The sequence below is a fragment of the Nicotiana tomentosiformis genome, chromosome 11 (genome assembly GCF_000390325.3).
Source record: "Nicotiana tomentosiformis chromosome 11, ASM39032v3, whole genome shotgun sequence".
NCBI classification, from domain to species: Eukaryota; Viridiplantae; Streptophyta; class Magnoliopsida; order Solanales; family Solanaceae; genus Nicotiana; species Nicotiana tomentosiformis.
Window position 1 is genome coordinate 114,376,312 of NC_090822.1, and position 72,089 is coordinate 114,448,400.

Genomic DNA, 72,089 nt, shown 5'->3' on the forward strand with positions numbered 1-72,089 from the left:
AACAAATTTTTGAGAAAAAGATCTTGTATCCAAACTATTGAAAGAATCATCAACAACAACAAACTCAATATAGTCTCACAAGTAGGGTATGCGGAAGTTAGTGTGAACGCAGACCTTACCCTTACCTTGAGGGCAAAGACTGTTTCCGATAGACTCTCTGCTCAAGGAAATATGAAAATGAAATCAGTAGCAACAAACACAACAAAATAATAAGATAACAAGTGAAATAATCAACATGTAATAATAAAGATCTAACTATAATAGAATACAAGACTAATTACTAATACTACCGGCAAGGGAAAGAATCAATTAAACAAAATTTAAAAAATAAAAAGAGCTGCTAATATTTTTCTAAAACCAACCAAAAACAACTGATTTGAAGGGAGCCTAACCTATAGGTCATGGTTCAAGCCGTGAAAGCAGTCACAAATGCTTACATTAGGATATGTTGTCTACATCCCCTTTCTCCCACTTTACGTGAATGCGGAATACTTTGTGCACTGGACTGTCTTTTTTAACCAAAAAAACAGCTGATTTATCATACACGGGATCCCAAGGGAACCAAAACAACTGATAAATTATCTCTGCTGCCTCCTAAAAATGCTTTTAGAATAAGGTCTTTGGCCAATAATGATGGATCTGAATAGTCCTCTACTTTATTCAGAAAATCACAAACTTTTTGTGGACTTAAACTTTCAAATATTCCATCAGATGATACCACCAAAAACTCATCTTTTGAAGTTAAATTTATCCAATCAGTCACCTCTGGAGTAGCTATAATTCCATATTTTTTCAAAGGAACATCACCAATAGCTCGAGTCATAGGGAAATGGCCATTGAGCAGAGGAACATCATTAATCGTCCGACTGAATATACCTCCAGACGCTTCAATTCTATCCCTCTCGTCTAACCTTAGCGCGTTATGATCTCTTGTCAATTCCTTAACGATCTCACCAGCAAATTCCCCGCGTTGATCATTTTGAGAGCAAATAAATGCCTTTGAATCGCCAACATTAGCAACTAAAACATGATTGTTATATATAAGAGCAACAACTGCAGTAGTTCCTGAATAAAGTTCACGTTCGATAGCAATCTTGGAAAATTCTGCATCAATTTCCTCAATGGTTTTTACTAAAGAGGATTTTAAAAAGTCCATAAACTCATTACTATGGTAATTCTTAAGGTGAAACTTAAACTTTTCTAAAAAGAGTTTTGAGGCCATTTCACTAGCATATTCTCCAATATGACCATCAAATACTGCCACAACACCAATACTTACCTCTTTGCGCCCCAAAAAAGGAATTTTAAGATCAAGATCGCATGTTATTCGATCTTCTTGATATGGTCTTCTCCCTTTGTTTGAGGCAAAGTGACAATTTTTAGTTGGAATTGACTTTGTTGCTTGTGGAACAATTTTTTCTTCAGGTTTAGGTACCTTAAGGTTCATAAATATTCCAATGAAGCAAGCAATAAAAATTCCACTTATGATAATACTCATTATCTTCCAAGATCCGACTTGTTGTTTCTTGTTTGAATTGCGAACAACATCGCGACGTCGGGCCATCTCTACGAAGGAGATCAGGACAGTGGCGGACTCAAAATTTTGAGGTCTTGATGGAAAAGAAGAGGCAAGAACCCTAGCGGCTGTTACCTTATAAATGCAAAATTCTCAATATTTGACTATACTAGGGTGTCCTCGATTTGAAAGAAAATTGTACTACCAGGGTGTTAAAATAGATAAAAACTTACGTGTACACGATGTTGACACCAAACCAATAAACGTAATTCTTATTTACACTTAAGCTAATTCTTATCGATTAAGGATTACATATGTCGAAATTTTTAATAATTATGTATATATAGATAGTATATAAAATGAAAATATTGAATATAATATAAAAACTGACACCGGTATTATAGTGATTTATTTATTCATTTATTTTTTTAAATTTTGACACCGCTTACTAAAAATACTGCATATGTCCCTGTTCTCAATGACGAATGAAATTTTTTTGAACTTATAATTATACACATACGCCTTCAAAAGAAAGAGATGTCCTTTTTTTTGGGCGTCTTTGATTTGCAAGGATTAAGTTTTTAATTAACAATGTCTTATATGTGAATACCGGGTGAAAGATAATATGCAAAACAGATTTTTTAATTAGAACATAGATTTTGTATCCGTTTTAGTGAAATAATGAAATAAATAGACCCACAAAAAAAAATTAGGCCACGAAACCAATGGTAAATAGGCTGCATCAGGGATTAAAGCTATAACCTAATTCGAATTCTACTTTACATCTTGTAGACTTCCAATTTCATTAAATAACATCTCCTCTTTTACCTTCTTTTCTTTCACTTAGGGGTGATGAAGCAAAACCAAAAAAATTCAACCAACCGACTTAAAATATCTATATGCGTTTGGTTTGATATTAAAAAAGAAAAACTCGAACCAAATAACTAACCAAATAAATTTTAAATTCTATTAATTTAAAATTTTATAGAGTCATACTTTAAGAAATAGTCTAGACAGACATATTTCTGATCCTTGCTTTGACATAATAGTTAATATGACTTAGAGAATTTATTTTTATTTATTTAAATACTTGATGCAGTCGTGTATGATTATGTTTTCAGCAAGTGTTGCTTAAATACTTTAATCTCTTTGTTCTTTCAATTCACAAGTCGCGATCTATTAAGCGCTCTCTCTTTCTATATATATATATATATATATATATATATATATATATCCTATTTTCATATTAAATTTTACTCATAAGATAACTATAAACCTCGAAAATCATAAAGCAATATGAATTAAAGATGCGAAAAGTTGCATTTTTTCCCATTGCGATTTATAAGTACATAAAATTTCGATTTAAAGGTCACATTTTACAAATGCGATTGTATAACTCGTTTGATGATTGCCCATTTGGCAATTCCGATTTGTATTGCAACTTATAAGTCGCATTTATAAAATGCGATTTATAATCGCGTTCAGACATCGCGATTTATCAGTCACGTTTGAATTGTTGTTGCATTCGGATTAAGTCGATTTGACAATTGTTTGCATATTCGCAAATAGTACATATTTCGGTGACCACTCCAGACCAGTCTCCCCACCAAATTCCATAATCACGATACTGCATTTCTGAATCTTCGTTTCTCGAACCAACTTTGGTTTCGAGCAGGGATAGCAAAATGGTTAAAAGAAAATAGTTAACCACCCATATTATCCACTAAAAAATGAGTTGTATAATGAACTTTTTAAAAACGGGTCAAATATGGATAAGAACCATATTATCCATTTAGAAAATGGATAACCAATGAATAACTAATGGATTTAACTTTTACATTTGTAAAACCTCAAATTTGGGGTTCCTCAAGTTTGGGAGACTAGGAATTCTCCGAAAAATGATCACATTCAATAAGCCATGGATAATATGGTTAACCATATTATCCGTCGGTTAACCCGTTTTTTATCCGTATTAAATATGGATCAGGTCGGATAATTTATTCGTTTTTTAATTATCCGTTTTGACCTGTTCCATATCCGACCCGACCCGCATATTTGCCACCCCTAGTTTCGAGTAATCGACTTCCGCGTTTGTGTTAGAGTTGAGATGTGATGGAAGCCTTTGTTGTTCTTCCAATCCCACCTTGAAAAAGTTTGCAAAGTTCGAAAAAGATTAGGTGTCTTATATTCCAATTAACTTTGTTTACTTGATTATGTTTGCGTTTTGAACTTTTTCTTTACAAGTATGTTTTCTACCTTCTTATTAAAAGCTATAAAGGTTCTGTAGATCTATAGTAATTGAAACATTGGTGTAAGCTATGCTAAGTTGTCTGTAAACCTATAGTAATTGAAACATTAGTGTAAGATATGTGAACAATTTATTAATTAGGGAGTCTTTTGTCTTGTGCTCTAAATATATGGATTTTCTCAATACTAAAAAAATACCTTTTTACCGACGCAGTAGTACCGACGGACTTTATTCCGTCGCTATCCCGAGGGACTTTCCGGAAAATTACACTATATTGCTAGATAACTTTTTTTATTTGATATTTATTTACTATACGTTGACTCCCCTTAACTTTTTGATGTATCTAATTATTTATATTGTGACACACCTTGATGAAAATTCTGGCTTCGCCACTGGTTGTAATACTTCAGAGTCCAAACCAGTCTCTGCTCCGGATTCTGCATTGCTGATTCTCCGTTTCTGCAGCCAATTTTGGTTTCGAGTAATCGACTTCCCTGTTTGTGTTGGAACTGTTCTTCAATCCCACCTTTAAAAGGTTTGCAAAGTTCGAAAAAGATTAGGTGTCCTGTATTCCTATTAGAACTTTATTCACTTTATTAAGTTATCGTTTTGAACTTTTTCTTATGTTTTCTACTTTCTCATTAAAAGCTATATATAAAGATTTTCTGTAGACCTATATAATTGAAACATTAGTATAAGATAGACTAAGTTTTCCGTAAACCTATAATAATTGAACCATTAGTGTAAGAAATGTGAAAAATTTATTCATCAGAGCGTCTTTTGTCTTGTGCTCTAAATATATGGATTTTCTGTTGAACTTTGTTTGCATGCACTTCTGTAGGCAGATGCGGAGCCAGGTTGTAGGTTCTAGATTTTAGAACATGCAGTGTTAGTGACTGAGTTCTAAATTTAAATTTTGTACATGTTTGATGAATTTTAAACACAAAATATACTATTTGAATAAAAGCTACTAGCTTCAGCCGAACCCGTAGTTCAAGTTGTGCCTCTGCCCCCGGTCTGTAGGAAGCAACGTGGATAAAAATGATATTTCTGCCATGGCATTGTCATTGTAGGTAAGCGTATGATGCTTTTCATAGAGTAAATTGAAATGCGCAGCCTTTTATGTCTGGACTTTGAAACTTAGATTGCTAGTGATATGATACATTTGTATTTGTCTAGCTGCAAAAAAAGGCCAATGAGTTCAGGAAACAAAGATCAATTGGTAAGATTGATGCTGAGGAATATATTGCAGGCCATTTAAAAAGCAATCGAAGATCTCCAAATAACGAGTACTATTTTATAAGTGATAAATTATTCTGCTATCTTCTTTGTTTATTATTTTTGTCTAATCTTTCTTCCTATCATTCTTCATCATCTCATTTGCATATGGTAGAGAAGTGTAAAAGCTTCTGTACTTGCTGTGAAGATGTATACGATCAAAATCGAGCTCGCCCGCGATATGGTAGATCATGCTCGAAACGTGGCAATAAAGGACTGAAGATCGACCCCAAGTCCCATTGGGTTAGAACCCGAGGGCAGAACGTCTGCCTTCGAAGAATACCGATTCCGGAATCACGGTCTCGATCCTAGCCTCGAACGAGTTCGAATAAACATTGTTAGTATAGCCAGCAGAAAATTAAAAATCCTTGACCGGTCAGATATTACGGCGGAAATCATGGCACATATCGATAAGGGATCTCAATCAGTAAATCAAGAGATTTATTTACCGTTTATAGAATTGTACCTAAAGTAGGACTCCTCTATTATATAAAGGGGTATGATAATTGAGATGTATCTTAAGACCAATCGAAGTACATCCGATTCGAGGGTGACTGGTCTTCCAAGACTGAAATTGTCCAATTCGTGTGGTTTGAATTTACTTTGTCGTTATTTATTTCAATTGCAACTTAATTTATCACTTTGTATCAAGTTAATCCGCATATCCTTAAAACCACTTACAAATTCAATTGTTATCCGATTTTGAGGGTAAACAGTTTGACGCCCACCGTGGGACTAAGGATAATAGTGATTATTTGATACAAATTTCCATAACACATACTACTTTACACTTATTCTTTGAAGTGTCTCTAATTTCAGGTTAAAACTCAAAATGTCAAACTCTCCGTCAGCACCCTTACATGTTGACAATGAGTCCGGTCATCACAGTAAAAATAACAAGTAGTGCCCAGTGACGAGGTACCGCCCGTTGATCCCATCAGAATTCCGGTCACATCCGATTGATGCTAACTCGCATGTGGCAATCAACACAAATCTGCCTATCGACCTCGAGAATAGCGTCCGTGGTGGAGCCCGATCGGCAGCCCAAAATACACAAAATATTGGAGGAGACGAGATCAATTTACGGGTGATCTTCGAAATGTTGCAGGCTCAACAGGCGACAATAGCTCAGTTAAAGAACCAAAGTCGCACGCCGAGCATAATTGAACTGATCCGTCCCGGAAAGTCGCCCGCAGGGATGAACCGGTCGCAAAAAGGTCGAATGAAAATGAATCGGGGACTAACCCCGAGATCATAAAGATGCTCGAGGAACTGACAAAACGGGTAGAATCAGGGGAGAAGAAAATCGAAGCTAATAACAAAAAAGTGGAGACCTACAATTCCAGGGTCAACCAAATCCTAGGGGCACCGCCTATATTGGAGGTTAGGGATTTGAAAAGTTTAGTTTGTGGATTTGAAGGATCATTTGGTGTCGAATTTTTTTAAATTTGATATGGTTAGACTCGTGAGTGAATGGGCTTTCGGATTTTGTGACTTTTATCCGATTCCGAGACGTGAGCCCGGGTCGACTTTTTAGGATGAATTTCAGAATTTTGTTAAAGTATTGATTTCATTAATTAGATGGGTCTATTATGGTTATATTTATGATATGTAATTGCTTTAGGCTAGATTTGGGCCATTCGCAGCCGGATATTCGTGGGAAAGGCATTGTGACCTATTGATTGAGCTTGGTTCGAGGTAAGTGGCTTGCCTAACTTTGTGCGGGGGAAATTCCCCCTAAGATTTGGAACTATTGTGATATGTGAGCACCGTGTACGTGAGGTGGCGAGTACGTACATGGGCTAGTTATGGAAAAACCCAATTTTCTTACTGAGCAACAACCTGTTTCCTTTTATTTTGAGTTATACCATTTTAATGAGTATTAATCTAGTTTCATTCTTAATTGAGTTATTCCAATATGTGTAGCTATCCTGTTTAGTCTAATACAGCATGTCTACATGTATTAACTGCTTATGTGAACTCTGTGCAACATGCTTAGTGAATTTCCTGCTTCTTCCTTGACTGATACTTAGTCTAAATCGTAAGATTTCGTGATGAAGTTGTATTTCTATTATTTGCGCTGCATATTTACTTTGGGACTACGGAACGGTATTCCGGGAGATCCCCATGTATTGCATATTTACTATGGGACTACACAACGGTATTTCGGGTGATCCCCCTGTACTGCATATTTATTTTGGGACTACGGAACGGTATTCCGGGAGATCCCCATGTACTGCATATTTACTTTGAGACTACGGAACGGTATTTCGGGAGATCCCCATGTACTGCATATTTACTTTGGGACTACAGAACGGTATTTCAGGAGATTCCCCATGTCTTGCATATTTACTTTGGGACTACGGAACGGTATTCCGGGAGATCCCCCTGCACATTTACGTTTGGGACTACGAGACGGTATCTCGGGAGATCCCCTGTTGTATTTCTGTGTATTGAGCTGTTACCTTCTATGAATTCTTTCTTGTTAAATTCCAGTCTTTATTTTACTGTGATATTTCATTCTTACCTTGCTTTATTATCATATTCCAGTAGGGCCCGAACCTGACCTCGTCACTACTCTACCGAGGTTAGGCTTGGCACTTACTGGGTACTGATTGTGGTGTACTCATGCTACACTTCTGCACATGTTTTTCGTGTGCAAATCCAGGTGCTCCTTATCAGCCGCACTATCACTGAGCCCGGGACAACTTTGGAAAATTCAAGATATATCTGTCGCGTTCGCAGACCTCGGAGTCCTCTTTCTACTCTTCCTCATGTCCATTATCTTCTATATTTTCTTTTGATACACTCTGATGTATAGAAAAACTTGACTTTTCCTCCTGTAGTTTGTGATTCACGATGTTCCGGGTTTTGGGATTGTTGTGTATTTTTGAATAGTTGGTTAAATTTTTATTTTTATTTCATTATTCAGCAAAAATATTTGGCTTACCTAGTCGTAGAGACTAAGTACCGTCACGACGTCGCACGGAAGGGAAAATTGGGTCGTGACAAGTTGGTATCAGAGCTCTAGATTCATAGGTGTCGTGAGTCACAAGCCGGTTTATTAAAATCTCGTGGATCGGTACGGAGACGTCTGTACTTATTTTCGGGGGGCTATGGTACTGTTAGGAAAATTTCACTACTTTGATTCCTTGTTGTGCGAAAATTGTTGACTTCACAATTATTCTAAACTTTTGTATTCTATTCTCTCACAGATGGTGAGGACACGTACAAGCGGATCTGGTGACCAGGCACCCGCGCCCCCTGCTAGATCCGCGAGAGGCCGGGGCCGGGGCCGGGGTAGAGGCCGAGGACGACCACGTGGTGCAGCCAGAGCACCCCCATGAGCTGCTACAGAGGAGCCCCCAGTAGCTCCAGCTGGAGGGCAGACACATGAGATACCTGTTGCTGCACCAGCCCTCCAGGAGACTCTAGCCCAGTTTCTGAGCATGTTCATCACCTTAGCTCAGGCTGGATCCACTTTCTCCTGCCACATCTTAGGCCAGGGGAGGAGTACAGACTCCCGTCGCCGGTACCCCAGAGCAGCGAGTTCAGGTCGACCAAGTTCTAGAGATTGTACCAATGCAGCCGGTAGCTCCAGCTCAACCCGAGGTTAGGGTAGCAGCTTCTGAGGTAGAGCAGCTCAGACTTGAGAGGTACAAGAAGTACCACCCACCTACCTTCGGCGGATTGGCTACAGATGACGCTCAGGGTTTTCTGGAGGAGTGTCATCGTATTCTCCGTACTATGGGCATAGCGTAGACGAGCGGGATTTCTTTTACTACATTCCAACTTAGAGGAGCAACCTATCAGTAGTAGCGTGCCTATGAGCTGAGTAGTCCGGATGAGGCAGTTTCACTTACATGGACTCAGTTCTTGACATGTTTTTGAGAGAGTATGTCCCTCAGAGCCTCAGGGACTCATGGCGTGCGGAGTTTGAGTAGCTGCGCCAGGGTGCTATAATTGTGTCAGAGTATGCAGTTCGCTTCAATGATTTGGCCCGACATGCACCGGCCTTGGTTGCCACAGTTCGAGAGAGGGTTCTACTATTTATTGAGGGACTCCACCCCAATATCCGGATTAGTATGGCCAGGGAGTTGGAGATAGATATTTCTTATCAGCAGGTTGTGAGTATTTCCAGGAGATTGGAGGGCATGCTTGCTCGGGATAGAGAGGAGAGAGAAACCAAGAGGTCTCGAGAGACTAGTTATTATTCTGGAGCTCGTTCCCCAGCAGCTCGCCATGATAGGGGTTATGTGAGCTGCCCCGTTCATTCAGCTCTTCCAGCCGCCATCGGTGTTCCAGCTCCTTCTAGACCCCAGGAGCCTTATTATGCACCACCAATATCTAGTGTGCCTCCTGCACGGGGTGTTCCTAGTGGCCAGTCCAGCAGACCTGGCCCGAGCTAGTCATAACAGTCACGCCCTCACAGATCTTATTTTGAGTGTGGCGACACTCGCCATATGGTGAGGGATTGCCCAGGATTAGGAGGGGTGCACCTCCACAGACTTCTCCACCACAACGTGCTCCACCGGGTCCTCAAGCTATGATTAAAGCGCCAGCTGCCACCCCACCTACTTATCCAGCCCGAGGTGGAGGTCGGAGAGGTAGAGGTCGCCCTAGAGGGGGAGGCCAGGCCAGATATTATGCACTTCCTACTCGTACAGAGGTAGTTGCTTCTGATTCTGTCATTACAGGTATTGTTCCGGTCTATCATAGAGATGCATTGCTATTATTTGACCCAGTCTCTACATATTCTTATGTGTCCTCTTATTTTGCCCCATATTTGGGCGTATCTCGAGATTCTTTGAGTTTCCCTATTTATGTGTCTACTCATGTGGGAGATTCTCTTATTGTGGACCGCATGTATCGGTTGTGTTTGATTGCTCTTAGTGGTTTTGAGACTAGAGCCGATTTATTATTGCTCAGCATGGTGGACTTTGATATTATTTTGGGCATAGACTGGTTGTCGCCCCATTATGCTATTCTTGATTGTCATGCTAATACCATGACACTGGCTATGCCAAGATTTCCACGATTAGAGTGGAGAGGTACCTTAGAGTATACTCCGACCAGAGTTATTTCATTTCTTAAAGCTCAACGAATGGTTGAGAAGGGGTGTGACGCGTATCTAGCTTATGTGAGAGATATCAGTATTGATACCCCTACAGTGGAGTCAGTTCCAGTAGTGAGGGACTTTCCATATGTGTTTCCAACTAATCTTCCGGGTATGCCACCCGACAGAGATATTGATTTTGGCATTGATTTGTTGTCAGGTACTCAGTCCATCTCTACTCCTCCATATCGTATGGCTCCTTCTGAGTTGAAGGAGCAATTACAGGAGGTGCTTTATAAGGGCTTCATTCAGCCCAGTGTGTCACCTTGGGGTGCTCCTGTCTTATTTATGAAGAAGAAGGATGGTTCTATGCGGATGTGTATTGATTACCGCCAGTTGAACAAAGTCACAGTGAAGAACAAGTATCCATTGCCTCGTATTGATGATTTATTTGATCAGTTACAGGGTGCCAGAGTGTTTTTCAAGATTGACTTACGTTCAGGATATCATCTGTTTAAAGATTCGGGAACCAAATATCCCGAAGACTATTTTCAGGACCAGATATGGTTACTATGAGTTTCTTGTTATGTCTTTTGGGCTGGCAAATGCCCCAACAGCTTTTATGTACTTGATGTACAGTGTGTTCCGACCTTATCTTGACTCATTTTTCATTATGATTATTGACGACATTCTGGTATACTCCCGGAGTCGGGAGGATCATGAGCAACACCCAAGGATTGCGCTTCAGACCTTAAGAGAAAAGAAGTTATATGCAAAATTTTCAAAGTGTGAGTTTTGGCTAGACTCAGTGGTATTCTTGGGTCATATAGTATCGAGTGAGGGGATCCAGGTGGATCCGAAGAAGATTGAAGCAGTGCAAAGTTGGCCCAGACCGTCCTCAGCTATAGAGATCCGGAGTTTTCTTAGTTTGGCGGGGTATTACCGTCGATTTGTAGAGGGTTTCTCATCTATTGCAGCACCTATGACCAGGCTGACCCAGAAGGGTGCTCCATTCACGTGGACAGAGGAATGTGAGGAGATCTTTCAGAAGCTCAAGACATCTTTGACTATAGCCCCAGTATTGGTATTGCCTATAGGTTTGGGGTCTTATACTGTATATTGTGATGCCTCGCGGATTGATCTCGACACGGTGTTGATGCAGGATGGTAGGGTGATTGCCTACGCGTCCAGACAGCTGAAGGTGCATGAAAAGAATTATCCTGTCCATGACCTTGAGTTAGCAGCTATGTTCATGCCTTGAAGATTTGGCGGCATTATTTGTACGGTGTTCCTTGTAAGATTTACACCGATCACCGAAGTTTGCAGCACCTGTTTAAGCAGAAGGATCTTAATTTGCGTCAGAGGGGGTGATTGGAGCTGCTTAAGGATTATGATATCACCATTTTGTACCACCCTAGGAAGGCCAATATGGTGGCCGATGCTTTGAGTCACCGGGCAGAGAGTTTGGGAAGCTTAGCATATCTACCAGCAGCAGAGAGGCCCATGGCGTTGAATGTTCAGGCCTTAGCCATCCAGTTTGTGAGATTAGATATCTCTAAGCCGAGTCGGGTATTGGCTTGTGTGGTCTCTTGGTCTTCTCTTTATGATCGTATCAGGGAGCGTCAATATGATGACCCCCATCTTCTTGTCCTTAAGAATACGGTCCAGCACGGTGATGCTAAGGAGGTCACTATTTGAGATGATGGTGCATTGAGGATGTATAGTAGGCTATGTGTGCCCAATGTAGATGGTTTGCGTGAGTTGATTCTTCAGGAGGCTCACAGTTCGCGGTACTCTATTCATCCGGGTGACGCGAAGATGTATCAGGACTTGAGGCAGCATTACTGGTGGAGGAGAATGAAGAAGGACATAGTGGAGTACGTGGCTCGGTGCCTAAATTTCCAACAGGTGAAGTATGAGCATCAACGACCAGGTGGGTTGCTTCAAAAATTGGAGATTCCGAAAAGGAAATGGGAGCGGATCACTATGGATTTCGTTGTTAGACTCCCACGGACTCAATGGAGGTTTGATGCAGTTTGGGTGATTGTGGATAGGCTGACCAAGTCGGCTCATCTCATTCCTGTGATGACTACCTATTCTTCCAAGCAGCTAGCTCGAATCTACATCTGTGAGATCGTCAGGCTTCATGGTGTACCGGTATCTATTATCTCTGACCGGGGTACGTAGTTTATATCATGGTTCTGGAGAGCTGTACATCATGAGTTGGGTACTCGGGTTGAGTTGAGCACATCATTTCACCCGCAGACGGACGGACAGTCCGAGCGCACTATTTAGATACTGGAAGATATGCTTCGCACTTGTATGATAGATTTTGGGGGTGCTTGGGACCAGTTCTTGCCACTTGAGGAGTTTGCCTACAACAACAATTATCAGTCCAGCATTCAGATGGCACCATATGAGGCTCTATAGGTAGGCGGTGTCGGTCCCCAGTGGGTTGGTTCAAGTCGGGCGAGGCCAGATTATTGGGTACGGACTTGGTTCAGGATGCCTTAGAAAAGGTTAAGATGATTCAGGATAGACTTCGTACAGCCCAGTCCAGACAGAAGAGTTACGCGGACCGAAAGGTTCGCGATGTTGCATTCATGGTTGGAGAGCGGGTCTTGCTTCGGGTTTCGCCTATGAAGGGTGTTATGAGATTCGGAAAGAAGGGCAAGTTGAGCCCAAAGTTCATTGGTCCTTTTGAGGTGTTGTGGCGTGTTGGGGAGGTTGCTTATGAGCTTGCCTTACCTCCCAGCCTAGCAGGAGTTCATCCAGTATTTCATGTTTCGATGCTCCGAAAGTATCACGGTGATCCGGCTTATGTATTAGATTTCAGCTCAATGCCAGAGATTCCTAAGTACAACGGAACGACCGACCCAAATGAGCATGTGACCTCCTACATATGTGCCATCAAAGGGAAGGACTTGGAGGATGATGAGATTGAGTCTGTCTTGTTGAAAACATTTGGGGAGACCTTGTCAAAAGGAGCAATGATATGGTATCACAACGTATCTCCTAATTCTATTGACTCGTTTGCTTTGCTTGCAGATTCCTTCGTAAAAGCACACGTCGGGGCTATTAAGGTCGAGACCAGGAAGTCAGACCTTTTCAAAGTAAAATAGAAGGATAATGAGATGCTCAGAAAATTAGTGTCCCGGTTTCAAATGGAATGGAAGGACCTGCCACCGGCCGCTGATGATTGGGCCGTTCAGGCTTTCACCCAAGGACTCAACATTCGGAGTTCATTGGATTCACAGCAGTTGAAATAAAAGTTTGTAGAATATCCGGCTGTCACTTGGGCCTATGTCCATAACCGGTATCAATTGAAAATCATGGTCAAATATGATTAGCTTGGGGCCTCTTCCGTGTCCGTGTATCCCGTCAGAACCATCGACAGAGTCAAGAGAGGCATCGATCGTCAACCGAGATCAAATAGGGATCAGTATCAGCCGTACAATGGAGACCGAAGAAGCAGTGGGTCTGGATGGAACCCTATGAGAAATGAAAGGAGAAATTACCGAGGTCAGAGCAACCGGGGACTCATGAGCAAAAACAGCTTCGACAGGCCCGTCAGACCTAAAGAAGCGCCAAGATTATCAGAGTACAACTTCAACGTCGATGCCGCCGCTATCGTATCTGCCATCGGACGCATCAAAGATACCAAATGGCATAGACCTTTTACAGTCCGATCCAGCCGAAAGGGATCCTAACATAATGTGCAAATATCACGGCACTCATGGACACAGAACAGAAGACTGCCGACAATTAAGAGAAGAGGTGGCCGGGCTGTTCAACAACGGACATCTCTGAGAGTTCCTGAGTGATCGGGCCAAGAACCACTTTAGGAATAGGGATTCTAATAAGAAGATCGAGTAAGAGGAACCTCAGCACGTCATTAACATGATCATCGGTGGGGTCGACATTCCCTAGTGGCCGATGCTGAAGCGCACCAAACTATCCATCACAAGGGAAAAACGGACTCGGGATTACGTACCGGAAGGAACCTTTTCTTTCAATGACGAAGACGCTGAGGGGATCGTGCAACCCCACAATGATGCACTGGTAATATCGGTACTCGTAAATAAATCTCGAATTAAGCATGTATTAATTGATCTAGGTAGCTCAACCAACATCATCAGATCGAGGGTCGTGGAACAACTCGGCCTACAAGATGAGATCGTACCTACGGTCCTAGTCCTGAACGGGTTCAACATGGCATGCGAGACCACTAAAGGGGAGATAACATTACCGGTGAATATTGTCGGAACCGTAAAGGAATCCAAGTTCTATGTAATCGAAGGGGATATGAGATATAATGCTTTGTTCGGGAGGCCATGGATTCACAACATGAGAGCAATACCCTCGACACTACACTAGGTGTTGAAATTCCCAACACCCGGAGGAATCAAAATAGTTTATGGGGAATAACCGGCTACCACGGAGATTTTCGCGGTCGATGAGGTGATCCTAGCATCCACATTCTCGACATCAGAGGATCCGAATCGGATGGTCAAAGGCGGGGCCAAATAGTAATCACCGATACCACCCTCGATAGAATCAGAGAAACGAGGGGTAGACGACGACTACGGAGTCCCTATTTCTTACATAACCCCCAATGATTTCGACGCTACAAAATCAACGTTCGAGGAACTGGAGCTAGTCGTACTAATTAAACACTTGCCCGATCGAAAGGTATACCTGGGCACGGGGTTAAACCCCGAGCTCAGGAAAAAACTCATTCAATTTCTGATAGCTAAAGAAGATTGTTTCACTTGTTCCCACCTTGATATGACAGGGATCCCGCCGAAAATAACCACCCATAAGCTTAGCCTGGACCCGAAGTTCCACTCGGTCAAGCAGAAGAGGAGACCCCAGTTCGAGGTCAAACATGCTTTCATCAAGGACGAGGTATCTAAACTCCTTAAAATAGGGTCCATTCGGGAGGTTAAATACCCGTATTAGTTAGCGAACGTAGTGGTAGTCCCTAAAAAAGGGAATAAATTAAGAATGTGTGTAGACTATAAGGATATGAATAAGGCACGTCCCAAGGACTCCTTCCCTTTGCCCAACATCGATCACATAATCGATGCCATGGCCGGCCACGATATCCTCAGTTTTCTCGACGCCTACTCTGGGTACAACCAAATACGGATGAACCCGGGCGATCAAGAAAAAACCTCCTTCATCACTAAGTACGACACTTACTGCTATAACGTGATGCCATTTGGATTAAAATATGCTGGTGCCACTTACCAACACCAAGTAAACCGGATGTTCGAGGATCAAATAGGAAAATCAATGGAGGTTTACATTAGCGATATGTTGGTTAAGTCCCTGCGAGCAGAGGACCATTTGAAACATTTACAGGAAACCTTCAGCATATTGAAGAAGTACAATATGAAGCTGAACCCGGAGAAATGTGCATTTGGAGTTAGATCCGGTAAATTCCTCGGATTCATGGTATCCAACCAGGTAATCGAGATCAATCCCGACAAAATCAAAGCCATCGAAAATATCACGGTTGTGGATAACGTGAAGGCCGTGCAAAGATTAACTGGACGCATAGCCGCCCTGGGGCGATTCATCTCGAGGTCCTCCGACAAGTGCCACCGATTCTTCTCACTATTGAAGAAGAAAAATAACTTTTCATGGACACCGGAGTGCAAACGGGCCTTGAAGGAACTCAAGCGGTATCTATCGAGCTCACCTCTACTTCATACTCCAAAGATGGATGAGCAGCTATACCTGTACTTAGCGGTATCGGAAGTAGCGGTAAGTGGAGTCCTGGTCTGGGAAGAGAAAGGTATGTAATTTCCAATTTACTATGTTAACAGGACTTCTTGCGAGGCCGAAACTAGATACGCTCACCTGGAGAATTGGCGCTCGCTATGCTAAGCGCCTCTAGAAAGCCGAAACCGTACTTTCAATGTCACCCTATATGTGTTGTGTCTACTTACCCATTGAGAAATATAATGCATAAGCCCGAGCTCTCGGGACGGTTGGCCAAATGGTCCGTGGAAATTAGTGGGTACGATATTGAATATCGGCCCTGGACCGCTATTAAATCGCAAATTTTGGCAGACTTTGTGGCCGACTTTACGCCGGCCCTAATACCCGAGGTCGAAAGAGATTTATTATTGAACTCGGGGACTTCTTCCGGGATCTGGACACTCTTTACGAATGACGCCTCGAATGCAAAAGGGTCCGGACTTGGCATCGTATTGAAGCCACCGACAGGCAATGTAGTTAGACATTCTATTAGGACTGTAAAATTGACTAAAAATGAGGCCGAATATGAGGCCATGATTGCAGGTCTCAAACTAGCCAAAAGCTTGGGGGCGGAGGTGATCGAAGCTAAGTGCGACTCCCTCCTTGTGGTAAACCAAGTTAATGGGATGTTCGAGGTCAGAGAAGAATGAATGTAAAGGTACCTAGATAAGTTGTAGGTAATATTACGTCGATTCAAGGAATGGACTCTACAACACGTTTCTCGGGATCAAAACAGTGAAGCCGATGCCCTTGCTAACCTGGGATCGTCGGTCGAGAATGATGAGTTCAACTTGGGGGCGGTCGTACAACTCATGTGATCGGTAGTAGAGGAAGGCCACGCCGAGATAAACTCAACGAGCCTGGATTGGGACTGGAGAAATAAATATATAGAATATCTGAAGACCGAAAAACTGCCCTCGGATCCAAAAGAATTGAGGGCCCTGCGTACGAAGGCAACATGGTTTAGCTTGTCCGAAGACGGAACCCTGTTCAGAAGAACATTCAATGGCCCACTCGCGATATGTCTAGGATCAAGAGATACCGAGTACGTTCTGAGGGAAATTCACGAAGGCACCTGCGGAAATCATTCAAGCGCTGAATCATTGGTTCAGAAGATAATCAAAGCCGGCTACTACTGGATCAACATGGAAAATAACGCGAATGAGTTCGTACGAAAATGTGATGAATGTCAAAGACATGCTCCGATGATTCATCAACCCGGGGAGCTGCTGCATTCAGTTTTGTCACCATGGCCACTCATGAAATGAGGGATGGACATCGTGGCCCCCTTCCATGGGCACCCGGTAAGGCTTAAATTATATTATTTGTGACTGACTATTTTTCGAAGTGGGTGGAAGCCCAGGTATATGAGAAGGTCAGGGAGAAAGAAGTCATTGATTTTATTTGGGACCACATCATATGTCGGTTCGGAATGTCAGTCGAGATCGTGTGCGACAACGGGAAGAAATTCATCGGCCGCAAAGTAAGCAAGTTTCTTGAAGACCATAAGATCAAAAGGATCCTATCAACGCCCTACCACCTTAGTGGGAACGGACAAGAAGAATCGACCAGCAAAACCATACTCCAAAACCTCAAAAAGAGGTTAACTGACGCCAAAGGAAAATGGAAGGAAATCATACCCGAAGTCTTATGGGCATACCGTACGACCTCGAAGTCCAGTACCGGGGCCACCCCATTTTTGCTGGTTTACGGCGCCAAAACTCTAATACCTGTCGAAGTTAGAGAACCAAGTCTCAGGTTCCGATATGCAACCAAGGAATCAATTGACGAGGCCATGAATACGAGCCTGGAACTATTAGATGAAAGGTGCGAAACCGGCCTTATCCGATTGGCCGCCCAAAAATAGCGGATTGAGAGGTATTACAATCGAAGGACCAACCTTTGACACTTCGATGTCGGGGACATTGTGTTAAGGAAGGTCACACTAAGCACCCGGAACCTGAACAAAGCGAAGCTGGGGTCGAACTGGGAAGGGCCATATCAAATTATCGAGATCACCGGAAAAGGATCGTACAAACTCGGAGTAATGAAAGGTGAACGACTACCAAACAACTGGAATGTAACTCACTTGAAGCGACACTACTTCTAAGGTACGACCCCATTTATTCCTTTTATTTATTTGCATTGCGAACTAACACTTGTAGGTAACCTTCAAAAAACGATACAATTTTTAGGCCTAAAAGCACGCGTTGCAGTCTTTTTTCCTTGAACTGGTTTTGTCCCTAATGGATTTTCCGGCAAGGTTTTTAATGAGGCAACAGTAAATCGTGCTAACTTAGAATTGAAGGCCGGTTATGAACCAGTGTTGAAGAACACAACAACAGTATTCGAGGCTTCTCTATGATCAGCCTCGAACACTGGGGGGCATCACCCTCAGACAATGACTTTAGCAAGGAAAGAAACTTTATGACCGAATAGTCTCAGCTCGATCGATAGGATTTACCGTAAGAGCCAAACGGTCGAATGAACCATGCCCACATAGACTACTAGAGCCCTGACATAAAGCTTGTACACATGTGTAACCATATATATTACACACAGAAATAAAAAGAAGTCTCTACCTTGCGGATAAATATCTTTTCCCTAAATTTTTTCTTTCTTTCTTTTCTCTTAAAGAATTTCCTACATTCGATCCCCCAAAGGTATCGAGCCCAAGGGTCGCCTTTATTCGGGTTCAAAGGATCGCTCTCACTCAGGGACTACCATCCAAAGACAAACTCGGACGGCCCGGGCTACCAGAGCCCGGGGGCACAAGACCTATTAGGCAGCGCCCAAACTTTAAAGGCTACGGCCACCCCACTCAGGGACTGTTATCTTAGACAAGCCCGAAGAACTCAGGGTAACAAGCCCACTGGGAAATACTCGAACTAAAAAGGCTACGACCATACTAAAAAGGCCCGGAGACGTCCGAGACCCGTAACAAAAAATAAGGCCTTCAAAATTTCTAAACCGGTTCTAAAGTCTACCTTCGACAAACTATAATCTAACAATTATAAGTACTTTGGGGAAAAGTTTCCGGTCATACCGAACCCCACGATGCCTTAAACAAAATAATGTTGAAGGCAAGGCTTGTTCGGACCTCCGAACATGACCTAACTATTTCATGCTAAGGCATTTCGATCTTTGCAAACATAAAGAATAAAGAAAAGGAAAACAAACTTAGAAATTTTCGAAGGGAAAAAAGAAGCCTTGTATTATATATACATATAGTCTTTACAAATGCCAAACGGCATTGACAAAAAGTACAAAAGTACAAAAACACAAAAAACAAAGGAAAATGTACAAGGCACTTAAATGGCCTAGTCTTTACCGGAGCCTTCCTCGTCGCCAGGGTTTTCAGAGTCTCCTCCACCCTCGGATCCGCTTGAACCCTTGGAGTCTTCTTCATCTTAGAGATACGCCAACTTCTTGGCCTAGGCTTCGATCCCCTTAGCACTTTTAATTTCAGCCGATAAGTCGAAACCATGAATTTTCTCGAGGGCCTCCCTTCGAGATTACCGCTTCGCATGCTCAACGATATCCTTCATTCGATCCTGGGTTGCCTAGGCATCGGCCTTATATTGGGCCACCATCTCGTCGACATTGGCTTTGACCACCATAACCACCAACTTGGCCATTTCGAGATCCTTGGCGAGAGTTTCTCGATCAAAGATGACCGAGCTTAGCTGAGACTGGAGATCCTCAATCTTTTGGGCCCGCACCTCGGCCTTCTCCTTTGCCGCTCGAAGCTGGACCTCAACCGAAGTCAGTTGTGCCCGAGCAGTCTCCTTTTCCGAGGCCAGGCAGTCCATCTCGCCTCTCCATTCTTCGGCCTCAGCCTTGACTACATCCATCTTTGCTCGGAGTTGGTCGATCCGATCAATCTTCTGTTGGACCTGCGGATTCCGACCATTAGTCACCGAGTCTAGCTCATCGTCACTAACTTTTAATATTTTTACCTGTTCGACCAGGTCAGCATGCTCCTTCCGGGCCACCTCCAGCTCAGCTCGGAGGCTCTTAACCTTCCCTTCACGCTGCTCGTTGAGAAGTTTTTAAGTATCTCTCTTCTCAGTGAGCCATCGAACCTCGGCCTCAAGATGGTTCAGCTCGTCCTGATATCTAAGAAAAGTTTCATAATGAAGCATCGAGGCCTACAGACATAAAGAAAAATGTTAGGGTTATCTATGAATTAGTCTAAGTACAAGTTAAAGTCATCAAGAAATATCTGAAATTACCCGGTTTAGCGCCTGTAGTGCTTCGTTGAACAAGCATAGCTCATCTACCTCGTTCATCTTGGCTTGGTCTTCTTCGGTCACCAGACACCGAAGGTAACTGGACATCACTATGGGGGTGGAGAGGACTCGGGCATCCTCCGAAATGGAGATGACGATGGATCGCTTCTGGTCATGATCCACACTCGGAGCCGGGAATCAGTTGATCAATTTTGGGCTTGAGGAAGGCCCACTTGTTCCCGAAGATGGACACTTCTTCAGCACCTCTAAGTCACCCAATCCGGTGACGTCCTCCGTGGCGATAGAATCCACGCCATCAAAAAAGCTGCGGAAGGGGTCGTCTGCTCCGTGGGCCCTCTCGTTTGGACGTTCTTTCACCGTCTGAGCCTCGTTATACATGCACTCAGTGAACGAGGGCGAATCAGTGATGTCTATCATACCATGTACTTACTTCGGGGCATTGCCTGCATCCCGGGAAGCCTCGGCCCCGGCCTCTTCATCGGCCTCCCTAACCTGAGGCAAATCAGCCTCGCCTCTCTCCAGTTCGGAGGCCCCTTTCCCTTCAAATTGCGACGGCAAACGGGCCATTAGATCGAAGGTTTCACCTTCTTCTTTGGATTCGTCCCTCAACTGATAGAGTGAATCCGAAGATGGTGCTCTAGCGCTGGTGCTTTCTTTAGACTTGTGCACCCGCCTTCTTCTTGTTTTCTTCTTCTCCGAGCATAGAGAACTTGGAGCCCTCTTTCTTTTCTTCTCTTCGGCCTGTCTCGGAGCAGGGGACTCGGTAGGTAAGTCCTCGCTATTGGCTAGAGGCCTGAGTTTGACATTTTTGGATAAACCTGCGAAAAGAAATAAAACAAGTGAGAACTTAATGACACAAGAGGAACCCAAAAATTACTTACTCAGGAAAGGAATCTCACCATGAGGACGGGCCTCCCAACGGCCCTTCAAAAGCTCGCGCCATGAGCGCTCGGAATAGGGAATTTGTGATACGATGCCCTCGACCCACTCCTTGAGTTGAGGTACTGCGTTCGGGACCCGAGCAATAGCTGCACCACAATAAAGCACCGATAAGAAGGAAGAACAAAAAACCTAAAATCAAATTTTGAAAGCAAAATTATACTTACGTGATGTATTCCACTTCTCGGGAAATGATATACGCTCAGCTGGGATCAAATCCGAAGTCTTCACTCAGATGAAATGGCCTTGCCAGCCTTGATCCCGGGCTTTATCAATACTAGAGAATGGGGATTTGATGGCCCAGCGCACGAGCTTTATCAGCCCCCCAGAAGATTTGGGGACTGTATAAGCGCATAAGGTAGTCGACGGTAAACGAGCATCCATCGATCTTGCTCACAAAGAACCGGAGAAGGATCACGATCCTCTAGAGTGAAGGGTGAATTTGATCGAGGCATACCTCGTATCTTTTGCAGAAGTCGATGATGATCGGATCCAATGGGCCTAGTGTAAAGGGATAAGTGTAAATACTTAAGTATCCCTCGATGTGGGTGGTGATGGCTTCATCAGGGTCAGGAACCACTACGTGCTTGTCAACCCAATTGCAATCCTTTTTGACCGTGGGGAGAACATCCTCAGTGATCGAGCAGATGTACCTCGAGACCTCCTCTTACTGGCCTTGTACGGAGGAAGGCCTTTCAACCTTAAAGTCAACATTGACCGGAAACCCCCCGGGGATGAACATTTTCAGAGGAGGTTCCGATACTGGTTCCTCGACGGTAGTACACGAAGTGGTCTCCTCGGCGTCGGCAGCCGGCCGCGAGGAGGAATGAGTTTCTTTTTGGGGAACGATTTTTGAAGTCTTCGCCATTTCTTTGAAAAATAGAAGAAAAATGAGTAAAAAGAGGAAGTTAAAGGAATGCACTTGATGGCTTGAGATGAAGATGAACAAGAGTTCTTACAAAAGATCTCAAATAACCGGGATATAAGTGCTAGAAAGTATTGAAATTTCTAAGGTACGAGGGTAGAAGGCTTGGATATAAAGTTTAAATGAACAAAGGAAGAGGTGTTTATAGTTTTTCAGCGGCGATTCGCATCCAAGAATGGCCGACCGGCGGCTGACCAACATTTAATACTATTAAGACTTGGCAGACGAGACATTTCATTTATTTTGTCGTTTCTGTCATGGGGTATCGAAGTAAGAATCGAAAACTCATGTCGTTTCTCGTCGTCTACTCTTCAAAAAACGAGCGGACTATCTGTATACGATCAAAATCGAGCTCACCTGCGACATGGTAGACCAGGCTCGAAACATGGCAATAAAGGACTAAAGATCGACCCCAAGTCCCACCGGGTTAAAACCCGAAGGCAGAACGCCTGCCTTCGAAGAATACCGATTCTGGGATCACGGTTTCAATCCTAGCCTCGAACGCGTTCGAAGAAATATTGTTTGCATAGCCAGCAGAAGGTCAAAAATATCTGTGACCGGTCGGATATTACGGCGGGAATCACGATACGTATCGATAAGGGATCGCCAATCAGTAAATCAAGAGATTTATTTACCGCTTATAGAATTGTACTTAAAGTAAGACTCCTCTACTATATAAAGGGGGCCTGATAATTCATAAGACACATTGTAACACGCACTCAAAAGCAATGCATTATTATTTTTCTCTTTAAGCTCTTATCCATCTGAATCTTAAGACCGATCGAATTACATTCGGTTCGAGGGTGACTGGTCTTCCAAGACTAAAATTGTCCAATTCGTGTGGTTTGAATTTACTTTGTCGTTATTTATTTCAATTGCAACTTAATTTATTACTTTGTATCAAGTTAATCCGCATATCCTTAAAATCACTTATAAATTCAATTATTATCCGATTTTGAGGGTAAACAGAAGATATGAATCTTGAGACAAAATCAACTCCGAAAGCTAATCATAAGAGGAGGATTGCGTAAGACTAAGCCCCCGTTTGGCCATATATTTTGCCAAGTTCTTTTTCAATTTTTTTTGGCAAAATCTGTTTGTCTATAAATTTTATCCATATTTTGGTAGATTTTGAAAACAAAATCTCCAAATCCCAAAACTAGCTCTACACTTGTTTTTGGTTCAAAATATTACCTTTGAATTTTTTTAACAATTTTAAAAATTATCCCAAAATTTTATATTTTATAAAAAAAATACACCATCTATTATGACCCAATTAATCCACCAGTTAATTACTATCATTTTTTGGGACTGATGGATCTTGTAATATTATTGCGATTTGACGAATTATAGTAGCTAGTGATTGTGTTATTAGCAATTGGTATTAAAATATCACGTTATAGTTTTAGGATAGTATATTATGTAATCCATTATAAAAATGATGATTTTGTGCTAAACATATCTATGTTCAGGACTATGGTTTGTGATAATGATAATGAATGACATTGATGAAAGTTTTGCATATACAAGGTTAGCAAGTTTATTTGTTTGGTATTGTTGGGTATTTTTGATAGTTTTTAGAACTTATGAGTATAAGTCACGTTTCATGTTGTTTAAAAAAAAAGTGAAATATGTTTTGAAAAATGATGTCCAAATAGATTTTTATTTTCAAATCAAACTTTACCCAAATTAAATTTTTTAAAATAAATTTTAAAATCTATGATCAAACGCTAGTTAAACAAGAAGACCAGAAAGATGATTCTCTGTTCTTAGCAAGAGATGTGCTGTTTTCTGTTGCCTCAGCAGCATATCTTCAGCAATGTTAGGCTATATGTATATGAAGTTTGACAGGTTGATGTGACGGAGTGTACCAAAACGGGGGGTTTATGTCCAGTTTTGGATGAGAATTGTTCTGCTTTTCCTTTTGAGCTGTAATATATTTAGTTAGTAATAAATAAAATTTAATTACCAAAAAAAGTGTTGGAATTCCATCATTAAGCGCTTTCATGTAAGTAAATAAATCACGACATCTCTTATTATAATAACTAATACGTAATTAAAATGAGTACACACTGAAGATAATTAAGTGAATGTTGTTACTTATTAAGGCTTAACAGTTAAAAAATTAGATCACTTCATCAAAAAATATAAAAAGTACTTTGTAACTGACTAACTGGTGAAACGAAATCCAATTATTCTTATAAGTTTATTCACGAAAATTGTTTAAGCAGATGAAAGAAAAAATACATTAATGGATTTGATTAGAATTCTAGTCCCGAGAGTGGTGTTGTTGATGGCTGGGCTCCCTTGAGGGAGGTATTTTTCGCCTTCCACCTAAGCTGCGCTGAAAAGACCCAAAGTAAATCTTAGGGAACGATGAAACTTCTTAGGGTCTTTCTGTCCAAGTTCATTTAGTTCACATCTTCACAGTCATATCTATTTTACCGAGCCTCTTCTCGAGACAATACCCAAACTGTTACGCCTATTTTCAATTATAGTCCATATGGGCTGTAAAATATATATCTCTTCTAACCATCCCATGGTATATGAAACAAATATATGCATTACAATTATGGCCATATATTATGGTTACGACTCTACTATATATATATTTTTCATTCCGTCGAAAATCAATTTTACGAACGTTTATGACTTCTCCTTTATGCCTTGTTGTAATGGTTCCTCACATTTCTCCATATGGAGCTGAATACACCAAACAAAAATTTTGAGAGGATAAAAAATAATATTTCAAGACCGATATATAGCAAGTTAAGATATGGAGTTTAATTTACAAATATATTATTAGAAGAGATGTTCAAATGAAGCTCAACATAATCATAAAATATGTAATAATAGGGCTTATGACCCTAGTTGCGTTAACTTTGATTTGTGTTTGGCCAAGCTTTTAGAAGAAAAAAAAAGTACTTTTGAGTAGAAGCAGAAGTAATTTTGGAGAAGCAGAAAAAAGTAGCTTCTCTCCGGAAGCACTTTTGAGAAAAATACACTTAAAAGTATTTTTTTACCGTTTGGCTAAATACTAATTGTTGCTCAGAAGTGTTTTTTAAATTAATTAGTCAAACATAGACTGTTTCTCACCAAAATTACTTTTGAAAAAAATATTTTTCAAAATAAGCTGATTTTAGAAGTTTTGGCCAAACACGTTTAGAGTTCAAAGGAGTCTTTTAAAAGTTAAAACACTGTTCATTACTCCTTTACTATTGCCTATTGGTTCTTTATAGGCCAAATTATGGTTGTCCAATAGGACGGGATGGGACGGGACGGGATGGGACAGAATTAACGGGCCGGGCCGGGACGACATTTAACCGGGACGGTGGCGGAACGGGACGAAAAGGGGCGGGACAAACAGGACAAAATGGTAAACCCATCCCGTCCCGCTAACAAACGGGACGGACGGTAGGCCCATCCCGTCCCGCTAACAAACTGGACGAGATGGGACGGGACAGGATGGGACGGGACGGGTTCGCAGGCCTTAAGTGCCGTTTTAAAAAAAAAATTATTTAAGCATTAAGTTTGGAAACCGCTATTCTTTTGACAATGATTAAGTTTTTAAAGTTTGCAACAACTAGTTTTTTGAGTTATTTAATAAACTTAAAAATTAAACGAAAATTAGAAAACTAAGTAAAGAATGATAAAATATTAAAACAAAAGACTTGTAATGAAATATTCTAGTAATTATAAATTTATAATAGAGTTATAATTTATTTAATATAATTTCAAGCCATTAAGTAACTAAGTAAGAGTGTAAGACAATTCATAAAAATAATTCAACGCTTAAAACCTTTTATTTTATTAATAGAACTTTTAAATCTCACATACAAATATAATTCTTTTGAAGAGCACCTAATCTACGCAGCCACCTTCTAGGAAAAGATTCTGTTTAAACTAGGCCTCTTAGTAGCCAATTACAAATTATCATACTAATATTTGTAAGCTTCTATATAATTTCGTTGTAACTTATCTATAATTTCTCTCGGACATTGTTCTGGAATTGGCAATGTTGATTGATGTTCCATGAGTTCCATGCCGTCATAGCTCCCGGTGCTAAGTATCTCATTGTATTCTTCTTCTTCCCTAGTTTCACCACTTGTTGTTTCCATAGATTTATATTTATCAAACATTGATCTAACATAAGAATATATGTTAGCTTGGCAGTCTTCGAGAGATGGTTGTTCATTTTCTTGAATTGCTAAATTCTCATAAATTTTATGAACAAGTCCATTTGCACCTCTTAATTTTAAAGATGAGTTAAGTATAGTAGAAATTAAATAAACTTGGGGAATAGAGAAAAAATACTTTTTAAATTTTGTAATTATTTCATTAATGGCCGTTGCATAAGTTGGATTAATTTTGCAATCATTTCATTAAGTTAGTTGCTGCAGTTGTGTTAGCACTTCGCAGAAGCATTATTTAAAGTGATAGTTAAAACTTTATCAATGAGTCCATAAAAATCAACAATTTGTAGAACAATAGTTGTAATATATGCTCCACTGTGTTTTGAATTAACAAATTTATAACCAATAATACGTTTTTGCATGTTCCAGTGATGATCAACCCAATGACATGTAACAGTTAAATAATCACAACCATTAGGACTACGACCTATATCAGATGTGATAGACACTTTACAATCTAAGTGAAACAATACACAACGAATATACTGAAAATATTCGGTTTGAAATTTAAAAACATCATTTCTAACCGTGGTCTTAGGAAAACCTTGAAAAGCAGGATTACAAGTTTCTTATATATAATGCACACAAAAAAATAGGATGCGAGACAGGCGGGACGGTACGGGACAGGCGAGACGGGGCGGGACGGGACGGGACAAACGGGACGAAATGACCATCCCGTCCCATCCCGTGTCCCGTTTAACATGGGCCTATCTCATTTAAAACCCGGTCCGTCCCGTCCCGTTGAACAGCCTTAGCCAAATACATATAGGAGCCCCCTAAAGTCAGACATCAAATTTCACTTTTAACACTGGACTTGTTCCAATTAAACACTTTAACATAAGTCAATATGTACCTATCAAACCCCTTATGACTAACCAATACAAAAAATATAATGGGTGGAGTTCAAGCGCCTGACATGGCAAAACTAACAAATGAAAAAGTGCCATGTGGCTTTTGAATTAAAGAAAAGCTTTTAAACAAAATAAATAAATAAAACATCAGAAGAAAAAAAAGCAAAATGAATAGAACTGTCATCATCTGCCGTTGCCGTAACCCCCTCCCCCCCTCCCCCCACTATTTTCCGGCAAATTCTTCGAATCTTCTTGCGCTGAAACAAAACAGCTGCTGAAAAGTATATCCATTGCTATGGCAAACACAAGGTTACTCGATGGCGGAGTATGTTAGGTGAGAGGAATGGTGGTGTTGGCGAAGCAGTGATGGAGGGAGCTGAGGTCGACGACAAAAATGGTGAGACAATGGTGTTTTCCAGTCATCCTTTTCGGTTAACTCCGGTAGTGACTAATTCTTTTTTCTTCAGAAAGATGCAGGGAATCGATGAGCATTTTAGACCTCCTTTACAGAAGTAGACTATTACAATCTTTTTTATCTTTTGTCATTAAATGTTTTGGCATTTTCTACAGATTTCAATACTTCTTTAAATATTTTTCAAGAATTTTGCATCTTCCATAGTGCTTCCCACCTGCATAAATTACAAATTTTGCACCTAATAATACACCAGCAAAGGCAACATTGAGAAGAAACATCCATAGATGAAGATTGAAGGGGAAAACGATTTCCAATGTGGTTGTTAATGGAGGCGATTGGCTGTAAAAATAGTGAAGGCGGAAAACTAATAGTGTTCAACCGCTGCATTTTTTAAAATAAGGTAGAGACAGGGGGAGGGGGAGGGGGAGGGGGAGAGAAAAGAGAAAAACAATTAAAAACAAAATATCTGGATTCTCACGCTCCTAAAAGAAGTGTTGGCACACGTACTGTGCCACATAAGTTGTATGTGTCTAATAGACTGGCTATGTATTTGGCCTTTTTTATATTTAATTTGTTTTTCCTCTCAAGTACTACTTGGTTTTCTTTCTCACTTGGCAGTATGGAAATTCTTGATCCTTTAATAATTCACGAGACTTGGCCAGAAGCAGTAAAATTTTTCTCATACGATCTTTAGGGAACTGAATACATAATTTAGCCGCCTCAATTAACTGCGAAGAGAGGCTGGGTATGTAAGATTTACAGTGCAAAAGGTGTACAAAGCAATAACTTAGGTGAGGAAAATAGGAGAATATGCAATTAAACTAAGTTATTCAATAAATAGAGGAGCCGGCTAGGCTGACAATAGGGAATTAAATAGATACACGAAATACCATAAAGCCAAAAAATGAGCTTATTTTTTAGAGATTTAAGAAGATTGGACATTTGATGTATATCATATTTTTTACTAGAGAAAACGACATCGTATAGCTGCTCCCAAAATAATGTATTATACACTATTTCGATTACCGAATATAAATAGTTTTTGGGGCAGGTTAAACTTGAAAAAAAACTCTATTTACTAGTTATTGCTTTGGGAGATACACATTATCCTATGATGATGATCTATGATGTTATTTTCGAGAGAAAATAACTTTCTCCTTTATTTCTTAATTTGAACAACTTTTAATATTCACAATGTAAGTTGATTCCTTGTTAAGATTTCTATATTCTTTATAAAATTTGATTGGTGTTCTATTCTAATTTCAAGAATCTTCGTTTTATACGTGGAATTGTGGGGTTGAATTGAAATGCAGGTTGAGTTGGTGATTTGATTCATTTTTTAATTTTAATAAGGTTTTTGATTTTATATAGTACCACATGCATATTGTGTTAATTCATTTAACATGTATCTTTATTTGTTTTCATCGTTTCAGTTCTTTACAATATTGATTTGAATTATATTACAAACGCTACAATATGGAGTATTTCAATTTTTGCTTCCGCTATAGTATCAGTAAGTTCGTCCGTCATAATATTTCTAAATTCATAATTATTGAGATCATATCAAGACGTGTAAAAAGGGGGACTCTACGACCATCCAAAGATGAGGAATACATTTTTTGTTCATTTCGTTTTTCTTTTTCTTCCTTTTATTTGATCAACATTGCCTAATAATACCAAAAACAAAAAGTAGTTGGCAAGTGGCAAGTTCTTTTTTGTTCTTTTGTTTTTTTTACTACTATTACAAACTAAAGGTTATTTGAAGTGTGACATTATAGTACTATTGAAAAACAGGAGGAGGAACACATTAAACTTACTTGTCGCCTCGCTTGTTCCCGGTTTGAAACTTGAAACTCGAAACTCTGTGCAGTATTAAACTAACAACTCATCCCACTAGTAATATTGTCTGCTTTAGGTTTAGACCTGCACGGTTTTAAAATGCTTCACTAGAGTCTAAGTCATATCTACTTATATAACCAATATCTCTTCCGTATTTTGTTGATGCAGGATTCACCTAAGGTGTCACAATTAAGGGGTAAGGGAGCACCCACAAAGTTACATAATTTAGGAGTTCATTGCACCGGACTTGCCTAGTGCGATTTATATTTCTTGTGTGATTTACGAGCTATTGCATGATGAACAAGTTACCCAGTATACACCCAAAGGACAGCGACAACGATTTCCCTAGGAATTTTCTGAAACAAAAAAAATATTTCTCTCTCATGAAAAAATGTTAGTAGTTCTTTATGCCTTTTTGCAGATGTACCCGACCCATTAATTGTCGATGGCTTCACTCCCTAATTTTTTGACCCACTCAAATAGATACACAATAAATTCAGGGACAAGATCAGATCTGAAATGATGACAATAGCTGAATTTTTCGAGTCCAACCATTACAAACCACTCAATTTAGCTACGACAACGTCACTTCCATTTTTTTCGTTTTGCAACTCATTCCTCATCATTTATTATTGCTTCTTCCTATTTATTTGGGATATATAGCAAGTACAAAATTATTTAATCGTGTTACTATACATCACCAATAAGGGAGTTCTTGATCCATTAATAAGTCACGAGACTTCGGTAAAACAGCAAATATTTTCCAATGATCTTTGGGAAGAGTAAATATGTATTTGATTTCTGCTTTTTGTGCCATTTTCGTTTCGGTTTAACAATTATTTTCTTTTCTAGTTAATTAAAAAATATTAATCAAAATTTACTTCATCCGCAAATAAACATTTATGAGATATACCGGTGGAGTTGGTTTAGGATAAAAAACCGGGCATCTTACATAAATGTCCCAAATAAGTTCTAACTTACCAACCTATAATCATTAATCATACACTTACCAAAACTAGCCAAGCACATACAAAAATTGATAACCCAAATAAATAAGGATTCTTTCTCTACAAGAATCACACGGAAAGATCTGCTTCCATATTTTTAAGCGTGATCAACAATATTAGATGCAAGACAGAAAGAAAATTTCATGAATGAGGTAGCAAACAAGGTGATGATACACACACACACACACACACACACACACACACACACACACACACACACACACACATATATATATATATATATATGCAAAATGGGACTTTTTTATGGGTATAGTTGAAATTCATTGAAAATATATGGATGAGTCAATATACAAATTTTGAGGAAGATTGGAGGTGATTTGGACTGATTTGGTATTAAAATTCGTAGTTAAAATCGAGTTAAAAAAAATTCTTCTTTGATACATGTATCAAACATGTATCACATATGTAGCTCTGTCACGACCCAAAATTTCACCACAGGCATCGTGATGACACTTAGTCTCTAAGAATAGATAAGCTGATTACTATAACAATTTTAAAAAAAAATTGAAAATAGAGATTAATACAAGTACCAAAACCAAAAGCGAAAATAATCATACGCGACAATAAGCATAACAACCTCCCAAGACTGGTAATATAGAGTCACGAACTCTAATTGAATACATAGAATGATCTCAAGGATCGAAATACAATACTGTTCAAATGTCAACTGACTGTACAATATAAGGAAAAGACTCCAAGGGACTGCGACGGCCAAGCAGCTCTACCTTGAATCCTTACGATCAACAAGCTAATTCAGCCCGAATCCAATATCTCCAATACCTGGCCCTGCACAAAAATGTGCAAAAGTATAGTATGAGTACACCACGGCCGGTACCTAGTAAGTATCAAGACTAACCTCGGTGGAGTAATGACGAGGTACAATCAAGACACTCACTAGACAAATAACCTGTGTAGGATAGCAGTATAAAGCTAATAATGAAAAACAGAAATTAGTAAATGGAAACAAAATCAACATGTGCATATAGACAATAAACCAATAAGAATACCGTGAATGCATCATTAAAACCAAATAAGCAACACAAAGGACAACCAATTAATCAAACTGTCTAACACAAGTTTCCCAACAAAATCACTCTGTGATACCTCATATCATAGTTACAAATCCCGGGTCTCAACCCGCCATCATATACTCACGGCACCTCGTGTCCACATCTCAAAATCACAACCGTACGGATACGTGCCAAGATCATAATCCGCCTGGCATAATCACAGGCTCACAGTCACAATCTGCCCGGTATGGTTACAAGCTCACAATCACTATCTGCCCAGTGTAATCACATGCTCACAATCACAATCCGTCCGGCATAATCACAGGCTCACAATCACAATCCGCCCGGCATTATCACAGGCTCACAATCATAATCACAATCCGCCCTGCATAATCACAGGCTCAATAACAACATGAAAACGGATAATACAAGAATACATGGGCATGATCAATAAATGTCAAGTTTCGTACTTATGAGCTAGTATAAGTAACATACTACAGTGTATACTTGTGCAAGTATACTACCGCAACCCAAATCAACAAGTAATATCAAGGACATCGAATAGCTCATCGAAACAACAAGACAAGTCACACAAAGTGTAAAATAACTACAATGAAAATCACACCATCACACAAAATTCACCAATGCAATGTCTTCAAATCATCACACATCATCCCTAACATTTGCCACCCTTATCTCTTCGATAGCCACCCGTATCACTCCGTATAATAGCCACCCGTATCACTCCGCCCTGGCAATATCATTAGCCACCCTTATCTTTCCTATAACCACCCGTATCACTTCGTATAATAACCTCCCTTATCTCTCCGTCCTGACAATATTATTAGCCACCCTTATCTCTCCTATAGCCACATGTATCACTATGTGTAATAGACTCCCTTATCTGTCCACCCTGACAATAATACAATAGCGACCCATATAACACAGTACATTCAACAATAATGAAATGCCACCCTTATGCCCCATATAATATCAACAGTGAAATGCCACATTTATACTCCGCATAACAATAACCCAAATTACATAATAATTCACATGTACTATCATCACAATAACACAACATAATCAACTCGTATCACAAATGCCCGTAGGCCACAACCTTTCCAAAGGTTCAACGATATCAATGATTTCATAACAGATAAACATATTTGACCGGGAGGGGGGGTTGACTTTTTGATATCGGGGTCAGAATCCGATTCTGGAAATTTGAATAGGTCCGTAATGTGAAATATGACTTGTATGCAAAATCTAAGGTCAATCGGACGTGTTTTGATGTATTTCGGCACAAGATATAGAATTTGAAGTTTCAAAGTTCAATGATTTCGAATTTAGGTGTGATTCGTCGTTTCAATGTTGTTATGTGGGTTTTGAGGTCTTGAGTAGGTCCGTGTTATGTTATGAGACTTGTTGGTATGTTCAGACGGGGTCCCGAGTGGCTCGGGTGAGTTTCGGATGGTTAACGGATCAAATTTGGACTTAAGGACATGCTGGATCTGCTGACTACTGGTGTGATCGCACCTGCGAAGTTTTGATCGCAGGTGCGAAGCCGCATGTGCGCGAAATCAGTCGCAGAAGCGAGGGAGTGCTGGCTGGGAAGGCATCGTAGAAGCGGAAGCAAGGGCGCAGAAGCGCTTGCGCAGGAGCGGCCCAACGCGCGCAGAAACGTGACGGCAGGTGCGGTCCTTGGCATCGCAGAAGCGATTATGGCCGGCCAAGCTGTTCTCGCAGAAGCAAAATTTTTCCCGCAGAAGCGAAGGTCGCAGATGCGACCCCTTGACCGCAGATGCGGAAATCGCTGGGACAGAACCTTAAATTCGAGGGTTCGACATTTTCACCCATTTTCGGATTTTGGAGCTCGGGTTGAGCGATTTTGGAGAGGAAATATTTCACACAACTTGGGGTAAGTGTTTTTAATTCCCTTGTGATTATATTCCATGAATTAATCTTTATTTTTGTTGTAAGATTATCGAATCTTCAAGAGAAATAGAACAAAATTTCTATAATGCCACAAAACGAATTTTTCGAGTTTGAATACCGATTCGGAGTCAGAATAGAATGAAATTAGTACGGTTGAACTTGTAATTGGATGGGTTGTCGTAATTTCTAAGTTTCGTCGGATTTCGAGACGTGGGCCCTACAGGTGATTTTTGGGGCATAATTTCAGATTTTGTGGAAAATATTAGCATTTTGATATGGAATTAATTCTTATAAATTGTGTGGATTGAATCAAATTAATTGTGACTAGATTCGAGCCATTTGGAGGTTGATACGCACATAATGGAATTTCTGGAGCATTGTTTAGCTCGCTCGACATTGGATTCGGCTTGTTCGAGGTAACTAACTCTTCTAATCTTGGAGTTGAGGGTATGAACCCTGAATATATGTATTTCGTGAATTGTTGGAAGGTGACGCACATGCTAGGTGACGGGCGTGCACTATAGAAATTGTGACATAATTGTTTCTATGGAATTTTGTAGTTAAATAATCTTGGCATTTTCCATGCGGTTTTATGAGTTAAAGAAATTGAGCTGAAAAGCATATTAAAAATCATGGTGAGGCTATGTACCAGTATTATTGGGACCCACAGAGGTCATATTATTGTGAATTATTCATTTTAAATTGAAAATTCATACTTAGTCATATTCATTTCATTGCATATCATATCTCAGTCTTTGTTATTATTTATTGATACATTATATCATGATTTTGGGATATTATCATGACATTGTGAGCCCATGAGAGAGAGACTGGAGAGATTGATGACTGAGGGAGGCTGAGGGCCTGATTGTGAAGATATATGTTTTGGGATCGGGTTGCACGACGTAACAGGCCATGTTGGATTTATATATATTATATTATTGCACGTTAGTTGGCCGTGCAGCACTTGAGTTGGCCGTGCGGATCCATATATTATACTATTGCACGTGAGTTGGCCATGCAGCACGTGGGTTGGCCGAGCAGATCCAGATATTATTGTAGCACGCGAGTTGTCCGTGCGGATCCATATATGATATTATAGCACGTGAGTTGTCCGTGCATCACGTGAGTTGTCCGTGCTTATAGCGCTTGGGATGTAGGAGCCCCTCATGAGTCTATACATCCCCCCCAGTGAGCGCAGTCGACTATAAACAGGGATCGAGCTACATGCCGCAGCAAGTATTGTATAGCGCTGAGTGATTGAGTGTGCTGAGCATAGTGAGTACATGAGTACAATCTCTGAGATACATTGCATTGACATGCACACATGACATATATGCATAGAGATGTGTTTTTCTCATGTTGTGCGGTATCACATTATTTATGATTTCTTACACATGTTGACAGATGGGCATAGTGATGCATTTGTTTTACACGGGTTATCTGGAAAGAAAATGAAACATATTATTTATTATTGAAAGGATTTTGGAAAATTATTGCTTTCAAACTTATTCATATTTTTGGAAATTTCGATAAACGATTTGGGTTTTTCATTGATGTACTTGAAAGGGAAGAACTATTTTTAGAAATCATAATTTAGCTGAGTATTTTATTTCTGAGTTACTTCTTATATTATTGGCTTTACGTTGTTATGGACTGTGGTGAACTATTGGTTTTGGACCCGACCTTGATAAAAGCTCGTCACTGCTTTCAACTTAAGGCTAGGTTTGTTACTTACTCAGTACATGGGATCGGTTGTACTGATACTACACTTCTGCATATTGCGTGCAGATGTTGGCTGATGTTGTTGTTGTGCTCGATGGTTGCGGGATTTGAAGATGTACCTGCATTTCTGTTGTAGCTGCCTCTTGTTCATGGTAGCCTTAGATTTATAAAAGCTCTGTTTATGTATTATTCAAACAGACTATGTATTTATTTCATTTCCACTTTGTATACTCTATTCTTAGAAGCTCATGATTTGTACTGCCAGTTCTTGGGGAATGTATAAGGCTAAGATAATTATTTACTTAAATTGCTTTAATAATTATTATTGGGATTGGATAATTGGAAGTTAGCTTACCTAGCGGGTTGGGTTAGGTGCCATCACGACTAGTTGGATTTTGGGTCGTGACAAGGTGGTATCAGAGCTCTAGGTTCATAGGTTCTACAAGTCATGAGCAAGTGTCTAGTAGAGGCTTGCAGATCGGTATGATGACGTCCATACTTATCTTCGAGAGGCTACATGGCATTTAGGATATATACTTCCCATCTTTCTTTCCTTATCGTGCAAGATTGATTCATCTTGGGACATAACTCATTGAATTCCTTCCACGTATTCGTATGCGCACATGAGCGCTCAGTATCAGTTGTGCATTGCTGGCTTGTGATTCTATGAACGAGGTTCGAGGTGAGTATTTTGTGTTTTGGTGATGGGCCAGTCTGGAGGACTTGAGGCCATGGTTAGACCGTAGCTTGAGCTCGGTAGCTTCAGTTGTAACCTGTACAATTGGACTCATATGTCTGATAATGACCCTACAGTGGAATTTGTGGCTCGATAAGCGGTGAAATGGCTTTATGATGAGTATGATGTAACTGCGGGATGTGTTAAGACGATTTGAATGTGACAAAAAGTGTTTCCTTGAAGTGTAAAGGAAGGCCATTGGGTGCTTGATTTTCATTTTGATGTGGAGAACAGTCTCGAGTAATGAATGTTTTGAAGGATCTTTCACATTGTTAAATTTTGGGACAGACCAAACTCTCATGTCTGGTTAATGAGTTTGGACTCAGATATACTAAGTGATTGCATAGTAATTGTGATTGCGAAAGGGTATAACAAGATACCAGTTTGAGGCTAAGCAGGTGGGTTATCCCCTGCAGAGTAATCTTTGTAGGTGTATTCCTTATGATGTGAGTAGAGAGTTTCTTTTCTGCCGACGGGGTGTATGGGTAGAGATTTGAATCTGAATCTGAATCTGGTTGAGAAAGTTGACTTGTGTGTTAAGAGGATGAATACGAGCTTAGCGGATGATTGGGGTATTTTTATGATTGGCGTTGTATGAACTTGGGAAGAAGTTTTGTTGGACTGACTGTGGCATTATGGCAATAAGAGAGTATTGGTATTGTGAGTTATGGAATGTTTTAATCTATGGCTTTGAGCCAAGTGGGGGAGTCTGCTATTGATAATTTGATTTCATGGTTAGGTGTTAAATTTTAATTTTTGTATGAGGCAAACTTGTGGGTTAGCTATGACTTGCAGAAGTTGAGATCGAGGATGACTTGAATAAGGAAATTCCTAGTTAAGGATTATATTGCACGTATGAGTATATGAAATTCGTGGGATGAGTGAGTTGTTATTGGTGAATGATGTAGTGCGCACGGAGTATGAATTTGATAAGTGGTGTTAAAGTAGAGTTACTTCTTTGAGTGTTGTGGTGCTAATGTGGCACGTGTCTTTTGGCCCATTTAGGCAGTGCAATTAGATTTGAGAAAAGTGGGTGACTTCCGAGAAAATTCCAGTGGGTTTGAGAATTATATATAGCAATTGAGACTGTTTCCGGACTTGTGTATGGATAAAACCTGAGGTTTGCATTTAATGGTGCCTGGACTTACGGAAAAAAAATTGTATGACTATGGATTTTACATTTTTGTATAAGGAAGGTAAGAAGAACAATTTTAAATTCACATAAGGTATTTTCGGAGTGAGTGTTACGGTTGTGGTATTTATGGAGGTGCTTAAGAATAATGGCTTATGGGCCTTAGGACGTTGTGGTTCTATGCTAGGGTTCGTGTGGAAGTTGTGGCTAAAGATCGTGGTATTTTATCAAGGAGAAGTATCAATTTGAAGGCAAATTCGGAAGGGACTCGGAGAAAATAGGACAACTGGGTAGTAGACTGGACCAGTATGGTAATGGTAGGATCGGTCCTTTGGGTAATTACGACGCGGTAAGACTTTACAGGTGTTTGGTGGCAATATTCTTGGGTTTGGTGACCTGCGTGGCTTGGTTGAGCTAGAGAGATTCAACTCTGATGGCTTGATTGTGTGTAAATGGATTCCAAAGCATTCTCGGGGATTCCTACCACGGTTTGAGATGGGTATTTTCCTACTTGCCTGAGGAGCATGTTGAGTATTGTGATTTTATACCGGATAGGAACAAATGGAAGGCTTCTAGCTGATCAGATATGTATTTTACATGTGACTCAGAATGATTATGAGGTTCTAGTATTTTTCAAATGATGGCATGATAGATGCAATGTGTTGTGTGGGATTAAGGTTGGTGTGTGCACGGTCACAGTTTAGCTTTGAAAGGGAGGTCATATATTCTTAGAGGGCATAAACAATTTTCGATGTTTAGATGAATGCTATAACTATTTGGTATTGCGTGAGTAGAGTGTACATTTCAGAAGGCACACTATGTTTTGAATTATGGATATTTCATAAGTATTGCGGCACTCTACTGGTTGATCGACTGCTGATTTTAAGACGTTGCTAAGTGGAACGAAAGAATGGGAGAAATATTCCTCGTGGGATGATCGTGTATGAGAAATGTGTTAAGACATTCGGGCGATGGAGACTGGGAGTTGTCAGGAGCAGATTGTTTCATGTCGGTGGACTGTGAGATCGTGGCCGAAGCTAGCCAGATGATAGTATGTATTATGATTCAGTCGTTGTGGACTTTCGGAGGGTTATTTGTCTATTTGTGGGTGACCAGAGTTGATTTGGGGGTCCATTGGTAGGCCCAATTAAGATGTGTATTCTACACCGAGCCGGAATGGTTGGCTCCATACTACTATTGTTGAGGGATGTGTCATCCGGTTGATGTTGAACTTATTCGTGTTTTAAAATGATCTGTGAGTTACTCCTTTATGCTACGAGAAGTTGTGATTCATTGGTTATGTGCACAGATGGTGCGGTTCTATTTGAACCTTATAGCAGAATTTGAACATGATGAGTATTTGGGTATTGCATGATCGATTGCATAATGGTTATATTCTTTCAGGTTTTGTGTGGCATTTTTGTCATTTGCCTCTCTGTGGTTATTAATTTTGAGCGGGGTGGCTCGAGGTATATATTATGGACCAACGTTTGGATGGGGTCACGCATTGCAACGGAGTTATGTTAAGGTATGAACCTTATGTTAGGATTGGGTGATGGTTCTACTGTGTATGATGAATTTTTAGCATTTCGTTGTGGTGGTACTTGTTAATCTGGCGAGGCAGTTCTCTCATTTGAGTCATTTTTCCATGACTGAGTACATTTGAATTGTTGCGTATTGGTGTACGGATGGCACGGGTTGTGGCTCTGAGTTATATTGGTGCGGCATGTCTGTGGAATAGTTGTGTTTAGTAATATAATGTTATTGGACCTAGAATGGGTACTATCAGGTTTGATTACGGTATGTTCGGGAGTATAATATTGAAAGTCGGCTTAGAAAGCGATTATGGTTCTGGTTAGGGCGAGAGAGCTCCGTGACTTGTTGATCTAGTAAGTGATCATGAAATTTTGCGTGTTTCTTTTATTATCAACAGTGTGCGAAGGTTTTGGGATGAGGTTTGGATCGATAGGGGTGTAATACTAGTATGTGGTTGGTTTTGGAGTAGTCACTGTGATCAGCAATGGTGCTACGAGCATGCGAGTTGTGTAATATGTTAGTTGATTATATCTGTAGTTATGGTTATGGCTTGATACAGCTGTTCAAACTCATACAGTGTGTAAATGTAAGATTCGTGTCTTGAAAAGAAATTTCTAAAAGGTGGAAATTAAATTCCAAGGTTTATGGGCTAAAGTTAAATCAATGATTTCAGTTGTATTGTGCTGTCAAGCTTATATGGAATAGGGTGACGTGGGTTCACCCCCGGGTACGTGTGTGGTAAGATGGAACAGTGATTTGATGGATTGAAAACAACTCTTGGCATGTTCGAGGACGAACGTATGTTTAAGTGGGGGAGAATGTAACGACCCGACCGGTCGTTTTGAGTATTAGAACCCCGCTTCCCTATTTTCTGCTCAAATTATACTTTACAGTTTTTGTGTGACTTGCCGGGGTAATTGGTTCGAGTCCGGTGAGGTTTTGGAATGAATTGGAACACTTAGTTTCAAGGTTTAAAGCTTAAGTTAAAATAGTGACCGTATGTGTAAACGATCTCAGATTCGAATTCTGATAATTCCAATAGCTCCGTATGATGATTTTGGACTTAGGAGCGTGTCCGAAAAATTATTTGGAGGTCCGTAGTGTAATTAGGCTTGAAATGCCGAAAGATGAATTTTGTTGGGACGTTTGACCGGGGGTTGACTTTTTGATATCGGGGTCGGAATCCGATTCTGGAAATTTGAATAGGTCTGTAATGTGAAATGTGACTTGTGTGCAAAAGTTGAGGTCAATCGGACGTGATTTGATGTGTTTCGGCACAAGATATAGAATTTGAAGTTTCAAAGCTCAATGATTTCGAATTTAGGTGTGATTCGTCGTTTCAATGTTGTTATGTGGGTTTTGAGGCCTTGAATAGGTCTGTGTTATGTTATGCGACTTGTTGGTATGTTCGGACGAGGTCCCGAGGGGCTCGGGTGAGTTTCAGATGGTTAAAAGATCAAATTTGGACTTAAGGAAATGCTGGATCTGCTGCCTATTGGTGTGATCGCAGCTGCGAAGTTTTGATCGCAGGTGCGAAGCCGCATGTGCACAAAATCAGTCGCAGAATCAAGGGAGTGCTGGCTGGGGAGGCATCGCAGAAGCGGAAGCAAGGGCGTAGAAGCTCTTGCGCAGGACGGCCCAACGCGCGCAGAAGCGTGATCGCAGGTGCGGTCCTTGGCATCGCAGAAGAGATTATGGCTGGCCAAGCTCTTCTCGTAGAAGCGAGATTTTTCCTGTAGAAACGAAGGTTGCTGATGCGACCCCTTGACCGCAGATGCGGAAATCGCTGGGAAAGAACTTTAAATTCGAGGGTTCGACGTTTTCACCCATTTTTAGATTTTGGAGCTCGGGTTGGGCGATTTTGGAGAGGAAATTTTTCACACAACTTCAGGTAAGTGTTCTTAACTCCCTTGTTATTATATTCCATGAATTAATCTTCATTTTTGGTGTAAGATTATCGAATCTTCAAGAGAAATATAAGGAAAATTCTATAATGCCACAAAATGAATTTTTCGAGTTTAAATACCGATTCGGAGTCGGAATAGAGTGAAATTAGTACGGTTGAACTAGTAATTGGATGAGTTGTCGTATTTTGTGTGTTTCGTCGGATTTCGAGACATGGGCCCCACAGGTAATTTTTGGGGCATAATTTCGATTTTTATGAAAAATATTAGCATTTTGATATGGAATTAATTCCTATAAATTGTTTGGACTGAATCAAATTAATTGTGACTAGATTCGAGCCGTTTGGAGGTTGATACGCACAGAATGGAATTTCTGGAGCATTGTTTAGCTCGCTCGACATTGGATTCGGCTTGTTCGAGGTAAGTAACTCTTCTAATCTTGGAGTTGAGGGTATGAACCCTGAATATATGTATTTCGTGAATTATTGGGAGGTGACACACATGCTAGGTGACGAGCGTGTGGGCGTGCACTATAGAAATTGTGACATAATTATTTCTGTGGAATTTTGTAGTTAAATGATCTTGGAATTTTCCGTGCGGTTTTATGAGTTAAAGAAGTTGAGCTGAAAAGCATATTAAAAATCATGTTGAGGCTATGAGCTAGTATTATTGTTACCCATAGAGGTCATATTGTTGTGAATTATTTATTTTAAATTGAAAATTCATACTCAGTCATATTCATTTCATTGCATATCATATCTCAGTCTTTGTTATTATTTATTGATATATCATATCATCATTTTGGGTTATTCTCATGACATTGTGATCCCATGAGAGAGAGACTGGAGAAATTGATGACTGAGGGAGGCCGATGGCCTGATTGTTAAGATATTTATTTTTGGGATCGGGCTGCATACAGCAGCAAGCCATGTTGGCTATATATATATATATTATACTATTGCACGTGAGTTGGCCGTGCAGATCCATATATTATACTATTGCACGTGAGTTGGCCGTGCGGATTCACATATTATTATAGCACGTGAGTTGTCCGTGCAGCACGTGAGTTGTCCGTGCGGATCCAGATATGATATTATAGTCCGTGCAGCACGTGAGTTGTCCGTGCTTATAGCGCTTGGGTTGTAGGAACCCCTCATGAGTCTGTACACCCCCCCAGTGAGAGCAGTCGACTATAAATAGGGATCAGGCCGCACGCCGCAACAGGTATTGTATAGCATTGAGTGATTGAGTATGCTGAGCATAGTGAGAGAGAATACGAGACAATGAGATTGAGTACTCTGAGAGTGTGAGTACATGAGTACAATCTCTGAGATACATTGCATTGACATGCACACATGACATATATGCATAAAGATGTATTTTTCTCATGCTGTACGGTATCACATTATTCATGATCTCTCACACATGTTGACAGATGGGCATAGTGATGCATTTTGTTTACACGGGTTATCTGGAAAGAAAATGAAACATATCATTTATTATTGAAAGGATTTTGGAAAATTATTGCTTTCAAACTTATTCATATTTTTGGAAATTTCGGTAAACGATTTGGGTTTTTCACTGATGTACTTGAAAGGGAAGAACTATTTATAGAAATCATGATTTAGCTGAGTATTTTATTTCTCAGTTACTTCTTATATTATTGGCTATACGGTGTTATGGACTGTGGTGAACTATTAGTTTTGGACCCGACTTTGGTAAAAGCTCGTCACTGCTTTCAACCTCAGGCTAGGTTTGTTACTTACTCAGTACATGGAGTCGGTTGTACTGATACTACACTTCTGCACATTGCGTGCAGATGTTGGCTGATGTTGTTGTTGTGCTCGATGGTTGTGGGATTTGAAGATGTACCTACGTTCCTGTTGTAGCTGCCTCTTGTTCATGGTAGCCTTAGATTTATAAAAGCTCTGTTTATGTATTATTCAAATAGACTATGTATTTATTTCATTTTCGCTTTGTATACTCTATTCTTAAAAGCTCATGATTTGTACTACCAGTTCATGGGGAATGTATAAGGTTAAGATAATTATTTACTTAAATTGCTTTAATAATTATTTTTTGGGATTGTATAATTGAAAGTTGGCTTACCTAGCGAGTTGGGTTAGGTGCCATCGCGAGTAGTTGGATTTTGGGTCGTGACAAACGACCTCCTGACGGCTCAAATCTAGCCAAAATAATTTCATAACATAATTAAAACTCATACGAAATAATTTCGGATAATAAAACTTCGCTTTTTAATTAAAACTAAAAAGTCAACCCGAGAGTCAACCCCGGGCCCGAACCTCAAAACCGGACAAAATTCACAAAATCCGAACACCCATTCCAATACGAGTCCAACCATACAAAAATTATCAAATTCGGACATCGATTCGCCCTCCAAATCCCCATTTTTCATTTTTGAATAATTTTACAATTTTCGCAATTTCTTCCATTTAATTCACTAATTTAAAGATAAAAATAATCATGGAATCATGAAATACAATCAATTTTGGATAAATCACACTTACCCAAATCAAACTCGTGAAGAACCCCTCCAGAATTGTCCAAAACCAAGGCTCCCAACTCAAACGAAATGAAAAAAATGACCAATTTTCGATCCTTAACGTTTTTGCCCAGATTCGCACTTGCGACACAATTAGCCGCTTATGCGGCAATGCATTTACGACCAAAACTTCGCTTCTACGGAGAAGAACTGGAGGCCAGCCTTCGTACCTGTGAAAAAAGTTCCACTTTTGCGCAAACGCAGGTGCGAACGAAATCACGCTTCTGCACTGCCTCTCGCTTCTGCGGTCGAGTATTCCGCTTCTGCAGACGCGCATATGCGCCCAATGTTCCACTTCTGCGGCTTCCCCCTATCCAGTCCAATTTCATTTTTGCGACCACAATGCCGCTTTTGCGGCTCACCACCTGCGCCCCTGGCTCCCTAGGTGCGGTCACACCAGAAGCCCGGCCAACCAGTCTTAACAAAACTTATCTGAAACGATCCAAACCTCGCCCGAAACTCATCTGAGCCACTCGGGATCCCGTCGAAACATACGAACAAGTTTCATAACATAACACGGACCTACTAGAGACCTCAAATCACATCAAACAATGTCGAAACTACAAATCGCACTTCGAATCAAACTTATGAATTTCCAAATCTTCTAATTTCCAAAACCCGCACCGAAACATATCAAATCAATTCCGATTGACCTAAGATTTTGCACACAAGTCATAAATGACATAACAGACCTATTCCAATTTTCGGAATCAAAATTTGAACCCGATATCAACAAATTCAACTCCCAGTCAAACCTCTCAACCTTCCAAAACTTAAACTTTCCAATTTTCACCAAAATGCATCAAATTATCCTACGGACCTCCAAATCCAAATCCCGATGTACGCCTAAGTCCAAAATGACCATACAAAGCTATTGAAATCATCAAAGGACCATTCCGGAGTCGTCTGCATAAAAGTTAAACTCCGATCAACTTTTTCACTTAAGCTTCTAAAATAAGAATTGTTCCTCTAAATTGATCCTGAATCATTCGAAAACCCAAACTCGACCACACACGCAAGTCATTCCACATAATACGAAACTGCTCGAGACCTTAAGCCACCAAACGGAACACTAATTCTCAAAACGGCTGGTCGGGTCGTTACATTCTCCCCCTCTTTAACAAATGTTCTTCCTCGAACGTGCCAAGGATCGTTCCGAGGTCATCAAATCACTGAATGTACTCACCAAACATATACTCGCAGGTGATCCCACGTCATCCCAATTCACATATGCCCGACAACATCATCTCAATTGAAGATTTCTGCTCCCATCCACACTAATGAAACTTAGAACCAAATTTCTTGCCATCCGATCATTTCCTAAAGACCTGATTCCCACATCAACAGACAACATCAACCTCAACCAGCTGTAAACAAAATCACAGAAATCAAAACATATAATGAACCCCCATACCAGCAGGGCATCTAAATCATGAATTGTAACCAAACCATCAAGAAATCACATCAAAATCTACCGTAATAAGTAACAGAAAGTCATTTCAAGCCTCATAGCTCTCAATAGTGAACAAAAACAAAACGATAGACACGGGCTAACACCATAGAATCTCCCAACAGGGGTAAACACATAAGTAAAGTATAAAATTACGAAGCTCACCCATATATGAAGCATGCGAGGAGGACTCGCCTCGATAAGCAGAACTGAATAAAAATAAGGATAATGCTACTCTATAACAAATTGAAACCATACCTGTAACGACACCATCTGGTGTAGTGGCCTCAGTTATACCATAGCAAATATATCAACGAGCCGGGCCTCCCCCTCTTGGGCGCCCTCTACCCCCTGTCCTCCACCCACTAACTGGATGTGTAGATGGAGTAACAATTGGAACGGAGCTCGTAGCCTGAGTGCCCTGATGAAATCCGCCTCTCCCAAGTTTGAGATAATCTCTTATGATTTGCTTAGTATCACCAGACTTATAACAACCCCTTTATGGGCGCGACTGTTTGTACTGAGTCTATGCCAGATAACTGGAATAACTGATGTAAGAACCCTATGTTGGTGGTGCACTAAAAGAACTAACAGAAGCACCACGAGTCGTCTGAAGTGTAGACTGGGCTGGCCGACTGCCCAAGCCTCCGCCATAATGAGTCATAGATGAAGAGTAGAATCCACTGAACCCTCCAGAACATCGAGACCTCTTGGCCTTCTTAGCCTCCCTTTCCTCACCCCGAACACGTTCTAACATTCTAGCAATCTCCACCATCTGCTAAATGGAGTATCAGTCTGCAACTCACGAGTCATGCATGATCTAAGATCATAATTGAGCCCCTCAATGAATCCACGGACTCGCTCTCTAACTGTAGGAACCAACGTAGGTGCATGACGGGATAACTCACTGAACCTGATAGCATACTCTGACACCGTCATGGTGCCCTAATGCAGTTGCTCAAACTCTATGCGCCATGCATCCCGGAGGGTCCAGGGAACAAGCTCCCTCAAAAATATCTCTGCAAATTGAGCCCAAGTGGGTGGTGCTGCATCGGCTGGTCTACCCTCTTCATTAACTTGCCACCAGTGATACACTGCTCCCGACAACTGAAAAGTAGTAAAAGCAAGTCCGCTCACCTCCACGGTGACACTTCTCTAGAAATCCTTGTGCATCCTCGGTAGCTGTGCCACTAAAAGTAGGTGGACTATACCTCTTGAACCTCTCAAGCCTCTTCTGCTCTTCCTTTGATGCCCCTGGCCTAACCTCATGCTGAACTGGAATAACAGGCTGTACCGGCACCACACCCGAAACTTGACCAATGTGACCCCGCTACTCTAGAGTACGGGCGATGGGAGTCTGAGCTCCTCCCGCAATCTGCGAAATAGGTTGTGCAACAGAGATCAATCCCGCCTGAGCCAATGTACCAAACATGCTTAGGAACTGTGCTAAAGTCTCCTGAAGTCCGGGGGTAACAACAGGCACCTTCGAGGTGAGGAAAGGGAGGCTATAATGAGTCATAGATGAAGAGTAGAATCCACCGAACCCTCCAGAACATCGAGACCTCTTGGTCTCCTTAGCCTCCCTTTACTCACCCCGAACACGTTCTAACATTCTAGCAATCTCCACCATCTGCTAAATGGAGTATCAGTATGCAACTCACGAGTCATGCATGATCTAAGATCATAACTGAGCCCCTCAATGAATCCACGGACTCGCTCTCTAACTGTAGGAACCAACGCAGGTGCATGACGGGATAACTCACTGAACCTGATAGCATACTCTGACACCATCATGGTGCCCTAACGCAGTTGCTCAAACTCTACGCGCCATGCATCCCGAAGGGTCCGGGGAACAAGCTCCCTCAAAAATATCTCTGCAAATTGAGCCCAAGTGGGTGGTGCTGCATCGGCTTGTCTACCCTCTTCATTAACTTGCCACCACTGATACACTGCTCCCGACAACTGAAAAGTAGTAAAAGCAACTCCGCTCACCTCCATGGTGACACTTCTCTAGAAATCCTTGTACATCCTCGGTAGCTGTGCCACTAAAAGTAGGTGGACTATACCTTTTGAACCTCTCAAGCCTCTTCTTCTCTTCCTTTGATGCCCCTGGCCTAACCTCAGGTTGAACCAGAATAACAGGCTATACCGGCACCATACCCAAAACCTGACCAATGTGACCCCGCTACTCTAGAGTACGGGCGGTGGGAGTCTGAGCTCCTCCCCCAATCTGCGAAATAGCTGGTGCAACGGAGATAAATCCCACCTGAGCCAATGTACCAAACATGCTTAGGAACTGTGCTAAAGTCTCCTGAAGTTTGGGGGTAACAACATGTCACGCCCCGAACCTAGGAGCGAGACAAGCACCCGGTGCCTCACCTAACCTGGCGTACCAAATTGCGACTAAGGGATTCTGAACACATAATGTCATACTTTGGCCATGGGGCGACCTTGCAAGACAATTTGCGAAGCAAAATATAAAACTGAATGGAAACTAGCGCTAACTAAACATCAATATAAAGCTAGGCTAAAAAGGCCGTCATAGCTACTACAGCTGACAAACCACCAAATTATACATACCAGGCCTACAAACCCAACATACTGCACTAACCAACAGGATATGTCTACAAGCCTCTACTGATAGATGTACTATGATCGGAACAGGGCCCCGACCTACCCATAACATATATACAGATATACATAAGATGTACACAACACTCTAGACCTGGCAACTCCGAAAGGCGTGGAGCTTATCGATCAGGCTGAACTCGGGAAACACCTACTGAGGAGATCTACTCGTCTGTCTATCTGAACCTGCATGCATGAAATGCAGCGTCCCCGGAAAAGGGACGTCAGTACGAAATAATGTACCGAGTATGTAAGGCAATAACATAACTGAAAATCGAAACTGAACTGATAATATAATAACTGGAAGTAACTGGGAGTCAAAGATGATCTGGAGATATACTTACCTGCTGATACTGACTCAACTCCTTCAATATAGTAAGTAAAATAATTGTACGGCCTTATAAGGCTCGGTATATATAACTGCTCTGCCATAGTAGGCTCGCTCATAGGCGCTCGGCCATACTAGGCTATGTATCTCGACCATGCTGGGCTCGCTCATAGGCGCTCGGCCACAGTAGGCTCGGTATATAACTTTCCATCTGATCAGAGGTTGCCCAATAGGGGCCTACCCATCGATTATAGCTCGATGGTAATGAAAATACTGTAATACTGTATATATAGGCTTGCTGCTCTCTTGACTGGAAGAAGACAATACTAAAATTGAATATAGAGTCTCGATAAGGAATAATATTGTAACTTATGAGACTAGAATAGTGTGAATAAATTCATGAATATAAACTTCTCTTTTTGTCTCATTACTAACACATGTAGCTACGAGATCATGCCAAAATGAAGGAAGGCTTAGCCTTAACATACCTTATCACAATCTTTCCAATCACCAAGTTGAACTCACCTCTTTGCACCTTAATCTACAAGAAAGATAATAATACTATCGTTAAGTTACGAAAGGTACAACTATCGCACAACGAACGACAAACTTATTTTGTATTAAAACGGGCAGCATCTCCCCTATAATCCTTACTTCCTCCAAATTAAAGATAACACCAACAATACAAGAACAGAACAATAACAACATATATACATCATTTTCCAGCCCTATATACACCATCAAATACTACCAAACAGCCCAACACACCCCAATCTCTTCGTACACAAAACGACCACCGTAGTAGTGTCAAACGATCCGAAAATGTTATGACGAACGACCAGCGAACCACCCTACATTTATATGGTGTTTATAAACCCCCTTCCTCCTCCAAAACTCCACAAAATAGTAGTAAAACACGCAGCCCAACAGCAACACAAAACAGTCCACAAAACAGTCCGCTACAAGTGAATAACTCGAACTCACGGCTTCCGATCACCGTCCCGTGAGTTCTTACAAGTATAGAACGACTTACCATGAATTTACAGAAGAAAAATTGGATGAAAGAGAGCAGTAAACTCACCTTATTTGTTGGATAACTCAGCTCTTATCTTGGTTCTTCAAACTCTAGGTTTTACCTCCAATTAGAACTTGAAAGGGAGAGAAAATCAATTAGGGTTTGTGGGAAATTTTTGGGAGGATTCTTTGCAGAGCTTATGTCTGGTTATTATGCTCTATTTTAAGTCTAATATATGAAGAAAATAGGCCCTTAAAAGGCCTCTTTGGACGACCCGAAATGGCCCATTTTTGGGCTTTCATTTAAGCAAGTAGGTGACACACCTACTTGTCACCTAGCAGCTTGCGCAGTATCGCAAAAATGCACATATCTCTCTACTCCGATGTCGTATTGACAAATGGTTTAATGCGTTGGAAAATAGACTCATAGATCTTTAATTTGATGGGTGGAACACCCCATAACTCTAAGTATATTGGGAGAAAATTGCAGTTACATTTGACCCAAAGTTTCAGTAAAACTTATGAATGTAACTTGTGATGACTTTCATCGACTTTTGTTCCACAACTCGCTTGACTTAAAAACATAACACACGGATGTCATACGACTAATATAAATCATAACATAATATCTTTATCATGTTAATCACCCTAGTCTCACCCCAAATGTACATGTTATAACATTCCCAACTTGTCGACTTTCGACGAAACATTGTTTTATTCAATTGCTTTAGCTTCTGAACTGTCCAACCCTCTTTGTACTTGTTGTTCATGATCTTCAATATTTGTAGCCTCATAGGTAACATGATTAACTTACTTTATATACTTTTAAATATTATCTCATTTTTGGTCCTACATTAGTTTGCTTACGACGCATTTTTACGTACAAAAATATATGGTGTAACACAACAGGCCCCTTCGGTGCCTGTCCCCTGATAAGTGGGGATTTTGACTACTTATTAGCGCCTTTTAACTTTTGTTTTAGTGTAAAATCATTATATTATGCTCCCAGAACTGATAAAATTGTACAAAATTGTAGGAATGCTGGAAGTTGGGCTCCCGAGATAAAATCCAACTCAAAGAGGAGTAGTCCAAGCACAAGGAAACAAAAGGTCACAGAAGCACGAAGGTGCGGTCCACAGAAGGAATTTTGCGGCTGCAAAAGAAATTGCAGACTGCAGAATTCTGCCTGCGCCCACAAACAAGGAAGAAAAACCCAGCAGACATTTGTGCAAATTGCGGACCGCACATTAGAGAGTGTGCAAATTTCCAAGTCCCAGGCCTCTGAGAATTGCGGACCGTACAAAAATTGTGCGGCCGTAGAAGAAGTGCCTTGCGGCCGCAGACATAATCGTGCGGAGCGCAGAAGTTTGGCTTGAGACCGTAAACATAATTCTGTGAACCGCAGAAGCTCACCTTGCAGCCGCAGTTCAGAAATGTGCGGCCGCAAAACACCACTTCCTGCCAAGATGAAGAAATCTGCAGACCGCACATGGAATTGTGCGGCCGCAGAACCTCCTGAGGGGAATTTTTGTCCGGGATTTTCAGACTTGTATAAATAGAAGAGTTTCATGAAATTAGGTTAAGTTTTTACATCAATAATTACTGTAGCCATTTTTCTTTGCCTATTTTGGAAGTTTACTATATTTTGGTGTATTTTATAATAGATTTTATTATTTTAAGCTTACATTATGAGTTTAATTAGTCTTTCTTCTTCTTCTTCTTCTTCTTCTTCAAACACAAGTATGAGTAGCTAGATTTTTACTAGGGTTGTGACCCAACCCTAGTGTGTTAACCTTATGAGTAATTAAATTAGTGCTTGTTTATGATTGGGTATTTATTATTTAGCCTAGTTCATGCTTTAATTTGAGGAATTAATGGTTGCAAACATTAGTTCATGCCTATTTGACTTAGTCTCTTCTTGAGAAAGAGAGACCTAGTCTAGGATAACTTGGCTAACATGGAATTAGGTCAATTGAGAGATTGATTCACCCAATTAAAGGGTTCAACCTAGAGATAATAATAACCCGACTTGAGCTTTTATCAGCTGTTTTGTGTGATACCCATTTGGTCTTAAGAAAGCCAAATTGGGCAAAATCACTCTCCTACCGAGAGGTATTGAGTGGGTAATTTAGAGTTGATAGCTATAATACACCACAGTCAACAGAACAAGCATTAAAGTCTTTATTCCATTAGGCAAACACCTAGGCAATGGTCATAGCCCTACGCTTTTTATCAATTTGAAAAACCTCAAAAACAATTATCCTAGTCTTCTTTATTTATTCTGCAATCTTTAGTGTTAAATTAGACATAGCATACAAACCTTTTTGTGGAAGTGCAAATCAATATAATTCAATCACGCGCATTAAAATATATACCCCTAACTCTGATCTTAGCTCCCTATGGATTCGACCTCGACTCTTAGTTGGGTTACTATAATTGCAAACGGTCGTTTCATACCTTTTTATAGGTATGCATTTGGACGCGATCAATTTTTGGCACAGTTACCGGGGTGTTAAAAAACGGTATTAGCTATATACTTGGGTGTGTTTTTGGAGTCTCTTCTTTTCCTTCCGTGTTACTAACTTGTTTGGGAAATCGTAGGTACAACCATTGCAAACAATGAGCTCGTAAATATTGCTTTAGTGGATGTGGACATTGAGGATGACCAAGTGGATGAGGTTCCTCTTGAACCTCAAGCCAACAGAAGAGGCCGATTGCCTCATGACAATGTGCCAGTTCCACCCCCACCTCTACCACGAGCGGCTCCACACCAGGTGTTACCCAATAAAGGATATTCAAGTGCAATAGTCCCTCCCCGTATTAGGATGGGCAACTTTCAAATCACCAACGTGATGCTCACTTTGCTAGAGCAACGAGGTTTCTTCACCGGTGCTCCGAGTCAAAATGCATACAAACATTTGAAGGGGTTTGTGGACACTTGTTGGGGGAGAAAACAAACAAATGTCTCCGAGGATGCGTTGAGGCTAAGGCTTTTTCCCTTCTCTCTACGGGGGAAAGTTTTAGATTGGTTGGAACATTTTCCGAACCATTCCATTCATACTTGGGATGAGTTGGCGGAAAAGTTTATTTCTAAGTTCCTCTCCAAGGCACATGGCTACACTTTGGGATGGGATTCTAGCATTCAAGCAAGAGCCCAATGAACCACTACACGAGATATGGGAGAGGTATAGAACAATGGTCAAGGAATGTCCCAACAACGATACGACGAAAAACATGATTCAACAAACCTTTTATCGTGGGATAAACAAGACCAACCAATATGTGGTGAATCAACTTTCCGGTGAAAATTTTATGACTATGCCTTATGCGGAGGCATGTGAGATTCTAGATGAAATGGTGGAAACATCATCGGCGTGGAAATCTCGGGCTAATGTTCCACAAGGTGATACCAATGTGATCCACCTTCACAAAGAGTTGCATGACCATGGGCAAGCCATGGTCGAATTGACTACCACCATGAATCACCTAGCAAATGCTCAACTTTAACAAGTGCAACATCCTAAGCAAGTCAATTCCATAGAGGAAGTGAACATGATGGTGAATAAAAGAAGAACCAAGGGTCCGCAAGTGCAATATCGAGTAGAGAATTATGTGCAAGAAGATAATGGGTTTAATTAAGACGATTCTAAGTTGGAAGATCCCAACGTTTTCACAATTCCTTGTACAATTGGGAGTGCCGAGTTTGCTAAATCTCTTTGTGATCTTGGGGCAAGTATCAATTTGATGCACTATTCTATTTTTAAGACCTTGGGAATTGGGCAACCAAGACCCATATCTATGATATTGCAAATGGCTAATCGTACAATGAAGAGACCTTTTGGAGTGATTGAAGATGTCTTGGTTCGTGTTGATAAATTCATTCTTCTGGCGGATTTTGTCATTTTCGATTGTGAAGTGGATTATGAGGTGCCGATTATTCTTGGAATACCTTTCCTTGCTACGGGGAAGGCTCTTTGTGATATTGAAGCCGGAGAACTCACTTTACGGGTGGGTGATGAAAAAGTAGTATTTCATGTGTGCAAGTCTATGCGACAACCAAATAGCAATGAGGTGTGTTCTTTTGTGGACTTGGTGACCGATGTTATTATTGATGATATAAGTGCCACAATCAATGGTGGTGATATGTTGGAGGCCGTCTTGCTCAACTTTAATGATGACGAGATGGATGGCTTCATGGAATAATTGAAATCTTTGCAAGGAATGGGGTCGTACAATTATGCATCCCAGAAACTATTTTGGATCTTGAAAATAGGAAAACTCCTCCTACAAAGCCTTCCATTGAAGAGCCTCCTACCTTGGAGTTGAAGCCATTGCCTTCACATCTTTGGTATGAATTTCTTGGCTCTTGTTCTACTTTACCGGTTATGATTTCCTCTTGTTTGATTAACGTGCAGGTAGATTCTACACTGGCGGTGCTACATAAGAGGAAGAAGTCTATTGGAGGGACATTGGCGGATATTCGGGGGATAAGCCCCGCATTTTCCATGCATAATATGTACTTGGAGGAAGGTGCCAAACCATCTATTGAACATCAAAGGAGACTCAATGAGGCTATGCGAGAAGTTGTCAAAAAGGAGATTATCAAGTGGTTGGATGCCGGGTTTGTCTACCCCATTTCCGATAGTTTGTAGACTTCTCCATTTCAATGTATCCCAAAGAAGGGGGCATGACGGTGGTCACCAATGACAAGAATGAGTTGATTCTTACAAGAACGGTGACCGATTAGAGAGTGTGTATGGACTATCGCAAGCTCAACAAAGTCACAAAGAAGGATCATTTTCTACTTCCCATCCTTGACCAAATACTTGATAGGTTGGTCGACCTTGGTTTCTATTGCTTTCTTGATAGGTATTCAGGATATAACCAAATCCTTATTGCTCCGGAGGATCAAGAGAAAATAACATTTACATGTCCTTACGGTACTTTCCTTTTCAAGCGGATGCCATTTAGTTTGTGTAATGCACCGACGACATTTCAAAGGTGTATGATGGCTATCTTCATGGACATGGTGGAGGACTACCTTGAAGTTTTCATGGATGACTTCTCGGTGGTTGGGGATTTCTTTGATGATTGTCTTGTAAATTTAGATAAAGTGTTGGCAAGATGTGAAGAAACGAGTTTGGTGCTCAATTGGGAGAAATGTCATTTCATGGTCGAGGAAGGCATTGTCCTTGGCCACAAGATCTCAAAGAACGGAATTGAAGTTGACAAGGCAAAGATTGAGGTGATTTCTAAATTTTCACCTCTAACTTCGGTAAAAGGTGTGTGGAATTCCTTAGGCCACACGGGGTTTTACCGGTGTTTCATCAATTATTTCTCTAAGGTGGTGAACCCGTTGTGCAAGCATCTAGATAAAGATGCTAAGTTTAACTTCAATGATGATTGCGTGAGAGCCTTTGAATTGTTAAAGTTCAAGTTGACAACCACTTCCATCATCACCGCTCCTAATTAGAGTGTCCCTTTTGAGCTCATGTGTGATGCTAGTGATGTAGAGGTTGGGATTGTTTTAGGGAAACACATCAACAAGAGTTTTCATCCGCTCTACTATGCTAGTAAGATCATGAATGGTGCCCAAGTCAACTATACCGTTACGGAGAAAGTGCTCCTTGCCATTGTGTTTGCAATTAAGAAGTTTCGCTTGTACTTAATGGGTGCAAAAGTTATTTTACACACGGATCATGCAGCACTTTGTTATCGTATGAGCAAGAAAGATTCAAAAGCTCGGTTGATGAGATGGGTGCTTTTGTTGCAAGAGTTTGATATTGACATCCAAGATAGAAAAGGGAGTGAAAATCAAGTGGCAGATCACTTGTCTCGTTTAGAGGAGGAGAGGAGGCCGCATGATGGCCTTGAAATCAATGTCTCCTTCCCTAATGAGCAAATCTTGGCTATTTCAATGAAGGAGGTGTCATGGTTCGCGAATCTAGCAAATTTCCTTGTGTGTGAAATCATCCCGGATGAGTTCTCTTCAAACCAAAGGAAGAAGCTCAAACGAGATTGTCAAGATTATTATTGGGATTAACCATACCTTTTCCATATTTGCACGGATGGGGTGATTAGAATATGTGTACCGGAAGAAGAACAAGGTGAAATTCTTGGGGCTTGCCATTCTTTGCCATATGGTGGTCACCTTGGTGGAGCAAGAACGACGACCAAAGTGCGAAGTTGTGGTTTCTATTAGTTTACTCTTTACAAGGATGCAAGTGATTTAGTGAAAAAATATGATGAATGTCACAAGGCCGGTGGAATCTCGAAGAAAAATGAAATGCCTCTCACTACCATTTTGGAGATTGATATCTTTGATGTGTGGGGTATTGACTTCATGGGTCCTTTTGTGAGTTCTTGTGGAAACACCTACATCTTGGTCGCAGTTGATTATGTATCTAAATGGGTTGAGGCCGTTTCTCTACCCAATAATGAGGTAAAAAGTGTGGTGGCGTCTTTGAAGAAGAATATTTTCACAAGGTTTGGTACTATGCGGGCTATTATAAGCGATGGGGGGTCGCATTTTTTCAACAAGGCTTTCGACACTTTACTTAGCAAGTATGGTGTTACTCATAAAGTCACAACTCTTATCATCCACAAGCAAGCGGTCAAGTGGAAGTCTCTAACCTGGAGATAAAGAGTATTTTGTCCAAAACAGTGAATGCTAATCGGACGGATTGGTCCAAGAAGCTTGATGATGCATTATGGGCTTATTGGACGACTTACAAAACACCTATCGGAATGTCGCCATACCGATTGGTGTTTGGAAAAGCTTGTCATCTTCCAGTGAAACTTGAGCACAAAGCCATGTAGGCTCTAAAAAAGTTGAATCTTGATTGGGATGTAGTCTCTAACTTGAGGGTTGCACATTTGAATGAATTGGATGAGTTCCCGTATCATGCTTATGCAAGTTCGTCCTTGTACAAAGAAAAGATGAAATATCTTCATGACAAATACATTTGGAACAAAGAGTTTAAGATGGGCAATCTCGTATTATTGTTCAACTCAAGGTTGAGGATGTTTTCTGGAAAGCTAAAGTCTAAATGGAGTGGTCCTTTTGAAATTGTGGGTGTGACACCTTTTGGTGCATTGGACTTGAAGAACAAAAACAATGAGGTAGTCCAAGTCAATGGTCACCGGGTGAAGCACTATTTGAGAAAAGTTGGAGATGGCCACGTCGTGGCGGTGATTCATTTCAACTGATGGTATTCTACGTCGTGCCACGACACTAAATCAGACGTTTCTTGGGAGGCAACCCATGTGATTTTTTTCTTCTTTTCTTTTCTGTTTCTTTTGTAGTTAGGAGTTATTTTTTGCTAACTTGATTTGAAATGTGCTGTATGGATGAGTGTGCTTTATAGGAATTGTAGCCAGAAATCTGGTTAAGTGTTGAAAGAACTGCGGACCGCAGTTGCATTGTGCGGACAACACAATTATAGTTGCTGCAACAAAAAGCTGCTCTGCGGCCGCACAATTAACTTGCGGACCGCACAATTTGAAGGTGAAAGATGACAGCTCTCTGAAGTTGGCCTGTCAGAAAAATGGTCGATCTGCAGCCGCAACACAAAATCTGCGATCTGCAACAAGGATCTGCGGTCGCACACAAAATCATGCGGACCGTAGACATAATGATGGTTTAAACTCACAAGGTAACAGAACAGCGGTCTGCAACTGGAATTCTGCGGCCACACTCGCTCCTTCTGCCCTTGAAAAATCGATAAGTATAAATAAGAACGCTAGGGCTACTGTTACCCTTTTTCCTCTCTAGCACAAAATTTGCCCCAATTTGAAACCTCTTGGTAAATCATCTGCTCACACGCCTAGCAATTGTGGATCACACATTTCTTGCACTTATTCATATCTGGTATGCTTCAATTACTTATTAGAATTTTTTAATTTTTAGTTTAATTTATAACGTTTTAATTACTTTAGGCCATTTATTTGTAGAATTTAACTGTACAACCATGTGGGGGTAAATTTATAGTGGGTAAACTGATATATTCTCTAGGGGGAATGGGTCAATAGATTTTCATGCTTGTACGTTGTTTCCATGTCAAAATTTATGCAAAAAAATTACATGCCATAGATAAAAACACTGACCGTTCATAATTGTTTGAAATCTGCCGGCGCACAAAAAATTGTGCGGCCCGCAGAAGTTGAGTCTAGGGTAACTATATTAATGAATGGGTCTGCGGTCGTAAGGAAAATTGTGCGGACCGCAAAATTTCCATTGCAAACGGAAAACAAGTCTTTTACTGTCTTCGGAGAAGTGCAACATTTGTGATTTAACGTGCGGCCACAAGACAAAATATGTGGTCCGCATAAAAGATGTTACGGCTGCACATCAGCCAATTCTCTGCCATAAGAGAGTTGGCATATTTGTGGTCTATGAGTTTCGGCCTCAATGAAAATGTGCGGACCGCAAGTAAAGATTGTACAGTTCGCAAGTCCCGTTCTGCGGCCGCAGTGAAATATTGTGCGGTTTGCAAAGCCCTTTTTGCTGGCACAGTGAAAAATGTGCGGACCGTAGATCCCTACCCTTCTGGCATGTTTCAACTGTGTTCATCACTTGTGACTTCTGGTGTGTCCTTACATATCTTGTATGTATGAACTTGAATTGCAACTAACAATCGCCTTTGCTTGGTACAGAAAATGGTTCGATCTAGAGGTAGATGCGATACTTCGAAAGGTAGGGGTGACCCTTCTCGGGGATGAGGAAAACCCCTTACCTAGTGCCCAACAACATGAAATCAGAAAGAAAACAACAGCTAGAAGAGGGAGAGGTGCAGATCTTTCCGAGACTAGTTCTTATGCCCCATCTAGGGAAGAATCAGATGGCAACTCAGCCTCTATACAAGAGCAGCCAACAGTACAGTCCAGGCCGTCAGGGAGGTTTCAACTAAGGGACGAGCCGTCATCATCACACAACACTTCTGAGGGTTCGAAAAGTACTAGTCAGGCTTCTGATCCTTCCACTACACCTGTCCTTGAGGCACCAGAGACATTAGTTCAGGTCATCCCCGATGATGGAAGAGGGGGAGATGATACAGTTGCAAACCTTGAAAGGTCGAAGAAGAAAGAGGTATGGGAGGATCGGTTTGTCATCTTGGCCGCCTTCTCTAGCTTCCGTGAATGGTGGCTAGTGAGGTCGCTCACTCTTGAGCGACAGTTTCAGTTAAAAGATCTAGAGAGGTATAACCCTACAGTATTGAGATAGTTTAGAGAACACAAAGGGTGGATGTGGTTTACCTAGAGTGTGGTGATGCTAAAGAGTACCTTGTCCGGAAATTTTACGCCAATGTGGCACATATCAAGAAAGGGACAAAGGTGACAAAAGTGAGAAACCTCAAAGTGCGATTTGATCAGCACACATTGAACACATACTTGGGATTTGATGATGTCGAGTCCACAGAGTACTTAGAGAAGTGTGCACTTGGGGATGCAGCTCATGCTTGGCTAGCAAAGATTCTAGCAGCTCCTGGGCCACCGCCACCATGGATCATAGCAAGGGTTTCTATTCACAGGAACACTTTGAGATTTGAGGCAAAAGGGTGGAAAACCTTTGTCTGCAGCAGACTAGACCTGTGCCAGAATGAAACCTATCTTCTGATCCATCGAGTCGTTCTAGTTGCTTCTATCATAGCCAGGTACCCTATCAATGTGGGTGCCGTTATGTCGGCCAATATCTCTGTGATCGCTCGGCAAGCTGACACGTCCTACCCGTATCCCAACACTATTACAGAGTATCTCACAAATGCGAGGGTAGAGCCGAGGTACTTTGATACAAAGATGCGGCTGAAGAAGTAGTTAGTGACTTTGTGACTCTTGTGTTGACTTTGACAACCATTGAATAGTTTACTTGAACCATAGTGATTTTCAAACTTGAATGTGGTCGTTGTGGGCCCACGACTCTGTCCTCTTTAATAATCCAGTCGCGTGAGAGGTGAGTTGCTTTGTTGTGAGTCCAAGTACCCATGCGAAAGGTCTAGAACTCTCCCTAAATGTGTTTCAAGACGAAATCCTAAGTTTTGCTTAGCTTGAGAAGTGATTATAGGCTTTCCTTGGCCCGTTTGAGTTTCTATTGCCTACCAATGATGTCATCCCTAGTCAACCTTTTCGAGCCTTTAGTCTTTCTCATTTGAAAACCATGTTACAAACCTTTACCCATTCTATTGTGACCCTCTCTTGGCACCTGAGCTTTCCTTAATACTAATGTGAAACAAATGACTAAAAATGTAAGTTTGGGGGAGAGACGAGGAGATTGAAAAAGGTATCTAGGCACAAAAAGAGAAAAAAAAAATGATGAGAAGAAAAGGCAAAGAAAAGAAAAAAACAAAAAGAAAAATGCAACAAAATAAATAAGTAGAAGAGTTGAAGTGATTCAAAGAAAGGCAATGATCCCAAACATGGAGAAATATGAATGTAATGATCAAGAAAGAGTGATGTTAAATCTCTCTAGTCCCCCAAGGCAAAGAAAATGCCTCAAAGAATTCACAAAGTGTGAGCCGAGAATAAAAAGATGGAGTGCTTAAGGAAATGTGTAACCACTCAACCATATTGTATCCAACCCTAATCCAAAAGCCTTCATTACATTTCGGAAGAAGTCCTACATGATTTCAAGCCAAGTGAGCTTACATTAGTGGCGATCCACATGAGGGACAAGCCTATGGTACTTGAAGCCGTACTTGTGACATTCTATTGAGAGAGATGAGTGAACCTTTCATAAATCTTTGGATTGACTGCTAAATTTCTAAAACAAGAATTGTTCCTCCAAATTGATCACGAATCAACCTAAAAATTGAACTCGACCACACACGCAAGTCATAACAAATAATATGAAACTGTCCGAGACCTTAAGCCATCGGACGGAAAACTAATTCTCAAAATGACTGGTCGGGTCGTTACAAGCTCACACACAGGTCTACGTAGATATACATGTGATACGCGTTTGATACAAATATGACATATATGTGAAACATAAATAATACACAGTGTGATACATATATCATCTTTTTCCATGTTCATCTTATACTTCGAATTTTAAATTCAAACCAACTTAAAACTCTACCAAATCATCCCAAAAATGAGATTTAAAACTCCCCAAGATATATCCAATCTATTCCAACAACACCCACTCAAAATAATGCAAATATTTGACAGTTTTGGCTACAAATAGCTAATTGGCTAATATTAGTAATATTTTATAAATTGGCTAATTTTTGTGCTAAATTACTTATGGGCTGACATAACTGGTGATTTCCCTAAAAATAATTGGATCAATAACAAGTCATCTTTCAATTCTATTTTTTTTCTAGAATGTTCAGTAAATAATATCCTGTTTAATTTCGTTCTAATAACTAATTGTAATTAACTGAAAGGATCTTCTCATTAGTCCAAAGATCAATAAATTCCATTGAAATAAGAATTCAAAATATACATTAATTAAACACATCAACAAACAAGATCAAAATATAACTAGCGGGTTACTGTAATAAAACAATAAAGAAGAATATTGCTAAGAAAGAAAGAGAGAATTCTTATTGGTTTGGGATGATTACAATGGAATAGAACCCCTCTATTTATTGGAAAAACATAGTTTATCCACCAAGTAACAAACCCTAAGATCTTTCTAAAATATAGACATTCACCTTTTATATAATTCTATTTATTACATTCCCCCTTGAATATCTATTCAACAGATAATGTGCCTCATTAAAACCTTAACTAAAATAAAACCCAAAGGAAAAAAATTCTAGTGAAGGAAAAAGAGTACACATATTTAGAAATATGCCTTTTGGTTGCCTAGTTAAAACTCTAGCAAGAAACATCCAGCGGGACAAAATCTTGTAAGGAAAAAAGAGTACAACACGTATTAACTCCCCATGATGAGAGCATAAATTCATATCTTTAAGCTCACATTCCCATCTTGTGCACCATTTTCAAAAGATCGTTGGTAGAGATTTGATAAGCAAATCATCCATATTAACTTAAATGAATATGTTGCAGCTTGAAATTATCATTCTTGATAGATATGTAATATATTCATATAATGTCATGAAATGGACTTTTCAATATCTCCATAAAGGTAAAAATTCTCGCTATCACATTATCATGCTTATAGTTATAGCAAGATACATATGTGCATAAATTGCACTTAGGATATGGTACTTTAGGACCAAAAATTGTATAACCTTTAAGCGATTCAAATCCTCTAAGGATTGTCATATAAGTTAAGTCATATAAGCCATATAAATAGACTTTAGATGCATATCAAGTTTTCATGTCATGCTAGTGTCACGACCCAAAATTCGCATATCGTGATGACGCCTATCTTAACACTAGGTAAGCCGACAACCTCAATAAACCACAAATTCTTTTATGTTTGAAAACATAATATTTAAATTCAATATAAAAATATCACAAATACTGATATAAAACATTCCCAAAACCCGGTGTCACTGAGTACATGAGCATCTAAATGAAAACATAGTCTTGGGGATACAATCACTGTCTGGAAATGTAGGACAGTACAAACAACTGAAAGGAAAGAAAGTTAAGGTCTGTGGACGTTAAGCAACTACCTTGATAGTCTCCAACAGAATAAGCTCCGAAAAACTAGCAACTGCCGTGTCCGGAATTACCTGGATCTGCATACGAGAGTACAACCAACTCAATAAGTAACAAGACTAACCTTTGGGCCAAAGTAGTGACGAGCTCAACAGGTACAATCCAGTATATAAATAACAGTACATAAATATAGGCATGCTTTCAAGTTCAACAGTTAAACTCAGTACAAGAAAAATAGATCAAATCTGAATTACATGAGGAATATGACATCTCTATGTCTACAGGCCAATGTACATGAGATATGTGATACAACATAATAAAAATCACACGTACTCACACTCTCAGAGTACTCAATCACTCAGTATTTTATGGGAAAATCCAATCCAGGGAAGATCCGTCCCTCATATAAGTAAATAAATAAGGCAACTACGTGCCCTGGGAAGTCCATCCCAAATATAAACATCAAATGCGCTCACTGTGGGGGTGCAGGCTCCGAAGGGGCTCCTTCAACCCAAGCGCTATATAAAGCCAATATGGCCTACTGTGACGTGCAGTCCGATCCCATAATAATAAAGCCTATAAGGCCTGCTGTGGCGTGCATCCCCGATCCATATAATAATATATATAAAGCCAATATGGCATGCTGTGGTGTGCAACCCGATTCCATAACTATCCTCACAATCAGGCCATCAGCCTCACTCAGTCATCAATCTCTCTTGTCTCTTGAGCTCAAAATGTCATGAAAATTAGCCCAAAAATGATAAAATGATGTATCAATAAATAGCAATAGAGACTGAGATATGATATGAAAGGAATGAACATGACTGGGTATGAAATTACAATTTAAAACAATTAATTCAACAGCCTCATGACCCTGTGGGTCCCAAAATATCGGAGCGTAGCCTAAACATGATCTTTAATACGAGCATCAGTTCAATTTCTCTAACACGTGGAGGATATGCGGATAATAAAATGATTCTTTAATTTTTTACAACTCCACAAAATTATTTAAGTCACAATTTCTATGGTGCACGCCCACACGCCCATCACCTAGCATGTGCGTCACCTTCATACAATTTACATAACACGTAATTCAGGGATTTATACCCTCAGAACTAAGTTTAGAAGTGTTACTTACCTGAAACCGTGCAAATATTTATTCCAATAAGCCTTTTCCTCTTGATTCGGCCTCCGAACGCCTCGAATCTTAGTCCAAAATAATTCAATACAATCAACACGAGGTATCGGAATCAATTCCATATGAAGATGCTAAATTTCACAATAAAATCCGAAATTCAACTCAAAAATCAACAGTGGGCCCCACATTTCGTAACCCAGAAAAAGTTACAAAATATGAACACACATTCAACCATGAGTCCAACCATACAAAAATTACTAAATTCCGACTTAGATTCGGCCTTCAAACCCTCAAATCAATTTTGGGAAAATTTCTATTCTAATCTCCCAAATCATGAAATATGTGTTGGAAATAGTGTTAGATTTCATGAATAACGGAACAAATCAAGTTAAGATTACTTACCCCAGTCCAATTTGTGAAGTTTGCCTCTGAAAAATGCCCAAACCGAGCTCCCCAACTCTGTTTATGTCAGAAATAGTAAAAATCCTCCGTTTATAGAGCCTTAATGTTTGTAGCACCACAGGTGGCGTGGGGCGCTTCCTGTAGTGCTGTTTCCAGAATCCCCAAAAAATCCCAATGCCAGGGCTAGCGCCCCATGCTACCCTGGATGCTAGCAACGAAAAATCTTTCCCCACACGGAAATGGACATAACTCTCTCATACGATGTTCGAATTCGATGATTCTTTTTCCAATGGTTCCAAAATTTCAATACGGATCTAATGAAAAACTGAATTTGGAGCTCATTTTGTTTTTAATGTAATACCACTTATTCTTGAAGAAACGACGTCGAAACAATCTAGAAATATCCAAATTAAATTCCGTTTACCATCTGAAATCCACCCGAGGCCTTCAGGACCTCAACCAAGTATACCAACAAGTCCTAAAATATCATACGAACTTAGTCGATGACTCAAATCACATCAAACAATACTAAAATTACGAATCACACCCCAATTGAAGCTTAAATGAAACTATCAAATTCCAACTTCTACATTCGATGTCGAAACCTATCAAATTAAGTCCGATTGACTTTAAATTTTGCACACAAGTCATAAATTATATAAAATACCTATTCAAATTTCCAGAATAGGATTCCAACCCGATATCAAAAAGTCAACTCCCGGTCAAACTTCCAATCTTTCAATTTCCTATTTCCGCCATTTCAAGCCAAATTTAACTACGTACTTCAAAATAAATATCCGGATGCACTCCTAAGTCTGAGATCACCATACAGAGCTATTGGATCCATCAAAATTCTATTAAGGGGTCGTTTACACATAATTATAATTGAACACAGAATAAGTAGTAGATGGGGGAACAGGGCTGTAATACTCAAAATGACCGGCCGGGTCATTACAACTAGACATATAAGATAGATAAAAGTGATTGCACACTCTGTTGACTTTATACTTTAAAGTGTTTGAACTACATGTCCAAAACTATATGTTCTTAATATGAAACCAATTCTATTCGAATTGTTTCTCTTCTATTTGGCCAATATTTTTGTGTCTGTATTCGACAAACTTAAGATCCTCATCTATACTTAGCGCTATCATAGATGTCGTTGACGAACATTATATATCAGTTCCAATATTTTTTTCATAGAGACATAACATATAGATCTCTTCATGTATTTCAGGTACCTGAACCTCTCCTGAGGTTTTATGAAATGTTATGTCATGTATTATTCTAGAGCACTTACCTCTTTATTATGATCGTTTTGATCATTTTCTCCTCTTCTTTATTAAGAATTTTATTTGGTACTGATTTGTCTATCTGCTTTAAGCATACCATAGACTTTATCCTTCTAGGACATATTCTAATATGAGCATTTTCAGTGAGAATATAGTTACTTCTTTGGGTCAACAAATGCGTCTGGCATGCTTTGCATTGCAGGTGAGTTATCTTTTTATGAACTTTAAGTTCATATTATCTTAATCGAGGATCTAGATGTACAAATAATAATTCATTACACGTAACTTTTTCTCTGATGTTTATCATGTCTCCCCCTCATGTTAGAAAGACTAACTTGCTTCCTCAACTTTGGTAACCCACCTTTGTATGTTAGGCTGTTAATCAAAATATACATCGCACATCAATAATAATAAGATGAAATTATTTGGTTCTTGACCATGAACCACTTGTGAGGGGAGAATGTAATATACTTTCGTATATAATATATATACTTTCGTATATAATATATACCAAACTGATATAGATAACTTTGTTCTCATAAGCAATAGTTTAGTTATTAAGTGGAGACACCCAACAAATTATTTTGCTAAACTAATTGTGATGTAAACCAACTTATAAATATGAAGTGTCTTGAATAGAAATCTAGCAATTATGCTGTAAATTAAATTTTTTATCAAGTTACCTCGCAAACACTAGGTTGAGGGTTAATAATAATCGCACATGTAACCATCTCATAGATGCATATTATGTGGTATACATGGCAGATGAATGAGCCCATATTCACCTTTGATATTTTCAATATTAATGGAATTCAATCCCAATTTTAGTTGGTCTATTAATTAATGAGAACAAGCAATATAAGAGAATTCGTAAATGTCACATCCCGAACCTGGGCCTTGACATAACACGACACCCCGTGCCTGACTACATGTGACCGAGCGAACTAACTGCTGGCTGAATCAACGTGATGTCATAACATACTGAGTGCAGAGGATAAACTTACACATGTTGATATACTGAAAGTCTAAATGATATAAATCAAAGTGCAGAAATACCAATACAATTCTGAAACTTATTTGTAGCCAACATAACTTAACATGAAAAGCCTGCGACTCTGTCTAACTGTTGCTCTAGTCTATGAAGCCTCTAATGAAGTACTGAAAACACTGACTGTCTGAAAAATACTAAAGACTGTAAGCTAATGATAATGCCCCTAAAGAACTGGGGCTCACCAAATAGCTGGTACGAGAATCCTAGCGCTCTGAATCGTACCTATAAATCATTACCTGCATCATGAGTTGCAGTCCCCAGGAAAAATAGACGTCAGTACATTTGAGTTGCACTAGTATGTAAAACAACTAAAAGAAAGAAATATAAATGCTGAAACTAATACTGAACTGATAACTGAGAATTGATAATTGATAATTGATAATTGAAATGATAACTGTTGAAACTGAAACTGAAATGATAATTGATAACTGAAATGATAACTGATAGCTGAAATGATAGCTGATAACCGATAATGATAACTGATAACTGATAACTAAGTTGAACAATTGAAGTAAGGATATGAATACTCCCTCTTCTGAATGATGAACAACTTGTTTATCTGAATAAACTACAACCTCGGGCCCAATATATATGTGCACAAGCTACAGCCTCAAACCCAAGTTTACGTATACATAACTACGATCTCAGGCCCAAATACAGGTGTTCAATATTCAGGGATTTAAATTCAGGAACTGAGAATCATACTGCAATATGTGATGCTAAAATACTGAATCATATTGAGTTACATGATACTGGAATACTGAATATGACTAAACTAAGACATGTGATCTTGAACTAATTATGAAAACTGAAACTTCAATTATTTATGACATGCTGAGTAATCTAGACTTAGACTCATGGGAATGAAATCCAAGTCTATATTGATTACCCAATGAGCTCACAACGTTCAGAATGAAAGTCATGAACGAGTTACGAAGCTTGATAATAGAAGTTTTTCAACTATTCAAGGAACTAGGCTTAACTATATTTCTGAGTCAAGTAGTAACGTCGTAAAAGAAATGTAGTGTAGGGAGAATCATTAACATTTTCTCAAACATAGAGAGTTAACCTCACATACCTTAACTTCCTGCTCTTGAGCGTAATACAATATTCACCAACCCTTTCAACTTTAATCTATATTAATACAAGTCAAAGGGATTACATATGAGCAATAATACTCATGCTTTGGTTACTTAGATATTTAATCAAATACTTTATGGGCGTAAAGCCTTATAACCCTTATTAATGATGTTTCTACACCCAACAGCCCATTCTCTTGCTCCAAGATAAATTCTAAAATCTCCAATTTCTTATAATCAATATCATTCTCCATCACCCATAAGATAAACAACACCCTTAACCAATAACCAATAATCAACGACCCAAATTCATAACCGTTCATATTTTTCTTTCAAACCCATCAACTCATATCTCATAAACTAGAGTCTATAATCATTAATCCAATACTATAATCAAGTAGAGGGTGAATATATTACCTTTTTGACGTTCAATTCTATTGAATTCGAGTTCTAGGGTTTCGTCTCTCAAACTGATGTCCCAGTCTAATATCTAATAATTTGAAGGGTTTACCCATGTTAATTGTCACGACCCAAAATTCACTAAAGGTCGTGATGGCGCCTAACACAGCCGTCAGGCAAGCCAACGGTGAATTAACAATTTGATTACTCATTTTATTACTTTCGAAATCACAAATGTTTAATAAGAAAAGGAGATTTACACTTCTAAATCACGGGAACGTACAATATTTTGTAGTTTATAAAAGAAATAAAAGACGATAACAATTTATGAAACCCTAAGCATCAACTAGTATAACCCCAAAACCCGGTGTCACAAGTGCATGGGCATTTTCTAAGGAGTACAATAATAATACAACATCTGTTTAGAATGTAAATAAGACAGGATAAAATAAATAGTACGATGGAGACTCGGTGGACTGCGATGCGTAGCCTGGAATGCAACTCACATAAAGTCTCCTCAACAGGTGCGCCCACGCCAAAATGATCACCAAATGAACCTGTCAGGTCCTGCACATTTAGTGCAGAAGTGCAGCATGAGTACGTAAATCAATGTGTACCTAGTAAGTATCGAGCCTAACCCCGGAGAAGTAATGACGAGGGATCGACATCGAGACTTACTAAAGGTCCAATAAATAATATAATAATTCATAATAGATATGGAGTGCACAACAAAAATGGGGTAAATTTGTAAGTCACAAAATCTTCCAGATTTTTCTTTTAAAGTATGAATTTCTCAATCTTGTATTCTACCTTAACAGCTCAGAAAATGACAAGTGCCAATATCAAATAAATAAGGAATACCATATAAAATATTGGTCATCAATGGAAAGATTATCTCGTGAATATTCGGACTACTAGCCATATAACGCACGATTCTGCCGAGGTCGTTCGGTCCAATCCATAATAATGTGTACACTGTCGAGGGTCGAGCGGCACAAACCATAGATTCATCTATTATATTGCCGAGGCGTTCGGCCCGCTCCACAAGAAAGGAAAAAAGTTATCGAATTACAAGACACGTGCTTACAATACAGTACATGAGCACAAAGAGAATATAATCTCTACAGTTTCTCAAATTACTAGCCAACAACTCAAGATGATAAGGCTCAGCCTAGTATACATATTTGTTTCTAAATTAATTTCAATTGTAAATTCAATTAATTAGGCCAGCAAAAATGAGTCCAAATAATTCAAATATTATATGATAAAGTCCTAAGTCTACCCGGACATAAACATGCTTTAGCTACGTATGGACTCTCATCAACTCGTGCGTACGTAGCACCCACAACTAGTTGCGCATAACAATAATTATCACCTAAGGGGTAGTTTTCCTCTCACAACGTTAGACAGGAGACTTACCTCGCTCCGAAGTTCTATAACCGGCTCCAACGCCACTCAAACACCTCAAATCGATGCCCGTCTCTCTAAAACTAGTCAAACATTATGCAAACAAATAAAAATGTACTCTAATACTCAAAATAAATCAATTCATAACAATTCCCAACTTCGCTCGAAAAGTAAATAAAATCCACCCTTGCGCCCACGTGCCCAGATTCCAAATATTTTCGAAGACAAACTTTAGCCATAACATTACGAACTCAAATATATGAATTATTGCCAATTCCATGTCCAATTTCGTGGTCAAAATCCAAAAATGCCAAATTCTAGGTTTTCTACCAAAATACCAAATTTCTACTAATGTTTTTGTTTAAATCCATATATAAACCATGTATTTAACTTGTAATAGGTGGGAATCGCTTGCTTTGTGTTTCTTGATGAAATTCCCCTCAAATGGCTCCCTAAATTCGGCCAACCCAAGTGAAAAATGAAAGAAGAAGAGCCAAATCTCATTCTTAAAACAACCTGCCCAACGACATTTTCGCATTTGCGGTCCCCTGGTTGCTTCTGCGGCTTCAATCTCGCACGTGCGAGAACCCAGGCCAGGTCGTCTACCGCATCTGTGGCCCCTCCAGCGCTTCTACACCCTCGCTTCTGCGATGCCTCATCCGCAGGTGCGGTTCCGCTTATGCGGAAACTCGACCGCATCTGCAGGTCCCAACCTTCCCCAGCAAAATTTGCTTCTGCGCTAGCTTGGACGCTTCTGCGGAGTCGCATCTGCGGCCTTTTTTCCGCATGTGCGGTTGCACCAGATCCCAGCTGCCGCAGCACTTCTCCCAAGTCTAAACTCGATCCATTTCCAATCCGATTCGCACCCGAGGCCCCCGGGACCCCGTACAAACATACCAACACATCCCAAAACATGATACGAACTTAGTCGAAGCCTCGAATCATGTAAAATAACATTAAAATTACGAATCAACAGCCAAAACCTTTCTTCCAACTTTCCAAATCTTTAACGCGTCCGAATTATAATTAAATATTTCGGAATGATGGCAAACTTTACGCACAAGTCATAAATCATGATACGAACCTATTCCAAGGTTCGAAACTCCAAACGGACATCGATAGCATCAAAATCTACTTCAAACCATACTTATGAAATTCTAGAACTTCCAAAATGCCAACTTTCTACAATAAGTTTCTAAATGCTCCCGGTCCATCCGATACTCAACCCGAACATACGCCCAAGTTCGAAATCATCATACGAACCTATTAGAACCTTCAAATCCCAATTCGAGGTCGTTTACTCCAAGGTCAAACCTTAGTCAATTCTTCAAACTTAAAACTTTCGAAATTAGAATTTCTTTCCAAATCAACTTTGAACTTCCCGAAATGAAATTCCGACCACACGTACAAGTCATAAAACATGAAGTGAAGCTACCCAAGGCCTCAAATTACCGAACGACGTACTAGAGCGCAAAACGTCCGGTCGGGTCATTACATTAATAAGGTATTGGAGAATTGAAATAAACTTAGGATCACCATTAAAACTTACCTTGGATGGTGGATGGACCTTTGAGGAGTTAAGTTCTTGAGAGCTTCCCTTTCTAGAGCAAGTTTTTATGTTTTAGGGTGTAGGGGACGAAGTAGGGCTTTTAAAATGACCCCCCGGGTGCGCTACCGCGCACCTGAAGGCCCAACCGTGCACCTGGACGTGCAGCAAGGCAGTTGCACTACCACAAGTGTGCGGCCGTGCACGGGACCATCTGGGTGCACACCTGGGCGGGCATACTGTGCATTCTCCAATAAAACACACATAACTATTTTCTCAGAAATCTATTCGGGCTCCACATTATATCATTAGAACTCTATTCCAAAGGGCTACAACTTTTGTGTTTTGTGGTTTCCCAAATTCCTTACCTATTTTCACGAAATATTAATGGAAGACAAACCTTCCATATTCTTAGTCGATTTTATCGGATCTTATGCTTCTCACTCTCCGTCTTGATTCCCAAATAACCATTTCCACCCATAATCATCCCGATAGGACTTAACATGTCTAAAATATCAAATTAATGCCCATTCAACATATCAACACCTAGTCCGAATGTACGGGGTGTTACAATAACAAGCTTTCTAGTTCTTTAATATTTACCCTTGTGAAATCTCTTTTATTTTTGCATATCATACTTAAATTAACATGGCTAAACCAATTATGCTAACTGAATAAATTGTCAATATTGATAAACTTTAGGTTTACACCATGACGTGTGCAATTATCAATAAACTCCAAGTTTATTACGATATGAGTTTTTATATCAATAAACTTCTACTTTATTGTGGCATTCTTTTATTTATGTAGTATAAACTGGAAAATAAAGCGGGTAACTTTTCACATACATATTACCCCGCTACAAGTTGTAGTGATAGAAGATATTAAATCTTTTCTTTATTTATAGTCTCAATATAACCAACCTCTTTTGCGAATACTTTGGAAAATAAATAAGTTTCTTTGAGACTTACTATGATACAATACCTTATTTGTAATCAATTTTATTTCTCCAAAATAGTATAATTGGCTCTTTCAGAACTTTTAATTAATTTTTTACTATCACATATTCATCACCTTCCATGTGGTGAATATCTCTTTCAAAGAGAAAGTTATAACATTAGGCAAGATATGTTACTTTTATTACTTTTGCCCTATAATAATCATATTGCCATAATATTTTGGCATACAATAGGTACGTGACCAATGATCATTCATGCCATAATAATGATATTATTTTCTTATTTTCTCTCAAACCTCCTTCTAGAGGTGAGTGTGGTATATTCACTACCACTAGCACGTTTATATTCTTTCAAGAATGAATATATATTCATAATGATTATCATATTGTCTCCACATTCACTTCACGAATGGAACATAATAATCTATTCGTGCTTTATAAAATCTCATGTCAAATCAATGGCAAATATTACTTTCACAGAGTGAAGGATTATTTTGAGAATCCTTATTATTCTCATTACCACAATGATGACGATTATAATTTCGTCTATTGCTATATCCACATCTATTGATACCTTCACAGTAATAATTTTATCTACTTTTAGACTTATTACATATTGCTATCACATTCTCTTAAGGGAATGAGAATGAAGCAAAGTCAATATGACAGGGTTCCACTTTTTGTGCTGATAATCATACATGAATTTTATCATGGCAAGACATAGAAAATTTATCACCTTGAGTGGTTATAATTTCTTACAAACTCTATTAGAGTTATAATCAAAATTTATTATCTTTGTTTGTATTTAAAATCAAATTATAGAATTTCAAGAATTTGAAAGAGAAAAATAAGGTAAAATACTTACCTTCAATCCAGAATTTATTCCTGAAAGAAGTTCATGGAATAATTGATAATCATTATGTTTAATATTATATACAAGTTGAGCACCATGCACGTATCTCAAAGCTTGGTGACCAAGACATATGCGTCTACTCAATTTGTTAGAGTCTCATGATAACGTGTAATGAAACAATAAAAAAGAATATTGCAAAAAAAGATAGAGAATTCTTATTGATTTGGGATGATTACAATGGAATAAAATCTCTCTATTTATAGGAAAAAAGTAACTTAGTCACAAAGTAACAAACTCTAATATCTCTCTAAAATATAGACATCCACCTTAAATATAAATCTATTTATAACAGAAACTTAGTTATATATTAATTAGATGCTATTCCCTTCGGCTCTTTTCAGCCTTTATAATTCAGGGCTTTCTTTCTTTTGTACTAACGTAAAAAAATTAATATCCAAATAATGTGATGATACTAGTACATGATTAATCTGTGATTGAAATTAATATCAATAGTGTCTCTGGACTTAGGGATCTTAATGCTCTTTAACTTTCCATATATATATATATATATATATATATATATATATATATATATATATATATATATATATATATATATATATTCTGCAAACGTACACTTTCTAGTTCGGATATTTATCTCTTCTTTACTTTTCTATAGGTCTGACTTTTCCAAAACTGTCTACAAGTTATCAAAAGTAGTAAAACTACAGTGTCAAATTTATCTTTATGCATTTTGGCTTAATTAGTGAAGAAACCTTGCCATTCATATGACCCAAGCACGGCTGCATTTGTAATCACATTTTTTAAGAAAGTAAGAGAACAAATTTAGAACTGTTACTTATCTCAAATCGTGAAATTTTTTATTCCGCTAGGTTTTTGTCTCGTGAATTGACCTCCAAACGCGTCGAATCTAGCCACAAATAATTTGATTCAGTCAATAACATTTATTGGAATTAATTCCATATGAAAATATAAAAATCCGAAATTTAACTCAAAAATCGACGTCTCGGAACCCGACAAAAGTTCTAAAAGAGTTGTTATATCTCGAATAATTTATTTGATGGTGGATATATTAGTTTAACTGTTTAAGTTTTAT

General features: G+C 39.7%; 2 protein-coding genes across 2 annotated transcripts; both read right to left on the minus strand.

The window, feature by feature from the left end:
- Positions 1-538: 538 nt before the first annotated feature.
- Positions 539-1,564, minus strand: LOC104104042 (putative protein phosphatase 2C 76). Its single transcript, XM_070189859.1, has one exon. The coding sequence runs from the start codon at positions 1,562-1,564 to the stop codon at positions 539-541; it is 1,026 nt and encodes a 341-aa protein (XP_070045960.1).
- Positions 1,565-19,430: 17,866 nt separating this feature from the next.
- On the minus strand, positions 19,431-46,302 carry LOC138902048 (uncharacterized). Its single transcript, XM_070189860.1, has 4 exons — positions 46,110-46,302; positions 45,442-45,579; positions 20,613-20,938; positions 19,431-19,901 (listed from the first exon to the last, which is right to left on the minus strand). Exons 1-4 carry the CDS (start codon positions 46,300-46,302, stop codon positions 19,431-19,433), a joined length of 1,128 nt encoding a protein of 375 aa, XP_070045961.1.
- Between the last annotated feature and the right edge of the window lie 25,787 nt (positions 46,303-72,089).

What these genes read in the sequence shown, in the direction of transcription:
- LOC138902048 (XM_070189860.1), bottom strand. Translation starts at nt 46,302, where the DNA reads ATGGAGGTGAGCGGAGTTGCTTTTACTACTTTTCAGTTGTCGGGAGCA. An exon ending in AGAGAAGTGTCACCGTGGAG is followed by an intron (nt 20,939 to 45,441) that starts GTGAGCGGACTT and finishes TTCTTTTCGCAG; the next exon opens with GTTTATCCAAAAATGTCAAA. An exon ending in GCGAGGCTGATTTGCCTCAG is followed by an intron (nt 19,902 to 20,612) that starts GTTAGGGAGGCC and finishes CTCAACGAGCAG; the next exon opens with CGTGAAGGGAAGGTTAAGAG.
- LOC104104042 (XM_070189859.1), bottom strand. Translation starts at nt 1,564, where the DNA reads ATGGCCCGACGTCGCGATGTTGTTCGCAATTCAAACAAGAAACAACAA.